We start from the raw sequence: 72,089 nt of genomic DNA on the forward strand, positions 1-72,089 counted from the left end.
TGAGCTTGCGGACGGAGGAAGGCATTTCAGTGATTCTTGAAATTCCTCGCAGGCTGAGATACTTCAAGTGCTTCTTGCTCCCCAGAGCTTTCAAGAAGTATTCATCTTCGACTTCTATATGGTACTTGGCTGAATCCTGCCACCTCCCAAGCTGAAGAACCTCAATTTTGTTCTCTGAAAACCAACTAAAATTGCTGATATTGACATATTGCTCATTCACATTGAACAAAGTCAATAAACGATGCTCCGTGGAGGCACCCCTACCTGAACTGTTGTGATCCTGTCTAGAAGCCTCCCCATTTGGAGGGGTTTGCTTATCCAAATAGCGTTGCTTTACCAAACACATGCGGCGAGAGCTGGTGCCGTGATTAGCAGGTAATCCTGTGTCTTCATCAAAATCAAAGAACTGAGCCCTTTTTGCAACCGAGATCAGCATAAGGCGATTCCAAGAGTGCATTGTACAGCTATCCACAACAGGATTCTTATATGGCTTGTATTTTGCAATTAGAAGGCCCTTCTTGATCAGCTCCCCAAAGATGCGTTCTCCATCTTCCGTCTCGGTGATCAAACCCTCCCCAAGCCACCAATAAATCAAGGGCCTCTTTTTGATGACCGATTTGGGCGGAAATACGGAGAAACATAGCAGACACAGCTTGATGTTACGACCAGGAATGCGATGCTCCTTACCATCAATGTCAATAATGTTGTCATAGCTCAACTGAAAACGAGAAAGTACTGAATGTTCAAGTATGCGATGCTCCACCTTTAATGCAGACCATTTTTCTGAAATCTCCCTTGCCTGACCCTCTGAATCATTATTTTTGGATGATCCCTTTCTCTCCTTTAGTGGCAAACCTTGGAATCCAGAAACAACCTCTTGTATCTTGTTGAATATATCTCCAATAGAGCGCTTCGTGAGATCTAGATCTACGGAAGCGTCTCGGCTGAGATCCAGAATAGCGTACTTAGAGTCGTCGATTTTTTCTTCAAGAGCATTGAAATTCTTCAGGAGCTCGTCTTCCGTTTCCTTGAGGTCATCGAACAAATCTTTACCCTTCTCATCGAAGTAGGCATTGATTTCTTGCAGTTGCTCAAGATGAGGTTGGATTTTGGACTTTGTCAGTTCAGAATCTTGGGTTTTGGAGTCTTTGATTACTTCATCAATAAGAACACGCAGATTCGGCACAGCTTCCTCAAGTTTTCTTCGGATCGGCATCGTTGAAATTGGAAGAAGAAGAAGAAGAGCGGAAATGGTTTTGGGTTAAAGAATCTGAGGACCACTTTTGACTTGGAAAGTAGTCTCTACCAGTCTTTCTTTATCTTTTTGGTGGGCCATCGAATAAGCATCCACCCTTCAAAAATGGATACGGCTGGTCCAACTGTCAAAAATGGACCATTCCATTATTGAGCCGATGCAGAAACGAAGCCACGATTAGGTCGAACCAGACAAAACCGGCCGATTTGCTCTGAACCGCTCAACCCAAAACCATTGCAAGATTTCTTCACATGCGAGCGCTATCAAACCTATCTGCTACCAAGCCCAATACATGTGTAAGCTTTGTAAGCCAAAGGTTGTGGTAAGACTTTTATACAACACATATCATTTATATTTATATTCTTACACTCACATTAATTTTTATAATAATTATGTAATGACAATTATAAAAATGATATACATTAATTAATATAATTATTTTAAAATAATAAAATATAAAGACTTGAAAATGAAATTAAATAATATATATATATTTTTTTAATATATCTTCATACTTATAATATATTTAATAAAATTTAAAATATTAATATATTTATATTTATCTTTATTATTTAGTTCGATATATCAAATATAAGAATAAAATACTATTAAAATTTTTAATTATATATTTTTAATTTTATATAATATATAAATTATATATTTATGACATCACACATCAATCCAACTAATGAACCAATAACTTTTGGTTCAATGAATGGTTTGGTACTAGTACAAGTTATCTTATCATTTATCTTATTTTATATTCAATAGATAGAATAAATTATGAGATATATTATTCATTTTTTTTATAATCTTTTTTATATAAGATATATTAATCATAAACTAAAAATATAAGATATATATATCTCATATATCATAACTTTATTTTTTTAATATTTTTTTATTTTTTTTCATATTACTAATTTTGCAAAATAATTTTTTTTATTCAAAAATTAAAATTTTGGTTAAAAAAGATGAACCAAAAAATATTTATAAAATATATTATAAAATAATATTAATCTATGTATTATTTTATATATAAATTATTTTTATATATTGAATAACATAATATAAAAAAATATTTATAAAGTTTAAATATTTTAATCATAAACATCGTTAAACAGAAAAGAAATTTCATATTTTTAAACAAACAAATATGGGAATGAAATATAATTTATATTTTAAATATTAAAACAAAATATATATTAAAACAGTATATACAATATGATATATTACATTATACTTATATTTAATTTATTAAATAATTTTAAAAAGAAATGAAATATATATGAAAAAATAAAGGCTAAACTTAAATGAGAAAAACACCCAAGAGGGAGGTGAATTGGGTTTTTCAAAATCTTTTTTAACACAACAAATTCAAGCACATTAGAAGCAAAAATAAAGAGATAGAGTTAGAGAAAGCAAACTCGGATTTTATAGTGGTTCGACACTTCCTTGCCTACATCCACTCTCCTCAGTCTCCTAACCGAGTGAGGATTCCACTAACTTGAAGCTTCAACCAAGTGTCCAATCTCCTTTACATTTGAATTCTAGTTCCAATAGGCTCTTACACAATCTCTAAGATTCAACTCACTTGAGAGCTTTAACACTTAATTTTTACAAGAATGAATCCTTCATCCTAGCTCAATGATAGCTCAAATACAAAATCAAAGTTAGGATGAAACACAAAGGTACACTAAAGGATATGCAAGTGTAGATTTAATGCACAAAGAAAAAAATGAGAGCTTTTAAGGCAAGAACAAGTGGGTAGACAATTGAATGCAAGTGTTCTCTATGTCATAAATGAAGTGGAGCTCTCAATTTATAGGTTTCTAACATCGAAAGCCAAGAAAAACAAAAAGCAACCTCAATCGGTCGAGCTGGGGATCAACCAGTTCACTAGCCGTTAGAGCATTTAATACGTTGACAAGTTACCGTTGCTTCAACTGGACCTCGACCAGAGGTCGACCGGGAAGGAAGATATCTCAATCATGAAGGGAAGGCTATTGGAAGAGAGAAAGTATTTTCAGCACTCCTCGATCAGACCTCGACTGGACAAGGGCAACTGGTTGACCGGTTCTCTGGCCAGTTAAGCCGATTGGCCAGTGCCTCGACCAGTTCCCTGGCCGGTTGAGCTAGTTGGCCAGTGACTCGATCGGTTCAACCTTTTAGCCCCGAAAACCTATCTTTTTCTGTTCTTTTCTTTTCTAACACTTAGGAAAGGTCTTTAGATAAATAAATATGCCAATTTTGAAATGTTTTGCCTAAGGTACATTTGATAAAAACTCAGGTTTTAATGAAATTGTAATTTTAAATAATAAATCGAGTTTTCAAATATGCATGAAATGATATGTAAAACTTAAGTCACCCATGCATTCATCTTACAATTATTTCTTATGATTAAAAGTCTTTCAAATGACTTAATCTTGTGTCCATTAGGTCATTTGATGAATTGCCAAATTAATACCTGAGATTCTTTATAAATCAAATCAATTAGTAACTTAACCGTGGTTTGTTATCATCAAAACCTGATTAGGTTATATATATATATATGTGTGTGTGTGTGTTTGTGTATGTATTAATTAAATATAAATATAATATAACATATTATATTGGATATACTACCATAAAATATCGTATCCTTATTATCTAAGGATATCATAATTTGTTGAAAATGATATCTTAATATATGCATTTCTTATCAAATGAGATATAATATCTTAGGATATTATCAATTTCGTCAATCATAAGTAGTCTTAATGTATAGTGTGATTCAGATTTGATTCCTTATTCACTCCACTAAGTTTTATAAATTAAAATAATATTAGCTAAATAAAAGAGAGAGAAAAGGACGATATGATTTTCAGATTTTATACCATCATTAAAAGTGTAATTTTTCTTTACCATATTAAAAGGTACCATTTGTCCATCATAGTCAGGGTGTTTGTTTTATTGGCTTTTTGCTGAAAGTAATTTGTTTTCAGAATTTAGGTTGTTTATTTTTCTACTTTTTCATGACTTATTATAAATTTTTTATTGAATAGAAAAAACCAAAATATTTAACTTTTTCAAAATAAAAAAAATAATATAGTTGTTTTTCTTTACTTTTTAATACTTAATAGAAATAAAATACTACAAAAACAAACAACCTAATATTTAACACTATTAAGCATTAAGTTTCTATTTAGAATTAAGTAAAAAAAACAATCACCACTTTATTCTCACCCTGGTTATACTATCTATATCATATATCTTGTTATATTAGTGGGAAAAGTGTGCTTCCACGCACTTAAATACAAAAAACAATGTAATAGGAATCCAATTTTATAAAATTCAAAATTCAAATAATTATCTAAAAATAATTTGGATTTTACGCTGTTTTTAGTCAAAAGTATTACCTTTGACCATTAGATACTTCCTTTCAATAATATAGGCACTCTCTTTGACCAATCTATATATTATCTTAATAGGTAAACATATGAAATTTGAATAATTTTTAAAGGGTTATTGTCAAAGAGTGTAAAAACACATTTTTTTTTTCATGTATTCACTGGTCAAAGGTAATACATAGGATGATCAATCGTGATATCTATATCATTAAAAGGTAGTACCTAAAACCTGAATGGTCAAATGTAGTACATTTGACAAAAAAAAAAAAAACAAATGAAATGCTATTTATTTTTTTAATAGCTGCTTGAAATTTATATTTTATAATTTCTTCATACGAGTGTATGCGTGATATCTCACATCATATAAGGAAGAAATTATGGGGATTATATATATGGATAAACTCTTTTTAATTTTATAGACGTATTTTAAAGTCATGAAAACCCATTAGAACCATAACGGACAATATCTACATGGTTAGATACAGATCACAGTACACTTTTCCCTATATCTTATTAACAATCCTTCTTATTATGATTTTTTTTTTCATTATTAAATATCAAGATGTCATACGTTTGTACCGTTATTGAACATTTCATATTTCATTATAAATTTAAATGACTTATATCTAAAATTGAGTACGGTATCCGACGAATTAATGCCATAAATTTTTCTGTCTGAAATATTAATAAAAAATTAGTGTAACATAAAAAACAGGGGCTGAGACTAGGTACATGTTATTGGTGCCTTCTCATCAGCCAACAATTATTAGACCTTATAGCCAATGGGCCCAGGAGCGGGCCGTACGCTGGCATAAAAGCATCTACAGGCTGGCATTTCACATTGAATATTCCAGCTTGTATCTTTAACACGTGACAACGTGGAACCACTGGTAGGTTAAAATCATTAAAAACTTTTTCTGAAATCTCTTTCCTTTTTCAATTTTTTTTTCATCTTCAATATATTTACTTATAACATATTTTTTATAAAAAATTTTATTAACAAAAATGATTATTTAAAATAAAATAATGAAATAAAAAATACCTTAAAAAATTATCACTAATATGTCATAAAAGTATATTTATATAAAATTGATTTAAAATGATGAAATAAAGTAGCCAAAAAAAAATTATGTTAAAGAAAATAAATTTTAAAAATATTTATATTATGTTATCTTAAAGGAAAAAATTTGGGGAAAATATATATATTTTTTTTTCATGTAAAAAGATCATCATATACTATAATTTGAAAAATAAAATTCGTTTATAGTATAAGAAAATTGAAATTTTGTTTATTGGAATGAAGAAATGAACCAAGTAGGGAATAGTAGAAGATAGATGCAAATTTTTATGGAAAAATTTAATTCCATTGTCAAAAGTATTAAAACCACTAACAAATTTAGTTAAACGCTCTCAAAGTTTCAATTAGTGCTTCCAAAATTAGTCATTCCATTGTATAAATCTATTATTCCATTCCAAGTACGAAATTAGAAATGTGGTCAATCATATCATAGTTTTCTACCTTTAATCTTATTATTGGAAATCTCATATTACTTCGTTCTCTAACCTTAAATCTCATTAGGTGTATGCAACTTTCTTAGATTTACTCAATCCTAACAATGGAGGCAAAACAAAAATATACAATTGTGGACCTGCATTTTTCACATGTATCCCCACTTGAATAGTGAGATTCGCTTTTATTTATAAAAATTTGATTTTTTGAAAAAAGTTAGAGTCGTCACTTATTTTAGTTTATTTTTAAAAAGAAAAACAAAATAAGAAAGAAAACAATATGTGACTCCTCTTTTTTAAAAAAGACATGTTTACAAAAATTGAGTCTAGATTTGGGGGTTGGATTACCTATTAGAAAGGTACGATGGTGAGCCATAACACCTTTTTAAGTCTATATACCTACAATCTCTACTAAACAAATTGAGAAAATTATGGGAATTAATTAATTAATTATAGATATCAAGAAAAAGAATCATATAAAGAAACATGCACAAGTCAAGGTAAATATCAAACTACAAAAAAGGCAAAATAAATGAAATGAGGAAGACACGAATCGATTTGTTAGGTTAATTAGAAAAAAAAATGTTTTATTATTTCAAATGTTGCAACGTAATTTTAAGATAATTTTGAAAGAAATTATTGGCATAAAAAAAGGACAATTTTGGGTTAATGTTTTCAATTTATAGAAGAAAAAAAAATAAGTACAAGGAATGGGTCGACTGAGCTATGTGAATCAGAGTGGGGAGATGCATGTGTGTCCCACATAGACAAGCAAATCACAAACCATGTAGAAGGAGGGTAGTCATGCAACATTTAGTCATGTAAAGCAGATATACACAAACATGAGCAAATATATACAAGAACATGATAACCATAAACAATATACAATAAGGCACATCCTAAATAAATACAAAATAATCACCATGTCAATACTCACATGCCTTAAAACATGGAAATACATCACATAGGCACCACAAGAGGGTATGCAGTAATCAAATAATCAAATGCAACATTTCCCTCAACTCAAGTTCAAGCTTGACTCTCTGAACATCCCTAGCAAAGTTGCCATTTTGTAGAAAGTAAGGCTTGAGCCTCTCCTAGGAAAAGCTCAATATAAATTTAAACTCTTAAAACTCTGACTATATATATATATATATATATATAAAATAAAATAAAACCCAATCCCAAAGAGAGCACTTTCGCTTCTCTTATATAACCTGCTCTCTTCCTGAAATCCCAACTCTCAAAATGAAATCATCATGAAACTCCCATCACAACTTGAAGAGAGTCGCATTCCTCTTCTCTAGGGAGCTACATTTCTTAGAGAATTGTCAATAGTTGTCCCTATGGTCATCTCAATGATAATCAACTCATGCAAAGGAAAGAAGAAGACGTCCCCAACAATGAGTAAGCCATAACCCAAATAGACAGTCAAGCCCAAAACAACAATTCAAGTATCAAAGCCCAAATTAAAATGCATAAAATGAATAAAAGAATAAAACAATATGTCTAAAGGCCCTAGTCTAATACCCATGAACATGAAGCCCAAATTTACAAGCAAAACCTAAAACCCAACTATCAAGGCCCATAAACAAGCCCAAAGTTTTACAATTATACTCTAAATATTCAAAGGAAAGGGTTCACCTTATTCTCTTGAAGAACCCTAAGGTAAAACTAAAGTGGCAACCATGGGCGAAGGAGTAGTGGTTGATGGTGGCGTCGTAGTTGAGAGGCAAGATTTGCGGCAAAGGGGCACTACTGGAGGTGCAGTAGGAGACAAGGGTGGGCGAACTAGTGAGTGATGATGCGGGTAGAGTGAAAAGAAAATAGAGACATGAGAGAATAGAGTGATGGGTGGTGCCATGTGACTAGATCTATGGTCAGAGAGAGGGACGACATCAACAGGGAATGAGAGACAGTCTGGGTATGAGAAAGAAAGGGAAAAAGAGAGAAGAGAGAAATGAAAGAAATAAAATAAAGAAAAGGAAATGGAAGGGAGTGTGTTGCGGGGGTAAGAAAGTGGTTGTTATGTTAGTGAAGAAAATTAAGGCACAAATTTAGGGTCAACAAAAACTTTTTAGGATCTAGTATCCAAGGTTTAGATATGCTTACCTTAGATCTTGATGGTCATAGATCACTTCCTATCAATGAAGAGTATAACAAAAGTTGTAGAAGATCTCGTACACTTTGAGTCTTCTATCTGACGACTCTTCCTTGAAGCTTAGCAAAAAGATGGTGGAGATCTCAAAGCATTTGACACTATGGTTTTCTTTTTGGAACGTATGGGAGAGAAAATGAATGGAAGACCTTAAAGCCCTAATCCCTAAAGAGGTATTTATAGGTTTCTCATAGGCTTAAGTGACTTAAGCCAACTTTGGGCTTGGATCAATTACACTAGTCCAAAAAGGGTCCTAATCGATCAATTAGCCCAATTAAACTCTAATTAATCAATTAGCTCAATCTAGATAGATAGTTCACTAACCCCTACACAACTTGACATATTTATCAAAGCGTCCTTATGTAGATAAGTGAACTAACAACCAATCCAACCCTCATAAACTGTGTTATCAAGGAATATGAGCTCAAACAGGGACCATTATAACCCATAGGATAATACTAACTCCCTTACAATCCAATTCAAAAGTTGACTTAGCATCCCATATATAGAGCTAATTGCACTCCAATACCTTATGTAATTACAATGAGACACAGGGTACTCAAATTCGTAACTTACTATCCACTATATGCACTCCCTATGAACTAGTATCCGTAATTTAACAAGGTGAATGCTAACAACTTATTAAGATTACTTTTACTATCCTTGAGTTATATATTCTCCTATTATATAATCAACTAACATGTTCTAACTCAACATGTAGGATTAATTTATACAAAATCAATTGGGCTTTGGTGGGGGTCCTACATATGAGTTTTCTCTTCTGACTATCAATTATTATACTTAATGAATATTGTCTGATCTTTGTTTTGCTTTTTGATATGCATGCAATAATTCTATACTTGAGCTAACCTTGTTTCCATGATAGCGCACTATTAATAGCTACTAAGGTACACTCTATCTCCTACTTCATTTATTTATTCGTTCTCATACTTGGTTTGTTTTATTATTTGATCATTTCATTAATATTCATTGGTTTCATTATCAATTGTCACACTTGTCTCACCTTATTTAATAGAGACCCGTTTTTAGGAGCTTAGATGGGTGCTACGGCTTACCAACATACCTTCCCTTTAGGTAACTTGACCCCCGAACCCAGGTTTGGTTTTTCACTGACCGTCTTTTCCAAATAAGGAGTTACACTTAGGGTTTTCTTTCTTATTTTGTTTTTCCTTAAAATAAAAATAAAAAAAATAAGTGGTGATTCCAAGTCTTTTCTAAAAATCATATTTTTCACCAAATAAATAAAAAGTGAGTTGCACCATCAAATGGGAATGCATTGAGCAAAATGTAGGGTCCACACCACTTCTTGTTATTTTATATCTGAATTTCATTATTTTATACTTTTATCATGTTTTATTGGTCAAATATAGCATGGGACATGGCTAGTCCAACTATAAAAAATGGACCATTATATTATTGAGCAAGTGTGGAACCGAACCAATGATTGGGTCGAACCGGATAAAACCGGCCAGTTCACTCTGAACCGCTCAACCCAAAACCATTACAAGATTTCTTCACATGTGAAGCCCGTCAAACCAATCTGCTACCAAGCCTAATACATGTGTAAGCTTTGTAAGCCAAAGGTTGTTGCAAGACTTTTATTCAACACATATAATTAATATTTATATTCACATTTATTTTATCTTATAAAACCTTTAAATAAATGTTAGTATTTACACTCACATTTATTTTTATAATAATTATATAATGACAATTATAAAAATAATACACATTAATTAATATAATAATTTTAAAATAATAAAATGAAAAATTTGAAAATAAAATCAAATATTATAATTTTCTTTTTATTTTGAACATATCTTCATACTTATAATATATTTAATAAAATTTAAAATATTAATATATTTATATTTATATTTATATTTATTATTTAATTTGGTATATCAAATATAAAAATAAAATATTATTAAAATTTTAAAATTTTTATAATTATTTTTAATTTTATATAATATATAAATTATATATTTATGACATTACCGGTTCTATCTGGTTTAATCATTGGTTTGACTAATGAACTATGAACCCATTACTTTTCCAGTTCAATGAATGGTCTGAAAACATTGGTTTCATCATTTATCTCATCTTATATTTAACTAAACATGAGATATAATAAATTATGAGATATAATAAATTATGAGATAAATTATTCATTCTTTTTTTATAATCCTTTCTAGGATATGTTATCATAAATTTAGTTTTTTAATCAATTTTTTTTTTCATATAACTAATTTTGAAAAATAAAATTTTTTTATTAAAAAATTAAATTTGTGGTTAAAAAAGACTAACTAAAAAATATTTATAAAATATATTGTAAAATAATACTAATCTATGTATTATTTAATATATAAATTATTTTTATATATTGAATTACTAATATAAAAAAATATTTATAAAGTTTAAATATTTTAATCATGAACATCGTTAAACATAAATAAATAAATAAAAATAAAAATAAAAATAATCATATTTTTTTAAACAAACAAATATTGGAATACAATATAATTTTTATTTTAAATATTAAAAAATAATATATATATATATATATATACACACACATATATTTCATTCCTTTTTTAATTATTTAATAAATTAAATATAAGTATAACATAATATATCATGTTGGATATACTACCATAAAATATCATATCCTTATTATCTAAGGACATCATATTTTGTTGGAACTGATATCTTAATATATGCATTTTCTATCAAATATCTTAGGATATTATCTAATTTCGTCAATCAAAAGTGGTACTAATGTATAGTATGATTCGGATTTGATTCCTTATTCACTCCACTAAGTTTTATAAATTAAAATAATACAAGCTAAGTAAAAGAGAGAGAAAAAGACAATATTATGTTCGGATTTTATTTGAATGCTAAACAAGTCTGAATACATTAGAAGGATCGCACTATCATTAACAGTGTAATTTTTCTTTACCATATTAAAAAGGAAAATGTCCATCACAGTCTTAGTCTCACCCTGGTTATACTATCTATATCATATATCTCGTTATATTATTGGAAAAAGTGTGTTTTCAAGCACTTACATACAAAAAACAATGTAACAGGAATCCAATTTTATAAAATTCAAAATTCAAATAACTATCTAAAAATAATTTGGATTTTATGCACTTTTTTGTTAAAAGTATTACCTTTGACCATTAAATAATTCCTTTCAATAATATAATACTATTTTTGACCATTTTATATACTATCTTTAATAAGTGAACATATAAAATTTGAATTATTTTTAAAGGGTTATTAATTTTATCATTATTTTTATATGAGTGTGTAAAAACATGTTTTTTTTTTCATACACTCACTAATCAAAGGTAATACCTAGGATGATCAATTGTGATATCTATATCATTTAAAGGCAGTACCTAAAATCTAAATGGTTAAAAGTAATATATTTGACAAAAAAAGTGCATGAAATACTAATTATTTTTAAATAATTATTTCAAATTTATATTTTATAAATTTAGGTTCTTATTTTGTATTTTGTATTTTGTATTTTATTTTTATATATGAGTGTATGTATGATATCTCAGGTCAGATAGGGAAGAGGTTATTGGGGCCATATATATATATGAATTTTTTTTAATTTTATAAATATATTTTAAAATTATAAAAAAATTTTGGGTCCACGACAGACAATACAAATCGTTATAATACACTTTTCCCTATATCTTATTAATAATTATGATCTCTCTCTTTTTCATTATTAAATATCAAGATGTCATACGTTTGTACCGTTGTTGAACATTTCATATTTCATTATAAATTTAAATGACTTGTAACTAAAATTGAGTACGGTATCCGACGAATGAGAGCCATAAATTTTTCTGTCTGAAATATTAATAAAAAATTAGTGTAACATAAAAAACAGGGGGCTTAGACTAGGTACATGTTATTGGTGCCTTCTCATCAGCCAACAATTATTAGACCTTATAGCCAATGGGCCCAGGAGCGGGCCGTACGCTGGCATAAAAGCATCTACAGGCTGGCATTTCACATTGAATATTCCAGCTTGTATCTTTAACACGTGACAACGTGGAACCACTGGTTGGTTAAAATCATTAAAAACTTTTTCTGAAATCTCTTTCCTTTTTCATTTTTTTTTTCATCTTCAATATATTTACTTATAACATATTTTTTATAAAAAAATTTATTAACAAAACTGATTATTTAAAATAAAATAATGAAATAAAAAATACCTTAAAAAATTATCACTAATATGTCATAAAAGTATATTTATATAAAATTGATTTAAAATGATGAAATAAAGTAGCAAAAAAAAATTATGTTAAAGAAAATAAATTATAAAAATATTTATATTATGTTATCTTAAAGGAAAAAATTTGGGGTAAATATATATTTTTTTCATGTAAAAAGATCATTATATACTATAATTTGAAAAATAAAATTCATTAATAGTAGAAGAAAATTGAAATTTTGTTTATTAGTGTGAAGAAATGAACTAAGTAGGGAATAGTAGAAGATAGATGCAAATTTTTGTGGAAAATTTTAATTTCATTGTCAAAAGTATTAAAATCACTTACAAATTTAGTTAAATGCTCTCAAAGTTTCAAATAGTGCTTCCACAATTAGTCATTCCATGTCTAAATCTATAATTCCATTCCAAGTACGAAATTAGAAATGTGGTCAATCATATCATAGTTTTCTACCTTTAATCTTATTATTGGAAATATTATATTACTTCGATCTCTAACCTTAAATCTCATTAGGTTTATGCAACTTTTTTAGATTTACTCAATCCTAGCAATGGAAGGAAAACAAAAATATACAATTGTGGACCCGCATTTTTCACATGTATTCCCACTTGAACAGTGAGATTTGTTTTTATTTGTAAAAAATTGATTTTTTGAAAAAAGTTAGAGCTGTCACATATTTTAGTTTATTTTTAAAAAGGAAAATAAAATAAGAAAGAAAAACATATATGACTCCTCTTTTTTAAAAAGACATGTTTACAAAAATCGAGTATAGATTTGGGGGTTGGGTTACCTATTGGGAAACTACAATGGTGAGGCATAACACCCTTCTAAGCTTATATACTTACGGTCTCTACTAAACAAATTGAGAAAACTGTATCAATTAATTAATTAATTAATTATGGATATCAGGAAAAAGAATCATATAAAAGAAATATGCACAAGTCAAGGTAAATATCAAACTACAAAATAGGCAAAATAAGTGAAATAAGGAAGACACGAATCGATTTGTTAGGTTAATTAGAAAAAAAGGTTTTATTATTTCAAATGTAGCAATGTAATTTTAAGATAATTTTGAAAGAAATTATTGGCATAAAAAAGGACAATTTTGGGCTAATGTTTTCAATTTATAGAAAAAAAAAATGAGTATAAGGAATGGGTTGACCGAGCTATGTGAATCAGAGTAGAAGGATGTATGTGTGTCCCACATAGACAAGCAAATCATGCACCATTCAAAAGGAGGGTAGTCATGTAAAGCAGATCTACACAAACATGAGCAAATATATACAAGAACGCGATAACCAGAAACAATATACAATAAGGCACATCCTAAATATATACAAAATAATCATCATGTCAACACTCACATGCCTTAAAACATGGAAATACATCACATGGGCGCCATGAGAGGGTATGCACTGATCAAATAATCAAATGCCACATTTCCCTCAACTCAAGTTCAAGCTTGACTCTCTAGACATCCCCAACAAAGTTGTCATTTAGAGAAAGTAGGGCTCGAGCCTCTCCCGAGGAAAGCTCAATACAAATTTAAACTCTCAAAACTCCGACTAAAAAAAAAAAACACAAGTAATCCCAAAGAGAGCACTCTCCCTTTTCTTATATAACCCGCTCCCTTCCTGAAATCCCAACTCTCAAAATGAAATCATCATGAAACTCCCATCACAGCTTGAAAAGAGTCACATTCCTTTTCTCTAGGGAGCCACATTTCTCAGAGAATTGTCAATAGTTGTCCATGTGGTCATCTCCACAAAAAAATATTTTATAATTGGATTATTTCTTTTTCTCAACTAAAACCTTGTACTAAATGCCTTCTAAAATTTGGTTAAAATATTTTAGGTTGAAAAAGTTGGTTGTTGAGCCAAACAAGGTCCGATCGGTCAAGGGTGGACTAAACCAACTCAACCAATTGGGGAATCGATCAACCGATTACCCTTTCCTAATTGAGGACCAGTCAAGGGGTGAAAAAATATTTTCTCTCTTCCAAAAGGGTTGCTCTCCCAATCTAAGTTCGGCCTAGGTCTAGTTGAACCTCAGAAAGCCTAATGGTCACCAAAAGGAGCATTAAATGCTAACGACTAATAAATCGATCGAACCAGTGCTCGACTGGTCAACCCCTAAATGTGTTTAACACTAGTTTAGGCTTCCCTTCCCTATTTAAAGGCTCCAACCTTCATTGTTTCAAAGAGCTTAACCTTCTTAAACCTTTATTTAATATATTTGAGCCTTGGGAAAGTCTTTTTTTAGTGCACCTTGTTCTAAAATTTGCATATCATTAGTGTATCATTCAATCCTAATTTATCTTGTATCATTAAACCTAAATTTTGAACTAGGATTTTGTGAGAATGTTTTCTATTTTTATTTATAAATCTTTGAGAGGAAAAATCTAAGTGTGAGCTATCATTTAGGGATTCCCAAGTGTGGAGTGTCACTTGGGAGATTTTTCAAAAGTGAGATATCACTTGGGGATTGTAAAGGGTGCTTGGAGCCAAAAGTCTAAGAGGGTTGATTGGAACCATAATCCAATTGTATTGCTTAAATGCTTGGTTTGGAAGCCTTGAATCAATGGAACCTCAAGCTTGGAATTGAAGCTAGAAGAAAGTGGACGTAAGTCGGGTTCCTTTGAACCACAATAAAAATATTGTAATTCAATTCTCTCTTTCCTAATCTTTTTAATATACATGCAATTGTTTTTTCATTACATTTGTTATATATTTGTATATAATTGTCTTTTACATTCACATAATTTAAATTTTCAAAACGAGACCATCACCCTATTCATCCTTCCTCTAGGGTGATTACCTTAGGTTAGATTAGTTAATTTTCTAACAGAGAATACCTAATTCTAACGATTTCCATTAAAAATGACCCAATTCTTAAAGAATATATTATCACCTTAGGATCTTAGTAGTGGTTAAAGCCACTACAAACTTTGACAACAAAGGCTTAATATTCTCTTGAGGTTGAGAGACCACATAGTATAGCAACTTGGTGAAGTCATGACTATCCAATAATCTTGTTTCATGACTCATCATAGGTCCTATCTAATATGTAACCATACACAATAGTACACGCACCACAGAAGCCTCATTCTGATGGCCAAGATTAGTCATCCCTCCAATTAGGAGGTTATTCACTACAACATCAAATGGATTACCCAAGTCCATTGACCAGTTATGAAAAAAATATTTATTTGTAAGGAACCAATGACTTGGATCTTTTGTATAACTTTTAATGTACTCAAGTAATGTACAATACAAAAATTATCAGGCCAAAATACTCATAAGGTATAGTGCATGAAATAAAAGATAAAAAATAAATCATAATCATATTAAATAAATAATAAATCTAAATTTGTTACGTCATGTCAAACTTTTAAGGGTTTTATACTAACACCTATTGCTTTATACCATTAGTATCATAACTTTGTACTTTGATCTCATTAATTTGTACCTTGGTCTCATTACTTTCTACTTGGGTCTCATTGCTATGTACACAAGTTTAATTGCTACGTACCTTTGTCTCATTGTTTTGTACCTTGGTTTTCACATGTTTATATTTTGGTTTCATTATTTAATGACATTGAAACATAATATCAAAAATGCTTTTATAATTGAAATCCTTTCCATATTGGACAACTTTAAGTAGATGGAGAATGAGTTTTTCATGGATGAGTTCTTTGAATTGCTTTATAGAAACCCTTTCATATAAATAGGGAAAATTTTGAATTTTTTAGAAAACCAATCATGGGAGGCTTTCATGGTTTAAGGATTGACGTAACTAAAAAGCTTTTTATGATAAAATCATTAAAAAAATTAATAATCTTTTTTCATATTTTGTTTTCCTTTTTTGTCTTTATATTTTCCATCTTTAATATATTTACTTAAAAATATATTATTAAAAAATTATTTATAAAAGAAATTTATTTACAAAGATGATTATATAAAATAAAATAGTGAAATAAACAAACTTGAAGAAAACAAAATATCATTGATTTATAATAAAAATACATCATGTAAACACTACAAGAAAAAAGTGAAATAATGACGTTTTTTAAGCGTCAAGAAAAGTAAAAGATGACGCTTCCCTGAAGCGTCGTCTCCGCTCCTGTCATTAAATGTTACAATTAATAATGACACTTTCAGGAAGCGTCGTATTTTAGTAATGCTTTCAATGGCGTTTTAAGAAGTGTCATCCTTGAATAATGTCAACAATGACACTTGTGGAAGTGTCATCTTTGAACATTTTTTGTTGAAATAATTTGTATAAAATTACCATTCTTGACACTTATGCGAACGCCATCTTTGATTTAATTTTATTAATGACACTTTTAAAAATGTCTTCTTTGTTTCACGTTAACAATGACGCTTATAAAAGCATCATCTTTGAACAATTTCTATTAAAAAAAATAATATTTTGATTCCATTATTAAAATAACTTATTTCTTATATAATTAAATTTAAAAAACAATTACAACCTATAAAATAAAATCAATTTTATTAATTAAAATATATCCAAATATTGATATACATGAACCTAGTTTAAACAGTTAATGTAACCACCTATATATATTAATTACACATAAACTTATTAATTATACCAAATATTTCAATAAGAATTTCTAATTCTAATATAAGAACAAGCATTGGTATCAAGACTACAAAATAAACCATAATCTTTAAAAGCATAGTTCAACCTCCATGGTTTTTTACTTCGCCTTCTTTAACACAATGGTTTCTCTTCTTTTAGCAAACAAGTTTCCTTTGTAACCTGTAAATAAAATAAGGAAGAGTAGAAAACATTTAAATTATATATACATACAATAAATAATAAGCATAAATGAAAGTATAACTTTCACAAAATTAATTTAGGTTATCAAGTTTGCTTACATGAATTAGCCTCTTACATATATGGATTGTGCTCCTTTCAATTCATTATAAGAAAAAAAAATTATATTATGAAGTGTTTTCGAAATAAAATATAACAAATTATTCTAATGTAGATAAAAAGCTCTCTATTGTCATCTCTATGTTGCACCTTTAGAGCATTACTTTAAAAAAGACCTCATAAAGAATTCATCAAAGTAAAACTAGACATACAAAATATTTCATTAAGGAGACCAATGAGTTGAAACTAAATAAATAAATTTGTAGTCTATCAACAAAATACCTTAACTACAATTTCAACTAACATATTATGCTTTCCCCAAAATAAGGAAAAAATGTACTTCAATTTTTATTCAACAACATAGAAGAAATAAATTTTGTTTTTATGAGATAAAATATTGTATTTTTAGTATAAATTAATAGTTAAATTAAATCTTTAATAAACTCATAGACTCTAAGTGAATAAATATGCATTAAATGCTTATTATAAAGTGTATATATGAGTTAGGGTTGCTTTGTATGGACATTTAATGGTGACCTCTTAAAGCATTCTTGAATACAAAAATAAGTCCTATAATGCACAATAAAAAAAATATCAAGGACCAAACACGATGAAAACCATCATGTTATCACTATGTTATGATCAAAATTTTATCTAATTATAAAAGTAAATAATTAAATTATAAAGTTATAGTACAAATAGAATTCTATCTTATTAGCAGTTAACCCCTTACTCCTAGTTGTCACAATCATTACCTCCTACTCTTGTTCTCATGTAGAATGATAGGCCTTGTTTTTTTTCCCTATATTCTTGATAGAAGACCACTTTGTCTAATTAGTGCAACTAATTGCATTGAACAATATGAAGATATATTATTGAAAAATATTGAAAGTTGGATCTCTTGTTTATTAATATTATAAACAAATATTTTAGAAAAGATAGAAAAATACAAACATGTTGAGGAGAACACAAATTTATGAACCCATCTATAGAATAGTCAAACTTTTGTATTTCCCTACTGGTATTAGTTGTGGTCAATAATAAGCCATCTAGAGTAACTTTTGGCAATAATTTGATTAATATTTAATACCTAAAACAAAACAAGAACAAGGGATAGTAAGAAATCAAACCTTAACATGCACCTCTTCTATGTAGAGGCTACTAATATGCAATGGAGGAGCAACTACTATTATGATGTTATAACAACTTAAGAGATTTAGACTCATTTAAATTTTAATATGCTAACTACACTATGTAATATAATAGTCAATAAGGAAAATACAACTGACATAATGAAAATAATTAAGAACCCAATCACAATACTAAATATTAACCAAATATATATTCAACCTAAAAGTTCAAGAAGTAGTTGAATGTTTTTATGAAATAAATGATAGAGAAGTCATGCAATTTTAATAAATTTATTCTAGATCTAAAGAGAAATTAAAAAAATAAATAAATTGTGATTTAGGTTGTGATTCAGCCTTGAGGAATGGTAAATTAGGAGCAATAGAATTAAATCAATCAGAATAGAATAGTCGTAGAAATTTCAAAAATAATAAAAATAGTAACAAGAGTTTAATTGTACTCACTTTTCATCACATACTTAGATGGTGGAGTAGAACACTCTATCCCTTTCTTTCTCTCTCTTCCAAGCTAGGAAGAGAAGAGTGATCTATAAATAGATAGATAAATATATTAAAAAAGAAAAATTATAATTAATAAATGAAAACATGACGAAGAGAGATAAGATGTTGTGACGGTGTCTAATATTTCTATTAACATTCAACTAAAATTACAATTCAAGATAGAAAGAAAACATGGAAAATCAATCACTGACACTGTCAAATTCCTAAGCCAAAATTACTGTTGGTACAGTTTAAGTTAGTACTTTGAATCTTTAATGCCTATTCATCTCCTACATCATTAAAACAAGCCAAATAATTGTTGCAACCCCCAAATTAAGAAATAGAGAGAAACATCAATTTGTTAAAGTTAATGGAAATTTAATTTGAATTCTTCATTAGTAAAAAAAAAAAAAAATTCTTTACAAGTAATATATTTCCAAATATGATATAACATCAAAAATTAAAAGTGACAAATCAATACCCCAAAACAATAAGAGGATAAATGAAACATTACATAAACATTAACTAACCCAAAATAAATATTCAACAAGATGAAATTTTACCTAAGCAAAATTAGCAAGGAAAAAGGAGAAGGTGGTTGGGTTGAGAATGGTGACCCTTTATTATACTATGAAAGCAACAATGAATCAACTTCTTCACAAGCATGATGATGTTCAGAAAAAAGCATCTCAAGTTTTGACTTTAAAATTTGAAAGAAAAGCAATTAGCTATGAACATTAAGTTGGGTTTAATCATACTTAATATTATAACTATGAAATTATTATAACTAAGGCAATAGAACTTACTTTTTATTTGGAGTTAGATTTTTCCAACCTTAATATTTGGAATGAGAAAAAATGGTGTTAGAGATTAGAGGAGTTAAAACAAGGAGCAAATTATTCTCAATAACTCTTAAAGAACCTCATAAAAGTACAAGTTTGAACAATGAAAGCTTTAAGAAAGGATTTGGATTAGTACAATGTAAGGATCCAGGCACATTTAAAGCTTTAAAGAAGATTGGCCAATTAAGTAAATGTGATTTATAGTTATTAGGTTAATGCAAATGAGTTAGTTGGGCACTTACTTGGTTGGGAAAGTGATGAAAAGTATGACTCCTCGTTGGGTAATTACTTGGTTATTTAGGAAAAAACTTAATTTTAAATAAATAAATAAATAGTTTTTGTGAGATTTTATATGAAACTAGAGAAATAGTAAGAAAAAGAAAATAAATAATACAAAGGCAATTTCATTTTCTGTTTAGTTGGTTTCAAAGATATAAAGAAAAATTAATGAAATAGAATAAATTTTTTGAGAATTTATACAATTTTAGAAGAAGAAAATTGGAGGATTGTGGTAGAAAAATAAGAATTTAATTTAAAATTTTATTATATTTTTCTTTTTTTGTTTATCATTTTCATGTTTTTTTTCTCCTTATACTTGGTTCAAATTTTCTGTGAACTAAATCTAAGCATAAAATTTTGTTGATATATATATATATAGTTTGGTAAGGGGTCATTATAAACTCATGGCAAAATTGTTCAAAGGCTAAAAAGGGTCATTGATGAGATGATCTTAGAATCTCAGAATAATGTTTGTGAAGGTAGAAAAAATTCTTGATGATGCCCTAGTTGTGAAGGAGTATATCAATTCTAGAAATAAAGAATTTGAGAGAGGTGGGTGGCTTGCAAATTTTTTCTTTTTTATAAGCAAGAAAAATTACATTAATGGCATCTAACATAAAATGCAACAAAGTAAACAACTAGGTGAGATTTCTTGTTATTGGTTTTGGATGAGATGCATTTTAGACATAAATAGTTAAGTTGGATTAAATTTCCCTTCCTTTTCAGAATCACCACAATAGTAGCAAGAGAGCCTAAGACCTTTTGAGTAGGGTAGAAAGTATAGGTCATTGGATAAAAAATTCTGAAACAGGAAGATTCAAGAGAATCCCTAATGAAATTTAGGATATGTAGTGTTTATTCAGAGAAAAAGAATAGGTAGTGCTTGTGTAGCTCATCGGAGAAAATGGGAGAAGGAAGAATGATAGGGAATTTCAGTTTTAATTTATCTATGAAAAAACTAATCACTAAAAGTTACAAAAGTTGCACCTAGAAGGTTTGAAGATTGACTTGAACTTGGATGCTCATTAAGGTCACTACAGAAGTTCATCATATGGCAATAAGCCAAAATTTCAATGAGCATATCTAAATTAAATAATATGATTTCCCAATTAAGTTTTAACCCTTTGCTATGGCTTATTAGAATTCATTTCATTATAGTACTTTAGAAACACCCAAGTTGGTGGATATGATCTATAAAATGAAATCCACAAAGCCTCTTTGCATCGGTGTTCGCAAGAATGATCTAAAGATTGTGATGGACTTGCTAGCTTTGCTCTAACATTTTTGTTTCCTTCTAGGAATCAAGCAGGATTGAAAATCAAAATTCTTAAATAACTATATCAACCATTATTTGCTATTAGAAAAATCAGCACTACCAATAAGGTAACACATCACAAGATTCCATCTATATATACTAATAAGGTCACTCACATATATTATACTTCAGATATAATCTTCATTAACATTGGAGAAGTGGGAGTGCATCACCTCAATTTGAGATGAAGCCTTCTGCAGCAGTCTTAGAACTTCATAAGCTGCACTGAAGGAGTAGAAAACCTAATACACCTTGAGACCTACAGGAGGCAAAGGCAATAAATGTTTAATCAGAGCATGGTCCATGCATTGGAATCATGGGGCTATGGGTCAAATACCAGAATTTTTATCTGCATCTTGGGCTTGATTAATGGGATTCATTGAAGTGTTTTCCTAAAGGTCAAATACCAGCATAGTCCCACTAATTTGTCTTATTTTTTCTTCATTTAGTCCAAACTATTTATTATAGGATACAAGTGATTCAAGCCCCTTATTCTTATGCTTCTTCACCACCATAGAAAAAATACCAATTATTTTTTTTTATATAAAGAGAATAGAAGCAATCTCAACAACACCACACATATTCTAATAAACATTCACATCAATTATAGGCCTTTTGGCAAAATTCAAAACTGATTATTGCAATGTTTAACAAGAAAAATGTAAAGACAAAATGGTTGTAGATCTCCAAATTGTGATAGTTTCTCAAAAAACTGAAACTTAAATAGGGCTCCAACCTATCTCTTAATCCCAAATCTCATATATCTAAAGAAATCCATCCATAAGAGACTAGATAAAGAACAAGTAAAAGAAAATTAGAAAGAATTCCATTATGTTTCCTGTTTTATGCATTTTTTTTAGGTGTTGGGAATCAACATTGAAATGGGAATTTTACCTTGTGATTTTTGTCACATTCTGGAACACCTAGCTTATGTTTTCCTCTTTAAGAAAGCATTGCAATTGTGTTCTTTTTTTTTTTTTCTTGCCACATAATTCAAAGAACAGTTGTTTCAGTTTTTATATAAATAACTAATTCCTAATTTCTAGATAGTTTAATTAGTATGGTTGAATGGCATTCTTTTGGCACAGAGCAAAGGTTAATGCTGGAAAATTTTCTGCTTAGAATAGATAAACACAAGAAAGAGAATCATATTTTGAATGACATTAATAAGTGAATCCCTTCCAATCAGCTCTATACCTATAGGTTTTTTTTTATCTCAAACATTAGCTTTCAAGTGGCCCAACCCAAATCTTACCAATGCTTAACAGATAGGCTCATGCTTTCTTCTTATTGTAAGCCTTTGACCCAATGCTGCTCCTTCCATCCTTTTTTTTCTTAACTGATGTAATCACTTCCAATAATGATATTATAACATTTGAATTTCTCTTACATCTCTACATATGGATGACAAAGAAGATTTTTAAGTGTGTTACGCTAATTTTCTTCTTGTTTAGTCAATAAGGAATTTTTTTATTTGTACCTTTTATTTTTTTTAAATTAAAAAAAATTCACATTTAATTTCAAGGGTCTTTGTGGAATCTTCCATGGACATGCACAGGCTTCAGAAATGGATTCAGGGGAGGTGAGGAAAATAGTGACCATAGATGGAAATTCGTTGCAAAACATAGGCTCATCATGTTTTTCAGTCAACCAAGAAGAAATTTGGAGAGATTTTGAGCAAAAAAAATCAAATGGTAAGACTACAAAATAGCAAGAAAAACACTACTAGAGATTAAGACTGAAAAATAGTAACAACAGTACAAGGATAACAAGTAAGCTTCTATCTTTAAAAATAAATAAAAAATAGTAGTAACTTTCACATGAAATATAATAATTTTTATATGAAAAGTATGGATTTACCTTATGTAATATTTCCAAGTGCAATAATCTATAAACCACAAAATATAAAACATCTTATTGGAAACTACAGTGGAGACTGGAGACTAAGGAAAATAACTTCCCAGATGAAAATATTGAAATTCATATGTTCAAATGTAGTCTAAATTGCATAACCTCATAAATTTCTCCAAAATTGTCAACAATGGATGTGAACACATAACCCCAGTAAAATGAAGTACAAAAGAAAACCAAAAAACAAAATCTTGATCTGAATGGCCTTACCACATTAAGCTTCATTGCAAAGCCATGGACCCCAGCAGAGCACTTGCCTCCATTTCCTTCTTCATCATGTCACCATGGACTGCTATAGAAGTCAAGGGACTAAACACCAATGCCAATGACTATAAATAACAGAATATAGATTCAAATATTATAACTGGCTATCAAGAGTAGAAAGTATCCATGTCCTGCCTTGGCAGAAGCTTCAAGTTTCATTCTCCTTTCATGTTGCACAGTATGAAATGAATCATAATGGGGAATTTTTGAACAACCACAACATGAATCCAAGGGTGGAAAGATAGGTAATACATAATAGATATTAGTACATTGTTTAAATTCATGGCATCCTGTACACAAGATTTTGAAATTTCCAAACGATGTGTGTCATTGCTGTGCATTATTCGGAAAGGGTAACAATCGGAATGGAATTTGAATTAGAAATGATAACCCAATGCCAAATTGAAGTGCATAGCCTGACAAAGTGGTAAACACAATTCGGTATCTGATCAAAAATACGAACCTCTATTAAATGAAGGTCTTTTCACCTTCCAAAGTGTGATTATCAACTAGTAATGCAGATAAAATTCCTCATAGCAAACTGGCCATCATATTTTGAGATAAACACAAGATAGTTAATTGATGATTAAATATTTCTAGCAAGCATAAAGTAGCAATACCACAAAGGGAAGCCTTCAACTAGATGAATAACTCTCAAGGAGGCTCTGTTCCAGATACTATGCACAAAATTGCAACCAAAATTAGCTTTAAAAAAATAAAGAAAGAAAAACAACAGTTCAATGGGAAAAACAACATGTGAATTTACCAATAAAAAAGGCTCCATCGTATACCATACAGACTTACCAAACATCCCTTTTACTTAATGACATAGAAGAATAACCAGCAACAGAACTGCCACACCCCAACTAAGTTGAAACTTGGGAATTCAAGTCAAGAATCATGATACAAGTAGGAATTGCCACTATAGTGATGACAGAAATTTGATACATTTTCAAATCCTACAAGGATCTTATACATGCAGAGGATTATTCATCCATAAAAATATGAAAATTTGCAGCTTTGTTTCCACAAAAATGCTAAAACTCATTCCAAACAACCAACCCTTCAAGTCACAAATTCACAATCCACGGAGTCCCAATTTCTGAAATCTTTCCAATTAAAAATTTTCACTTTTGCTAAAACTTTTTACCTTCCACAATAAGATTTCTAATTTCCATGCCTATGCTACCTCCAGTGACCATCATCTCAATAAAGCTTCATTTTCTTCCAACCCATGGACTCCTCTATCTGGATGGTCCTTTGATTCGAACTACGTACATTGACCCCCAAAATAAATCTTCCTAACCAGATGTAGATCAGATTCGAGTTGGTCTAAGAACAGAAACCTTCACATTTTCTGGCTGCTTAACAGAGAGATCGGAGCAGGATCTTGAAAATGAAAACCCCCAAACAGCTCGGCTACTCACCAACTACACGTCGTTGTTTCACGATGTGATATATCACCCAATATTGTCTCCCACCTCACTTTTGATTTCGTGCCACTCAAATCTATGAGATTCCATTACCGACAGGTTAAGAATAGTTGTAGATTAGAGTCTGAATATAGTACTCTTCCAAAGGTTAAGGTTTTTCAATAGAGAGAGAGAAAGCTTAGGTTTTCAACGAGAGTGAAGGCCTAGGGTTTCAACGAGAGTGAAGGTTTAGGGTTTTTACGATCTGAGGGCTTAGGTCTTCGAAGGGTTTCGATACTCACAACTGGTCTTCTAAGGCTTGTGGGGGTGCTAAATTTGTCTTTTGACAGGTGCAGCGAATCATATGGAGGTAATGGGAAATATATCACATTCTATGAAAGAAAGAAAATGGCGTTTTTTTAGCGCCAAGGACGCCTATTGAAATGTGTATACAATGATGCTTAAAATAAGCGCCAACGTCTTTAAACTTTTACAGTTCAATGACGCTTATAGAGGCGCCGTAGTAAACAAGCGTCAACATTTTAGTATATCTAACTAAATAATGACGCTTTTTCAAAAGCGCCAAGAATAAGAGCGTCCTTGTTTTGTTTTTTTGTAGTAGTGAAAATTGATTCCTAACTACCCTAGTTGGTCAAGCTCCCATATGAGAATAATCAAAATCTTCCTACCATTTCAAATACTAGATAAGACCAAATTCAATCACACTTTGAAGTGAGCAAAATAAATTCACATAAGATGATATAATAATTTTAATATGTATGAAATTTTTTATATAACAATAAGGCATTTCTTCTATCGCAATCATTATGGTATCACATCTTACTACCACCAACAACCACTACCACAAAAAGATTATCAAACACAAGTAAAAAAAACAATTCAATCAATGATCATATAAACAACTTATTAAATAAATACATGCATATATAAATGCATAAATATAACAATACACCAATCCCCCACCCCTCCCCCCTCCCTCCCCCAAAAAAAATATTATTGCAACCTGGCTCTAATACCACGTCATCGCAACTTGAATTCCAAGTGACCCAAAACTCGAATTGTAACCTCAAGTCAAAGGTTTGACTCTAAGGGTTATTCTTAATGCAAGCTAATAGTGAATTTTTATACCTTGAAAAAGAAATTATTCTAGAATCAATCACAATTTAATTTTTAATAAAATTTTCTAAACTAAAAATTCAATTAATGATTTTTTTTTACTACTATCCTTCACTAGCTCATAAATGTTATTAATGTCCAACCTAAGATAATCATGAAAGTCTCTACAATCATTTCTAAATAAAGTGTTCCTACAATTTGTTCACACACAACCATTGTTTGAAATATTAGTAAATATGAATAAATCGGTATTTTGATTTTATGGATATATTAGATATTTTAATAAAATATCGTAAGGCAAAAATAATTAAAATTCAAGAAAATATTTAGAAAAACTCCAAAGAATGATAAAATAAGAAAAACAAAATACACATATTGAAGTTATTTTGTAAGTGTAATTGACATAGATAAGGTTAAGGAGAAAAATATCCATAAGCAAGGATATATCGATTTTAATATATAATTTATTATTTATCTTATCAAATTAATTTTAATTTATAAAATATTAGAAAATTATTATTTTTATATATTTAGTATTTTTTAATAAATTTATATTTTAATATTTTAAAATAAAGACATTCAAAATTAAAAAGATAAATATACAAAATTTAAAAGTGAAGTAATAATAATTTTTTAAAATAGGATTAATGAGATAAATGATGATACATTTAATATTAAAACTATAATTTATTTAATTCAAATGTATTCAATAATATAAAATAAATGATGATGTATATATGATTTTTTTTAATATTTAATTATCATATAAATGATATAAAAAAGATTTATTAAGAAAAATATAATGTGGTTTTTATACATTTATTAATTAATTAATAAAATTTAAAGTAAAATAAACTATTAATTAATTAATTAATTTTTTAATAATGAACTTTAACATATTTATAATCAACATATATTATTTAGTGTGAACTTAGCTTAATTGTAACTAGGCTTGAACCCAAGCTTTTTGGCCTGGGTTTGAATCCTCCAAGCAGCAGCAACGTAGACAATTTCAAAAAAGTTCGAAATTTAAAGGGAACGGGGACATGGGCAGCATGAAATCTAAAGGGGCGGGCAACTAGTAGGTTCAACCAAAGTTAACCACTGAAAATATTGAGAAATTTCCCAAAAAGTCAGCAAAAATGCCGAAAAATTCCAACATTTCAACGAAATTGATGAAAATTGACGAAATGTCGGTCAATCAATTATCAGTGAGGAATATCGTGTTGGTCTGCTCCGATAACCAAATATTGGCGAAATTTCACCGAAAAATTCTGACATTTCAAACCATGCACACAACCAATCAAAATATAATTAGATTATAGGTACCTAAATTTATTAAATGAATATATGTTTAAAAGTTTAACAAAAGTGAATACCAATATTTTTAAGCAACTCTTATATATGAAACCTTCTAGATCTACCTATGGATTCTTAGGAACAATATATGTACCTAAATTTTTTTAAGGAGAAATGGATAGATATTTCTATGTTGCTTAGTAGGGTGCCTTACACTCAAGAGGGTAAATGGGTAATAATCAAAGGCTAAAATACATTAAAATAGACATTCAAAACATTAAATATATGACATGCATGCATCTTGGTGATTAAATGAAAATACAAATAGAAATGAAATGCTAGATCATACAATGTACTATTATTCCCAATGTTTCATAGAAGGATACATGTTCATACCTAAATACACCCACCATTTGAAATCTTATCGGAATAAATTTTTGTGTCTTTCAAACTAAAATTTCGCTCTCTTCTTAATTTGCTCCCTCGTACAACTTTTCTTTTTAATTATTTTTTTATTTCACATAACCTTATCATTATTTTTTTCGTACAACTATTATGCGAAGGTAATGCACAAAAATAAAGTTTAAACAACACTCATATACCAAATCATAGGCAACAATTACAAATATGAACAAATCTATCTCACAATAATAATATTAATATTTTTTTAAAATAAACTAAATAAAAATTTTAGGGATAAATCACCCTACAAAAATCCAAGAATCCAACCATTAACTTTGTTACAAGACTATGTAATAATGTTCCACACGTAAAATAAAATATCCTTCCAAAATTTCACACAAAATGGATCACGTTTGATCTATCAGACAACCCTTCCAATGACCTAAGACCTATGGTACAAAACTTCTACTTTTTTTTCTTCTTTTTTCTTACTTCTACCTTGCCCATGCACTTCTTTTCTTTTCATTTTTCTTACTCTTTTTTCCTTAAAGTAGTTTTGACCTTTTGAATACTCCATTTTTTTAAATTATTATTTTCCTTGATTGTTTTCACCCTCACTTTCATCTTCCTCCTTTTTTTTTCCCCTCTTCGCTCTCATGCCATTTTCAACTTATTTTTTTATTTATTTAAAGTGTGCTTGATAGTGTTTTTAACAAGTACCTTTACACTCAAAAGTGTTTTGGAAAAAAAAAATTAGGTGTTTGAAAAAATTTAAGAATGTTGTAAATGAAAGGTGAATGTCACCACTTAAATCTCTTATTAAACAACATAATAAGTCTGCCATTAATGCTCTCCATTAATATGAATAAATAGAGGCATTAATGGATGACTTATACGAGGCCTATAAAAGGTCTCTATCTCTTGTACAAACCTAATCTCTCTCATTCTTTTTTTTTTTTTTTTTTCTTTCTTTCATTCTCTCAACTTCTTCATTTCTCGTCTCTTATTCCTTTCTCCCCATTATATATATTGTTAAAGTAATATATAGTGGTCTTTACTTTTATTTGTGTTGTTTTTATCCTTGTTTTACAACACGTTATCAGCACAAATTACTTTGAAGGTAATTCTAGTTATTAAACTTGAGGTTGTTTGTATAGAATAAAATTTTTACATATTTATATTACTATTGAATTTGTTCATTTAACTTGTGTTATATATTGTTAAAAACTACAAGCAAATTATTTAGTTTTGATTATAATCGAAGTTATACTAATGTTATCAATTTATTGTAATTGATTCTAATAATAATGTTTTGTCATATATCTGAAGTTCTTTAACAATGTCGAATTTCACAAAACTCAAATTTGTGGCACTTGACATTTTGGGAAAGAACTATCTATATTGGATACTTGATATTGAAATACATCTTGATGCAATGAACCTTGGAGCTACAATCAAAGAAGGAAATCAAGCATCCCCGTAGGATCACGCAAAAGCGTTGATTTTTCTTTGTCATCATCTCCATGAAGGTTTAAAAAGTGAGTATCTTATAGTAAAGGACCCTTTTACTCTTTTGAGTAATTAGAAAGAAAGATATGACCACTAGAAAACTATGATTCTCCCAAAAGATTGATATGACTGGATGCACTTGAGGTTGCAAGATTTTAAAACTGTTAGTGAATATAAATCCGCATTGTTCAAAATCAACTCTCAATTAAAGCTGTGTGGAGAAAAAATCACAAAAAAAATATGTTAAAAAAACCTTTTACTACATTTCACACCTCAAATGTGCTCCTACAGCAGCAATATCAAGAGCATTGATTTACAAAATACTCTGAATTAATATCATGTCTTCTTATTACTAAACAAAATAATGAACTTTTGATAAGAAATCACTAGTCTCGTCCAACTAAATCTAAACCATTCCCTGATGTGAATGTAATATCGTCCCAAACTTGTGGACGTGGACAAGAACGTGGTCGTGGGAGAAATCCCCGATACCATGATTTTATGATAGTAATTCCTCAAATTCTCATAAAAAGAAAGCCTCATTACACCACCAAAAGTCGAGTAATATAGAGGCAAAACAAGAAAATGGGAAGTGTATACAAGATAAACCTTCCAAGAACCATGAAAATAATTGTTATAGATGTGGTATGAAGGCAAATTAGTCGTGTAGCTATCATACACCCAAACATTTGGTCGACCTTTACTAAGTATAAATAAAAGTAAAAGGAAAAGAGATGGAGATGAACTTTACTGATGGTGATAGATTGAACCTAACTTACTATGATATTGATTTTTTTGGAGGTCCTAGTAAAAAACTAACCATTTAATAAATGATGAGAATACTAACATTGATTGATGTTACTTTATATATCAAATAATATATTATTATGTCTTATATTTATATCTGATTATTATATTTTTTATATATATTGTTATTTACATTATGTCTTTTTTTAAATATTAGTTATAACTAAAATCTATGTGTTATATGGTCTCAAGATGAATGAGAATGATGTATATCTCGCAGACTGTGCAACCACGTACACAATTCCTTGAGATAAAAGATACTTCCTTGGATTGACATTAATAAAAGTTAATGTAAGTACCATATCTGGTACTACAAACTTGGTTGAAGGCTCTGAAAAAGAAAACATAATGCTACCGAATGGAACTAGATTCCATATAAATGATGCTTTATATTCTAACAAATCACAAAAAAGAATTTTGCTTAGTTTTAAAGATATCTGCAAAAATGGATATCATATTGAAACTATGAATGAAGATAACGTAGAATATTTTTACATTACTTCTATTATATATGGCGAAAAACTTACAGTTGAAAATTCCTAGCTTTCTCCTCTAGGTTGTATCATACAACTATAAAGCCTATTGAATCATATGTTGTCATGAACTAGAAGTTCAACAACCTAAAATTTTTTGCCCTTTGACATTACAGGTTAGGTTACCTAGGGTTTTCAATGATGCGTCGAATAATCGAACACTCACATAGGCATCCGCTAAAGAACCAGAAGATTCTTTTGCCTAATGAATACCCATGTGTTATGTGCTCACAAGGTAAATTTATAGTAAGACCATATTTTACTAAAGTCATATCCGAGTCACTGATCTTTTTAGAAAGAATACATGGGGACATATGTGGTTTATCCATCCACCATGTGGACCATTTCATTATTTTATGATCCTAATAAATGCTTCTACTAGGTGGTCACATGTTTGTCTCCTTTCTACACGTAATTTTGCCTTTGCTAGGCTCTTTGCACAAATGATCAGACTACGAGCACAATTTCTATATTATCCAATCAAGACAATATGTCTTAATAATGCTAGCAAATTTACTTCTCAAACATCCATTGACTATTGTATATCAATAGGGATAAATATTGAGCATCCTGTTGCTCATACTCATACCTAAAATCGTTTAGCAGAATTCTTCATTAAACATCTTCAATTAATAGACTGACCATTACTAATGAAAACCAAATTACCTACTTCTTCCTAGGAACATGCTACTATGCATGTTGTAGCTTTAATCCGTATTTGACCTAAAAGTTGCCATGAATACTCTAATTTACAACTTATACTTAGAAAACAACCAAATATCTATCACTTACGGAATTTTGGTTGTGCAGTATATGTACCAATTGCACCTACACAACGCACTAAAATGGGGGTCCCCAACGACGACTTAGGATTTATGTAGGTTTTGATTCTTCATCTATTATAATATCTTGAACCTTTGACAAATGATGTTTTTATAACCCGCTTTGCGGATTGTCATTTTAATGAGAGTGTTTTCTTATCATTAGGGAGAGAAAAGTCGATTCTTGAAGAACATGGAGAAATTACTTAGAAGGCATCTACTATGTTCCATCTTAATCCTTATACAAATCAATGTGAACTAGAAGTTCAAAGGATCATTCATTTTCAAAATCTTGCAAATCAATTACCAGATGCATTCATTAATACAAAGAAAGTGACAAATCCCATATCATGGCTACAAATATTCCAACATGAATTGATGTCCTTGTTGGACAATTAACAAATGAATCTAAGATACGCCTAAAGCGTGGTAAACCTGTTAACTCAAAGGATATAATTCCCCAGAAGAAGAGAATACAAAGAAAATTTGTTACTCTAGAAGCGACCATCAAAATGATTGATCGGTCTAAAATTAAGAAATCTATTGCCCCAAAAAAGGCACAAATAATTCAAAAAGTCCCTGAAGAGGCACATATTAAACAAGAAGTTCCTAAAGAGGTACATATTGAATAAGTAGCCACTAAAAAGGCACAAGTACCTAAAAATTGTGAGATGTCAATAAGTTATGTACACACAAGAGAAAAATGTTAACAATATTTTCGCTTTCCAAGTGGCCTCTGATATTATAAGAAATGATGAAGATCTTGAACCACAAAATGTGGAAGAATGTTAACATAGAAATGATTGGCCAAAATGGAAAGAAGCTATGCAAGCAGGGTGAAACTTATTAACAAAACGAGAAGTTTTTGGACCTATAGTCCAAACACCTGAAAATGTAAAGCCTATTAGGTACAAATGGGTATTTGTACGAAAGCACAATGAGAATTATGAGATCATAAGATATAAAACACGATTAGTAGCAGAAGGTTTCTTATAGAGAACTGGTATTGACTATAAGGAAACATACTCTCCCCGTCATGGACAATCACATTTTGTTTTTTAATTAGTTTGACAGTCTTAGAAGGACTAAATATACATCTCATATATGTTATTATAGCATATTTATATGGATCCATAGATAATGATATATACATGAAAACCCCTGAAAGATTTAAATTGCTTGAAACAAATAGTAGAAAGCCTCGTAACATGTACTCAATCAAGGTACAATGATCTTTGTATGAATTAAAGCAATCTAGATGCATGTGGTATAATGACCTTAGAGAATACTTGCTAAAAGAAGGATATGTGAATAACTCTATATGTTCATGCATCTTCATTAAGAAATCATAAACCAAATTTTCAATTTTTGTAGTGTATGTTAATGGCTTAAATCTTGTTGAAACTCCTAAAGAGCTCACAAAAACAACATATCATTTGAAAAAGGAATTTGAGGTGAAAGATCTTGGAAAAACAAAATTTTGTCTCAACCTATAGATCGAACATTTTCTAAATGGAGTTTTAATACATCAATCAAAATACAGTAAGAAAAATTTGAAAGGTTTTCATATGGATAAAGCTCATTCTTTAAGTTCTCCAATGGTTGTCTAATCACTTACTATGAAAAATGACTAGGTCCTAAAGTACCATATCTTAGTGCTATTGGTGAAGTTATGTATCTTACCAATTATACACATCCAAACATTGTTTTTTTGTCAATTTATTAGCAAAATATAGTTCCGCTCAAACCTGAAGATATTGGAATGGTATCAAACATATATTGCGGTATCTTCACGAAACTACCGACATGGGTCTATTTTACTCAAGGGAATCAAAACAACAATTGCTTGGATATGTAGATGCAAGATACATTTCAAATCCACACAAAGCTAAATCACAAACAATGTATGTGTTTCATTGTCGTGGTACTGCTATTTCATGGAGATTTGTCAAATCAACAATGAGAGTCATATCATCAGATTATTCAGAAATACTTGTAATTCATGAAGCAAGTCATGAATGTATATGGCTAAGATATATGATCCAACATATCAAAGATGGACTGAAAATATTATTTGAAGATAATGTTGTATGCATTGCACAGATAAAAAGGGGTCATATTAAAGAAGATAGAACTAAACACTTTTCACCAAAATTCTTTTATACACATGAACTCCAAAAGAGTGGTATAATTGATCTTCAACAAATACGCTCAAAAGATAATCTAGCTTATTTATTCACAAAGTCATTGTCAACCTCAACATTCAAAAAGTTAATACACAAGATTGGAATGTGTCGACTCAAGGATATCAACATGAAGGAGAGTATGCTTGTAAAAGGGTGTTAGTGTACTATACTTTTTTTCCCTTTGTCCAGGTTTTGTCCCACTGGGCTTTACTGATAAGGTTTTTAACAAGGCAATCCTAACATACCAAGAACACTTTAAAGAATTATAAGAATATTGTACTCTTTTTCCTTCACTGGGTTTTTATTATAAGGTTTTTTACTAGTAAGGTTTTAATGAGACATATTCTTTAGTGTGGTGGACATCCAAAAGGGAGTGTTGTAAATGAAAGGAGAATGTCACCACTTAAAACCCCCTTATTAAACAACATAATAAGTCTTCCATTAATGCTCTCCATTAATATGAATAAATAGAGGCATTAATGGAGGACCTGTATGAAGCCTATGAAAGGTCTCCATCTCTTGTACAAACCTATCTTGAGCAAGAAAGAAATCCATCAACATGAGGGGGAGTATTCTTGTAAAAAGGTGTTAGTGTACTATACTTTTTTTCCCTTTGTCCAGGTTTTGTCCCACTGGGCTTTACTGGTAAGGTTTTTAACAAGGCAATCCTAACATACCAAGAACACTTTAAAGAATTATAAGAATATTGTACTCTTTTTCCTTCACTGGGTTTTTATTATAAGGTTTTTTACTAGTAAGGTTTTAATGAGACATATTCTTTAGTGTGGTGGACATCCAAAGGGGAGTGTTGTAAATGAAAGGTGAATGTCACCACTTAAAACTCCCTTATTAAACAACATAATAAGTCTTCCATTAATGCTCTCCATTAATATGAATAAATAGAGGCATTAATGGAGGACCTATATGAAGCCTATGAAAGGTCTCCATCTCTTGTACAAACCTATCTCGAGCAAGAAGAATCCCAGTCTTTCTCTCATTATCTCTCTTATTCTCTCTTTCTTTCATTCTCTCAACTCTATCACTTCTATATCTGATTCTTTTCTTCCAATATATATATATATATATTATATATATATATATATATATATATATATATATTGGTTTCATTATCTCTGTTCGGGATGGATTGATTTCATATCAAACTTAGAAAAAACTTTAGACTTAACCTTTGAAGAAGGTCTTTCGTCTTTGGAATAGGATACCTAATCCATCTTTTATATATATTGTTAACGTAATATATAGTTGTCTCTACTTTTATTTGTGTTGCATTTATCCTCATTTTACAGCTAGCAAAGAAAAATTTTTAAATATTTAAAAAATCACCTATAATGTTTTTTAGAGAAACACTTGATAAGTGACTCTCATAAAAACACTTTTAGAGAAAATAGTACAAAACACATTCTTAATACATCATTCCAAAACATATTTACTTTCTCAAAAATTAAATAATACTAATAATATACCAATAGCAAGCAAAATTTAATACCACGTGATTCAAACATAGCAAACAAAACAATTGTAAACAAGGTTCACTCATGCGCATGGCTTTAAATAAAAGGATAAGGTAGAAACTTGCATACTTAGATTAGCAAATAAAGCGTTCTTCCAAGGGAAAAAAATTATTTACAAAATATAATAGCTATGAATTTAGAAGAAAGACTTAAATCTAAATAATTGCACATGCACCAATGGGAAATTAAATATGAGCAAAAGAAAATAATCAAATTTAAGATTATAGAGGACTTGTGTTTTCAACTTTCATTTTATTCACTTTGCTTGACTAATTTTATACTATTTTATAACATAATTTTAGTGATTCCTATTATTGTTAAGAGTTGAGGAATTCTCTAAATAATATGGATTTCGATTTAAGAATTCAATATTGGAATAAATGGAAAATCATATGAAAGTAAAAAATTGATTTTTCTAAAATCATTTCGAATGTTGGGAGTTATTAAGTCTCATTTTAATTTCCACGGATTTATCCACAATGTCTCCATTACCTGGAGTTATGAAATTAATTCGTGTCTACTTAAAATTATTTTAAAAACATTTTTCAAATATGCATACCAAATAAAATTAGTTAAGAAATTTGATACTTTATTATCCAAAAGATCTAGATTAGTTTTAAAGGAAAACTAAAGATTGTTCAACAAGAGGTAATTAAAAAAAAACAATCTGAAAGTAAACTATTTGATATACATGTAATATCATACTTAGGATTATTGAAGAATCGAAGTATAAGTGTATAAATTTATATGTGAAGTATAAAAAGAATGATTTATTCATCATAGAAAATAAAATCAGCCTTTCATAATCATGATTAAAATAAGTTTACTTAAAGCCAATTGTCATTTGGTTTTCCAATGGCTTTTTCCTTTTTAATAGAATGGAACTTTCAAATCTATGATGATGGTATCAAATTATAATTAAGAAATCAAATAGTATCCTATATGTAATTGAAACTAATTTGAATATCACTCCATGATAAAAATACTAGAAAGTATTTGAATATCAAATATAATTATGAAATCAATGTAAATCCACCAAGATAGCCTAGTTGGTCAAGACAAATACTGGAAAGTATGATCCCAAAATCCTACCAATGATGATACCTTGAATTTACCTGATCTAAATTTCAATTTGATTAAATCAGTTCAGAGTGTAGAGGCATAACCTAAGTCCCTAATTGAATTAAATAAGTTCATAAATTAATTGATTCATGACATAAGTTTTAATTTAATTAAATCAAATCATATTAATAAAGACAAATTCTAAATTTCCCATTGAATTAAGTCACTCCAAAATTAATATAAATGCTACCTAGGTTACAATTTAATCAAATCAAATCAAATTAATAGAAACAATATCTAGATTTCCATATGAATCAAATTAGTCCAAAATCAATAGTGGCACAACCTAGATTTCTAATTGAATCAAATCAGTCCAAATTAATAAAGACAATATCTAGATTTCTAATTGAACTTAACTAGTACAAATCAATAGAGGATAAAACCCAATCAACAGAGACAAATTTAGATTTCTAATTGAATTTAATCATTAAAAATCAATAGAGACAAATCTAGAAAATTACATATTACAATTCTAAGGTAATTGGATCAGTACATAGCAACATAGAAACAACTCTGATTTCTAGCTGAATTATCTAAGTAAGAATATATTAAAAAAATAATCTAAATGCTTAAAATGAACAAATCTATATAAACTAACAAGAAATTGCAATCTAGGATTTTAAACAACCAAATCAACTCTTAATAATCAGAAAATTAAAAGTAATACAACCTAGGGTTCTTGAATAATTCAAATTTATACAAATCAACAAAATTTGATTAAAAAAATATATATAATCCAAAATTCCACAAACAACCAGATCTAACCAAATCAACAGAAAGTAGAGAAATCATAACCTAAATTTCCACACCAATAATAAAACAAAATAAGAACACTAGAACCTGAAATAGAGGTTCAGCTTATGAAACCGAGTTGCTAGATGATCTTTCCTCCAAAGACCTCTGCTAACAGTTCTGAATTCTTCCATTGTGGATATTGAGTCTCACTTCTCAACTCTCTCTAAAACCACAATTTTCTCTCCTCTCTCCATTCCAAAGCTCTCAATCGCTCAAGAAATTGGAAAAATGGTCAAAGATCACCATAGAATCGGTTTTGTTCTATTTAAATACCCTTTTCTAGAAGTATCCAGAGAATTCTTACCTCACGTGACTCAACTCTCACTTGATCTCAGTGCATTCCACGTTTGGAATCCTAGCTCTCGAACTTGCCCCCAAGTTTTTAACCAAACAGGGCCTTAAACGAAAATACTTTTTTCCACCTTTTTACCCATTCTAACACTCGGCCATTTGTGATGCTTGATACCTATGAAGCTTAGAAACACAATAAAAATAAAACCCTGAAGATGCTCAAGACCTAACCAGAGGTTTCGTGCCTAGGATTTTTAGCTTTTAGAGTAAAATGATAAATAACATTCAAAACAGGTGGCTTAGGGTATATTAATATTAGTATAGTACTTTTTCAGGTAAACTTGGTTTTAAGGTTTGAGCGTTTTGCCGCCATCAGGTTGGAACTGCCAACATTTCCCTTATGATGTCATTTTGAATACTTGTTTGAGTACATGTAAGTAGTGATTAAAATATAGCGATACATTGCTGATATATCGTGTATCGGTGGACTTGGAAATGATATTTACCACGAATATATTGACGGTCAACGCCCTGCATTGATCGAGTCAAAGCTCAAAAAATGAGCTATTTTTCTACCATTTGAGGGGACTCAAACCCCCAACAAAAGGTTAGGCAAGCACTCAACTTACCACTTGGGACAAGTTTACCCCTTGATAATTATTTTTCACCATATATATATTATATATATATATATATATATATATATATATATATATATATATATCATATAAGAAAATATAAGAATAATTTAAAGAGCAAATTAATTATAATTATTTTATAATTAAATGCAAAGTCTTTTAATTAATTACCAAAAATATAAAAATTATATAATTTTCTTCATAATGTTTTTAATATCATTAATAATTAATTAAATATTAAAAAATTATATATATATCATTATTCATTTTATATTGTTTAATACAATTGAATTAATGGATCATATTTTAATACTAATATATATTTTAAAATTAGACATATTATAATCAAATATCATAATATTAGGTGTAATTTAATAATAAATGTACACTTATAAAATTTATATTTTTATCGATATACGATATTATTATCAACTATGATAAAATTATATATATATATATATATATATATATATATATATATATATACACATTTTTGTAAGTTTTGATCAATTTTAGGCCAACCGATATTTAGTGTCAAAATATTCATCGATATATCTTCAATATATCCGTAAAATCGAATTATCAATATATCAGTGATTACTGATATTTTTATCATTGCCTATAAGAAACTTGATGTAGTGTTTGAATGATCTTGTCATAGGGTGGACTCATTTGATAACCTACCTTGCCTCTTTTGAAATAGTTCCTTCATCATAAGTCAATATGCAAGTTTAATTGTTTAGTTTGCATGCAACAAGTGGAATTAGTAATGTTTTCAGAGTAAAGAATGTAAAATATTCGAGTTGAGCTCTCTACATGCTAGAATAATTAGAACTAACATGGTTTAACTTATCTAGTGGATAGCACATCTAAGGACCTTTTACTTAAGGGTTTTATCGTTAGGGTAAGCTATGCTCATATATGGAAGGTGGTTTGGTGCAAAATTGACCCATACCCAAAGGCAAAGCTTGATTTAATGTGTGCATGTGCAACCTATACCTGAAGGTGTGGAGGTCATCTTGACACAGAGACGATCCATCTTTGGAAGAGTGAGAGGTCAGTTTTGCACCAAGATAACTTTCATGTATGGCCATATGGGGCGATTCAATAAAGGATGTCCTAAATTAGGAGGACTAATGCAAGATGTGGGCTTTTAGGTTAGGATTTTGAGATATCTAATGAGATATCTTTAGGTCTTTCATGGCTATTCACCTTGATCATTTATTTCTGACTAGGCTATTAGTAAAAGCCCTTGTTTCAAAACTAACTTGGTCTTAGGCCTCTAGTTAGAAGGTTTTTTTAACTTGATAAACATTGGTTTTTCAACTTTTTTCTTTTCAGCATCAAGTAAATGTGCTAGAAATCATAAAATAGGTGTGTTAAGGAAGACTCACTTGGACCTCAATTGATTACTTGCTTGGGTGACAAGATTTCTATGTATTTACCTATTCCATATATGAGTTGACATCAAAATCATTCTTGCACTTTCTGATGACTTTTCATCAAGGTTAGGTAAATCAAATGACCTTTTGAGGTGTACCTGATTTTTGAACACCTAAGGTGTCTTAAAGCACGAGCCTATCATATGTTGTTGGTGACTTTCACAACTTCTTAATTCTATATAAGTGCCCTCAACCAAGCATAAAACCATGAACAAGTTTTGCCCAAAAGGAATAGTTAAGCACTTCTAACATGCGCTAAGAAAACAGGAAGGGTGGGTAAACTCCCAAGCAAGCTAAACAAGATCCAACATGTCTTAAGCGGTCAATTTGATAGAGGTTCAACTATTAATTGTAAGGATGAGTGTGATGGCTAGTAAGTGCAAGTTTGGTTACTTTGTTGGTCCTTAAGAATGAGGTAGCTTTGGCTATCCAAGATGAAGATTGTCTCATTTTTATACCTTAGCCTCACAACTATTCATTGGAGGGCCTCATGGCAAAGCCAATGATAACAGTTCACAAGCGTAAAGAAGCTGAAAAGAGTGATGTTGCATATAGATGGAGAAATGAACGCAAACTTATGGAAAATTTTACCATGCTTCCAAATCATGAGTTACGTACACAACCATAAGGGAAGCCTCATGCAAACTTCTCATTATGGTCTCCTTAAAGGCAGGCATAGATGGGTGGTCTAGTTGAGGTTGTTGTTGTGGCTATGATAGCTATTATGGTTGAGAGATGAGTGATTCCAAGACTATATGGGCCTTATGGCTTTGATATATTTAGTTTGATTGATTTGAATATGATGATTCAATTAATGACTTTCAACAAGGAAAACTTGTTGACACCGATATATATGCATAAGAGTGTTGACTCCTCATCTTTGTAAGGGGATCTTAAATTTTCACTATTGGCTTTTTGTTCTAACAAAATGAGGATGAGCTTAGATTTTTCCACAGAAGACGCCAATGAAGATGCTAAAAAATCTTCATGAATAACTAAAAATTTTGGTTCACCATTTCTAGATTTAAATGAGGTTTTCTTATGCAAAAATAGCCTTTAGAGTTTATGGAGAGTTTTCCCAAGGGGAAAGCCATCCTCTCTTTGGTTAGGGAGGAGCTACTTATTGTTGAAGTAGAAAGAGGATTATTGAGAAACACTGGCTTGACTTTTTCATTGATTAAGAATGAATATATATACACAAACCTAAAATACAAAAATAGGAAACAATCTACCCAAATCACAAAAATAGGAAACAATCCTAGAATTAGCCCAAAACACAAAAATAGGAAATTACAACTAATTAGAAGAATTTAAAATAGAAAGAAAATCTATTGTAATGAATTCTCTAATATGCCCCTCAAGATGGAGCTCCAGAGGAGACTCCAATCTTGACCTGTAATTCTTGGAAGTGGCTTTATGGAAGCGGTTTAGTAAGAGCGTCGGCAAGTTGATCTATTGAGGAAATTGGATGACGACCAAGATAGAAAATATAGGCACTTTGTGTTGAAGAGTAACCAAGAAAAACACAAGGAGTGGAACAAGAGTCAAGTTTATGTTGAGAATAAGGACAAAACCACGGATAACATAAGCAATCGTACACCCGAAGTTTAGTGTAGTTGGGTGGAGACTCAAAGAGTTTGTTAAAAGAAGATGAGAGATGTAGTGTGGGTATGGGCATGCGGTTGATGAGATATACAGTAGTGGCAAAGGCGTAAGTCCAATAAGTTAGAGAGCCCTTGGTACACCGTTGTAATTGTTCATTCAATTGTTTAATATGACCACGAGATGGTTTGGCATAGATATTGGCTAAGGTTTGCCATTCATCAAGTGAAGTGGTGGTGCGGGCAATAAGCGATTGTAGTGAAACGGAGATAGCACCAAGGAGAATGCTAAAGATGAGACGATCCTGACGCTTCCAGGTTGTGTATGTCGGATTTGGGGATGCAACACCAGTGATGGTAACGGTGGGTGGTGGTGGAGTATGAGTGCCATCAATGAAGTGATGAAGATCATAACCTTCAAGAAGAGATTGAATTTGAAGGCTCCATGTGAGATAATTGGTGGATGACAATTTGGTGATATTGGAAAGATTGATTGTAAGGAGGGAATGGTGAGGATCTTGAGAGTGAAGCTATTGAGGAGAGTGGATGTAGAGTTCTTCTGGTTTTTCGGCGAAAAAAAAAAAATACACCCAAGAAGATAGGGTCTGATACCATGTTGAAGTAGAGAGAGAATTATTGAGAAACAATGGTTTTACTTTTTCATTGATTAAGAATGAATATATATACACAAACCTAAAACACAAAAATAGGAAACAATCTACCCAAAACACAAAATAGGAAACAATCCTAGAATTAGCCCAAAACACAAAAATAGGAAATTACAACTAATTAGAAGAATTTAAAAATAAAAAGAAAATCTATTGTAATGAATCTCTAATACTCATATGTTCCTCCTACATGAAGCTTCTAGAGGGTTTCTCCCATTTTTCTTCCATATGGTTTATTATCTTTTTTAGTATCCAACCAACCTTCTGTAGTCACGGTTGACCTTGACCACCAATTGCCAAAAAAAGTGATTGCAGATTTGCTTTAATTGATAAATAGAAAAGCATGGTGATTGAAGGTCATCTCTTGTAGAAGACCTTAATACGTGTTTTAGGTGCTTGATTATAGTCGGATGTATTTTGAATAGCATACATTTCAGGTTTTTATTTTTCGCAAAAAGAATACAAAGCAAATAAAATAAATAAAGTAACAATAGCATGCATGGCCAGCAATATTGAAGAGCAACATTCCCAATTGGAGAGCACCACTAGACGGTGATGGTGGGGGCCTATTGGTAGTGAGAGTCATTGTAGTCGAAGAACAAGTGATGAAAGGGTCCGACGACGGTGAGAATCCAACACTTGTGTGTTAAGATATGGACTCACACATATTTAACAATGGTACATGACTAAGCTATTCGCCTTTTGATATTTATTTTGTATCGGTTTTCCACAGTATGGGCCACCTTATGTGTAGAGCCCATTTCCATCACAGGCCTTAGATAATGGGCCTAAGACTCGTGAGGCCCAATAGCCAAAGGGTAGGGTCCTTAAGGCAAGAGGGTATAAATCCAAAGACTAAGTGTCTGTTCAAATTCATCACATCATTTTGAAATAAGAACAGACCTGTTTCTCTCCCGCTCCCATTGTCAGAGAGAATTCAGTAAGAGGTGGTGCCCTCTACAGCCTTAGGAGATCCATACCTTGTTCAAAACAAAAAGCAAAATGGACTTAGGTTCATTCATTCCCTATCTAGAGAGCATGGCATGTTTTCAAGATTGATATATATGTATATATGTTCAGTTTCTATTGTTGGTGATAATGGAGATCAAAATGAATAATAATTGGTATCAGAGCAAGGTTCTAATTCCATTTTCACCAAAAACAATCTATAAACACACAAACGAAAAATCAGGGAAACAACAAAGAATCTGGGCCAATAAAATAATAATAATAATAATAATAATAATAATAATAATAAAAAGGTATTGAAGATGATATTTCAGGTCTTCTTATAGGCGTTTAGATGTCGTTCAAGGGCCATCCAATGCCGATGAGGGGCGCCGTTTCAGGCGCACTTTAGGCGCCGTCTTCAGGCGCGCTTCAAGCACCATTCAAGGTACACCTCAGCCACCATTCCGGCTCCGTTCAGGCGCCTTTGGAAATGCCATTTTCAAGCGTCGTTCGAGGCGCCATTGGAGGCGCCATTTGCAGCACCGTTCAAGCGCCATAGGAAGCACCATTGGAGGCGTCATTTAGACACCATTGGAAGCATCGTTCAGGCGCCGTTTGCAGTTCTATTTCAGGTGATTAGAGGAGCATCATTTTGGTGCTGCTGTTGTACCATTTTGGCGCCGCTATAGCGTTGTTATTTTTGCAAATCTTTGGTTAGAGAAGGCGCTGCAAGCCTCATCCGCCTTGCACCGCTGACGCCACCTGGAGGAGCACCATTCTAACACCTTTTCAAGTGATCAAAAAGACATTTTGGCATCATTCTCCAGTTGGCAACACCGTTTTAGCGCCACGGGTGGGGCTGCTTCCCAACGACGCCGTTATAGAGTCGTTCCGGTGGTGGCAACGCCGTTTTGGCGCCACGGGTGGGGCTGCTTCCCAACGACGCCGTTATAGAGTCATTCCGGTGGTGGCAACGTTGTTTAGCGGCATTGCGTAGCCGCCAACGTCGTTCGAGGACAGCTTCGGCAACGCTGCTGGTGCCGCTCCAAGAGTGACGCGGCCAATGAACAAACTAAAAAAAAAAAAATGGCAATGCCTTCCAAGGGTGCTTGAACCCATGACCATGGCTCTTTCCTTATGATCTAGCCCAAACCACTAGACCAAGGCTTGTATATATGCTTCAATTAATATATATATATATATATATATATATATATATATACATGATTTTATGCTTCAATTTGTATGCATATTTACATAAGTTTATGCATAAAACAATAAATAAATAATTTTGATTAAATTATTGCTTGGTGTATTTATATTTAATATTTTAAAATAAATGAATTATACATATTTGTTGCCAAAGTAACTTGTGTTACGTAATTTTATTTATTTTGAAATATGTAAGCATATTATTATTATATAAAATAATCAGCCCAAAGGAAGATTATTTTAATATAATAATAAATAAAGTAATCATAAATATGTGACATATAAAGTTTATCTTGCATTCAATATGTTAGTCCAAAGACAAACATATTGTTTTCGATTTTCTTGTCAACATTTATGAATTAATTTGTAAAATGATGTCAATTACAAGTTGATATTTTCGTCCAAAAACTGAATATTGATGTTTGTGCTAAGTATCTTATTATATGTCCACATGCATATATATATATATGTTAAATTTTTATTTATTCATGTATGTGTGATGATTATATAACTGATTGTGAGCTTTATTATTATGAATTCAACATCTTCTATATTTGCAAATGTTAATAACATTCCTGTGCTTAATGGCACAAACTTCAAGAAATGGAAAGAGCATGTTATAATCGTGCTTGGGTGCATGGATTTAGATTATGCATTAAGAGAGGATCGCCCTCCAGATCTTACTAATGCCAGCACTGCTGAGCAAAGGACTACTATGGAAAAATTGGAGTGATCCAATCGCATGAGTCTAATGATAATGAAGCACTCAATTCCAGAAGCTATAAGGGGTGCAATACCTAAGGAAACTCGAGCCAAGGCATTCTTGGACCAGATAGCAAACTGATTTGCTACAAACGAAAAGGTTGAGACAAGCACTATTCTTAGTAAGCTTGTCTCCATGCGGTACAAAGGGAAAGAGAATATAAGGGAGTACATTATGGAAATGTCTAATCTTGTGACTAGACTCAAGGCACTAAGTTAGAGTTGTCGGAAGACATACTCGTGCACTTGGTCTTGATATCTTTGCCTACACAATTCAATCCATTCAAAATCAGTTACAATACACAAAAGGAAAAATGGACTTTGAATGAGCTTATTGCTCAATGTGTACAAAAGGAAGAGAGATTGAAACAAGATAAGATAGAAAGTGCTCACTTGGCTTCCACATCTCAAGGATTTGATACTAGCAAGAAAAGAAAGAGGGATAATAAAGGAAAACAAACTGCAGTTTCTAGGACATCAAAGCAGAAGGTGCAAAAGAAATAAGATAAGGAGATCATTTATTTCTTTTGCAAAAAGGTTGGTCATATGAAGAAGACATGTACCAAATACGTGCTTGGCGTGAAAACAAAGGTACACTTCTCAACTTTGTTTGTTCAAAAATTAATTTAGTTGTAGTGCCTACTGACACTTGGTGGATAGATACGGGTGCAACTACTCACATAAGTGTCACTATGCAGAGTTGCCTAAGGAGTCGAATGCCAACTGATGGTGAAAGATACATCTATGTGGGAAATGGCAACAAGGCTGCAGTCAAGGCTATTGGTCTTTTTATACTACAGTTAGACTCTGGATGTACTTTGGATTTGGAAGAGACTTTTGTAGTACCGTCGTTTAGACAGAATTTAATTTATGTTTCATGTTTGGACAAATTTGGATATTGTTGTTCATTTAGAAATGGAATGGTTAGTCTTTATCTAAATTCAAATTTTATTGGTACAGGTAGTCTAACAGACAAATTATACAAATTGAACATAAAGGCCACTAATGGAAATGAAACCTTGCATTCAAGTAATTATGGCATTAAGCGAAAATTAATAAATGAGAATTCATCAATGTTATGGCACAAGCGTTTGAGTCATATTTCAAATCAACGTATTCAAAGGCTTGTGTCAGAATGAATTCTTGATAAACTTGATTTCTCATACTTTCAAGTCAATATAGAGTGCAATAAGGGTAATCAAACAAATATGAGGAAAAAGGATGCCAATAGGTGCAGTGCCATCTTGGAATTGATACATACGGACATTTGTGGTCCATTTCCTACTCCTTCTTGGAATGGACAACAATATTTTATCACTTTCATTGACGATTACTCACGCTATGGCTATCTTTATTTGATTCGTGAAAAGTCTCAGTCATTGGATGTGTTCAAGAATCTTAAAGCTAAAGTTGAGAACCAACTAAACAAGAAAATAAAAGCCGTCAGATCTAACCGTGGAGGTGAATATTATTGTAGATATGACGAATTTGGTGAACAATGTCCAGGGCCATTCGCCAAATATTTGATGGAGTGTGGTATCGTTCCTCAGTACACCATGCTGGGGACTCCGAGCCAAAATGGTGTAGCTGAGAGGCGAAACCATACTCTTAAGGATATGGTAAGAAGTATGATCAGTCATTCCACCTTATCGGAATCACTTTGAGGCGAAGCCATCAAAACTTTAGTTTACATTTTGAATAGAGTATCAAGCAAAGCAGTAGCCAAAACCTCATATGAGTTATGGACTAGCAAGATACCTAGTATTAGGCACTTGCATGTCTGGGGTTGTCTAACTAAAGCTAGGCCTTACAAGCCAAATGAAAAGAAATTAGACTCCAGAACAGTGAGCTGCTACTTTGTAGGGTATTCTAAAAGGTCGAGAGGCTTCAAATTTTATGACCCCTCAACTAGATCCTTCTTTGAAATGGGCAATGCTAAGTTCATTGAGGATGTTAAGTTAAGTGGGACATAACCGTTAAGAAAGATGGTCTTTGAAGAGGAATCTGTTAGTATTCCTATTATTACGACTGGACATGGTCATATTATGTTTGATGACACTATTCAGAATGTACAGTCGATAACAGAAATTCAAGACACGCCTGAGATTCCTCCTACTCAAGTTATGGAACCGATTCAAGTTCATGAAGAGGTAACTCAACAACCTCAAGAACCTGAAGTACAAGTGCCACTGAGAAGATCCACTAGAGAAATGAGAAGCACAATTTCAGATGATTATGTTGTATATCTCCAAGAACATGAGTTTGACATGGGTCTGGAAGACGATCCAATTTCAGTAAGTCAAGTTAAACAAAGTTCTGACTCTGAAAAGTGGATAGAAGCCATGAAGGATGAGATGAAATCAATGAAAGACAATGGTGTTTAGGACCTAGTAGAGTTGCCTGAAAGTGTAAAACCGATTGGTTGTAAATGGATTTTTAAGACCAAGCGGGATTCAAAAGGCAACATTGTTAGGTATAAGGCACGCCTAGTCACAAAAGGTTTCAGTCAAAAGAAAGGCATTGATTATAAGGAGACCTTTTCACCAGTTTCATAAAAGGACTCCTTTAGAATCATCATGGCACTTGTAGCTCATTATGATTTAGAGCTGCATCAAATGGACGTTAAAACTACGTTTCTTAATGGTAACATTGATGAAATATACATGGTGCAAACGGAGAACTTTGAGTCTAATGATTCAAAGCAACTTGTATGCAGATTAAAAAGGTCCATATATGGTTTAAAGCAAGCATCTCGACAATGGTACCGGAAGTTTGATCAGGTGATCACTTCATTTGGTTTTAAGGAGAACACCATTGATTAATGCATATACCTCAAGTTTAGTGGGAGAAAATTCATTATCTTGGTGCTATATGTTGATGATATTCTACTTGCAAGTAGTGATGTGGGACTTTTGCATGAAACCAAGCGATTTCTATCTAGTAAATTTGATATGAAGGATCTTAGTGATGCATCTTTTGTGCTGGGTATACAGATCTATAGGGATCGTTCAAGAGGTATACTTGGGCTATCATAAAAGGCCTACATCGATAAAGTTTTGAGTAGATTTGGCATGAGCAATTGTGCTCCAGGAGACACGCCTATGGCAAAAGGCAATAAATTTAGCTTGCACCAATGTCCGAAAAATGAAATTGAGAAGAAGGATATAGAGAGGTTTCCCTATGTCTCAGCAATAGGAAGTCTCATGTATGCACAAGTTTGTATGCGTCCGGATATTACGTACATTGTTGGAATGTTAGGCAGATATTTGAGTAACCTAGGTATGGATCATTGGAAAAAGGCAAAACGGGTTTTGCGGTATTTACAAGGAACTAAAGATTATATGCTCACATACCATAGATCCAGTCATTTAGAGATCGTGGGATATTCGGACTCTAATTTCGCGGGATGTCTTGATAGCATGAGATCCACTTTAGGCTACATCTTCATGTTGGCTGGATGAGCAGTTTCATGGAAAAGTGTTAAACAAACACTTATTGCTTCTTCACCATGGAGGCAGAATTCATAGCTTGCTACGAGGCATCAAACCATGGGATATGGCTACTGAATTTTATAACTCAATTGCAAATTGTTGATGGGATTGAGAAACCAATGAGAATCAATTGTGATAATAAGGCCGCAGAATTGTATTCTAAGAACAATCGAAGTTCGTAAAAGTCCAAACACATTGACATCAAGTTCTTGGTTGTGAAAGAAAGAGTTCAAAGTCTTCAAGTATCGATTGAACACATAAGCACAAACTCCATGATTGCGGATCCGCTCACTAAGGGTTTGCCACCCAAAGTATATCATGAGCATGTCACACATATGGGTGTTGTACACATTGATGATGTGCTAGTATAGTGGGAGTTTGTATTTAGATTTTGTGTTTGTTTTCTTGATGTGATATTATGTTGTGTTATCTGTACAGACCTTGATTTTAAAAGACTATTGTGTTTGAATACTCTGAATTAAAATGATGACTTTCAGAAGCAGTTTAGCATCAAGTGTTGAAAGTGGAATTTGACTATTTTTTTTTTAGTCATAAAGTGGGACCAATTAGAAATAGACATATTAGAGATCACATTCTATGTAATTTCCATGCTACATATCCATACTTGATCCATGTTGCTAATTTTATTAATATTGTGATCATTGATGGGTCTAGTTATAATTATGATTAACAAAGGCCGCTTTAATCCTATATTAGCAGAACTAGTAGACCGAATTGTTTAAGGATATTAAGATAGAATAGCAAGATGAGCTCAATAAAGTACTAACATGAACATTGTTTTGTAATATATGTGGTCCAAGTGGGAAATTGTTAAGATATGGACTCACATATTTAACAATGGTACATGACTAAGCTATTCGCCTTTTGATATTTATTTTGTATCGGTTTTCCATTATGTGTAGAGCCCATTGCCATCATGGGCCTTTGATGATGGGCCTAAGACTCGTGAGGCCCAATAGCCAAAAGGTATGGTCCCTAAGACAGGAGAGTATAAATCTAAAGACTAAGTGTCTGTTTAGATTCATCACATCATTTTGAAATAAGGACAGACCCGTTTCTCTCCCACTCCCATCGTCAAAGAGAATTCAGTAAGAGGTGGTGCCCTCCACAGCCTTAGAAGATCCATACCTTGTTCAAAATGAAAAGCAAAATGGACTCAGGTTCGTTCATTCCCTATCTAGAGAGCATGGCATGTTTTCAGGATTGATATATATATATATATATGTTCAGTTTCTATTGTTGGTGATAATGGAGATCAAAATGAATAACATTGTGAACCTTCAAAATGTTGTACAAGGACTCTTGGGGAGAGATCAAGCAGTGCAAATGCGGAAAATAAAGAAAAAGTCATGCATGGAGGTTAGCGACAGGCTTGAACACCATGACCAGAAAATGACGAAAAGATCATCGACGTCCGAGAAGTTTAACTCCAGCCATCAGAATAGTCCTGCAAATGATAGTCCAGGTAAACCTAGTTCAACACCACCCAACCTAAACCTTTTTCTGTGACAACATAGGCAAAGATCATGAAGCCAATTAAAGCAGCGATGATGAACATGGCCCAAAGGTAAAGCCACATAAGGAAAGTGTTCCAGAAACAAGTCACAGTGAAGCCGACGAGAGATATGAGCATGATGGCCATTCCGATGATGATCAACGACCACTATAGAAACTTCATGCAGTCGATGTTGTTGGCTCTCATCTCTCTAGATTTTCTTACTTTTTTTTCTTTGTCTTTTACATTGTTTGGACGTCCACAAACTGTAGTTGGAAATCCACAAACTGTAGTTAGACATTTCAAAAAAGGTAAGTTGATGTGAGTCATTGTGTAGCCAAAAGAAAATAGGGAAAATTGTTTTTCCAACCCACTTGGGCTTGAGGATTAAGGTAAGTTCCTCTAACAACCCATAATTAATTACAATGATTCGATACAATAATTAACAAAAATACCTCTTTGACTTTTTTTTATTTTTTATTCTACCATTTTTCACATGCTACTATCAACAAATTCTCTTATTTAATCATTTTTAGATTTTTCATTATTTTTTAAACTCTTTTGTAAATAATTGAAAAATCAACATTATTTTTTAGTTTTAAATTATAAATAAAAAAATATATATTAATGATTCAAAAGCTATTTTGGAAAATACGTTCTAAAAAAATGTTAATTTAAATAAATAAAAATTATATTTTACATTTATTTTTATCTTTTACATTTTAGAAGTAAATAATTTAATGATTAAAACACTATTTAAAATAAATATATTCACCATTTTCTTTTCTTTTATATTAAAAAGTATTTTCAAGTTTATTTTTTTTACTATTATAAAATAAAAAGCTTAATTTTTTATTTTTTTATCTTTTTCCTTCCTTATTTTAATAACTTTTTTAGCATGACTTTTAGTAATAAGTTATATGAAATGTTACAAATTTGTTTACTAGAGATTTTTTTTTTAATGATTTGAATTAATTGAAAAGTTATTAAAATCATAAAAAGAAAAAGAAAGAAAGAGGATGGATGGAAAGTTTTTATTTTAAATACCCAATTAAAATGTTTTCATATGACCTAATTTTAGAGGTGGATTATATCAATACATAATAGAAATTGAATTTTTCTTATATAAAAGAGTTGAAAGGTATATTTACTCATTTTAGATGAAAACAAGTAATTAAAAATTATATAAATTAATGTTTTAGTTTGGTTTAAAAATATTTTTCTAGTTTTTATTTTTTATTTTTTTTCAAAATAATTTTTATTTTCTATATTGTCTCTTTTTGAAAATACGTTTAATTAAAAAATAAAAAATATTTTTAAAAATGAAAATTGAAAACCTTGTTTAATACTATTTTTTTTATACGAAAAAAAAATCATTTATTCATTTATTGTGCCATAGTGGTATTACATTAACTATACAGGGGAAATGTACTAAGTGTACAAGGCTACCCTTTGTGAAATATTACAATCGATTCTGAGTCATTCTTTTTTTTTTTTTTTTTTCTTATCACCCACGAATTGCACACATATGTCATGCACTTTATTTAATTTCCACATGGAAATTCCAATACTTTCCCCAGTAATGATATTTGGGGAAAAAAATTTGACCTTAAGTCATCCACCATTTTCTTAACTAAACCATTGGAAATATAACTAAGCACTCCAACGTGGATACATAGCTTAGAAGGGATATGAATTTGTGCCACTATACAAAGGTATTATACTAACTGTACAAAGGAAATGTACTAATTGTACAAAGGTGTACAAGATTACCCTTTGTGAAAGATTTCAATCGATTCTAAACCACTCCTTTATTTTCCTTGTCACCTAAGGATTGTACACCTATGTTATGCACTTTATTTAACTCTTATTTGAAAATTCCAATATTTTTCCCAATAATGATATTTGGGGGGAAAAAAAATGACCCTAAGTCATCCACCATTTTCTCAACAAAATCATTGAAAACATGGTTAATACACCTATATGGACACATAACTTAGAAAAGATATGAAATTTGTGTCGTTGTACAAGGGTATTACACTAACTGTACAAGAGAAATGTGTTTAGTATACAATGGTGTACAAGGCTCCTAATAAGTTTTGTACGATGTTTAAACAACTTGAATTTGACATTAAGACGATTATTAATAGTATTTTATTTATTTATTTATTTATTTATTTACCAGACTATGCCATTAAGACCTTCCCAACAAAAATTAACACATAGGAAATAAAATTAAAATCAATCATATTTGAATTGTTCATTATAAGTAAACTAAATGAAATATATATTTTTTACTATTTTACCTTTATAAATAAAATTTTATTGTTATCAATAGAGATTAAAAAATCATATTTAAATGGAATTTAAAATAAATAAAAATTATTTTTGTAACATTTTAATTTTTTTAAATCATTAATTTAAATTAAGAAATTAGTTTTAAAATTAAAAATATTTGTTGTAATTATAGTTTTGAAGATTTCATGATTTTTATCTTATTACTTTAAAAAAAATTGCTTTAATAAGAAAGTATTTATTTTAATGGTTTTAAATATTTAAATTTTTATTCAAAAATATTTTTACGATTAGTGTATGGAGCAATTAGGTAATTTTGGAATTGAGAAATTTTGAATATTTTGAAAACTTTAGTCCCGCCAATTACCCTATTTATACTTTCAAAATTATTAAAAGGTTGGTTAATTAGTTTTAAAAATATTGTCTTCTTGATTAATATTATATATAAATATATATATATATATATATATATATATATATATATATATGCATGTGAGTGTTTATATTATGTCCGAAATAATATGAGAAATAATACATAACATATTTATTATTTTGTAAGTAAGAAACAAAAAACATATTTACTAAGATATTTAAAAGTATTTATTATATATTCTATAAGTTTGAAAAAATAATAATAATATTTAATGATATCTAATTTTCAAGTTAGAACAAACAAAGAATACTAATATTTTATGAGGTATTTAAAAATTATTTAATATATATGAGAAATAATATAAGTTTGAAATAAAGAATAATATTTTTTATATATTATGTAAGTTTCCAAAGTATTTAAAAAATATTTATTATATATTATGTAAGTTTGAAACAAAGAATAATATTTGATGAGGTATTTAAAAGTTATTTACTTCAAAAATGTATTTAGTAATAATAATTTTTGATCATTTATCTTTCATATTTAATTTGATGGGGAAAAATGATTAGGAAATTATTCAACTTGGTCTCATTAATAAATAGGTGAGATAAGGTACAAGAGCCAATGGTATGTTTTTTCATAGAGAATGAGAAAGGTGGGGCAATCGGTTAGTTTTTTTTATTTAATAGTTAAGGGTATTTTTAAGATTTTTTAAAGGCAATATCATTTTTACTCTTTTATTGAGTTTTGAGTTTAATCACGGGAGAGAGGAGCTTACCTTAATTACCAAGCCTAACTGGGCTGAAAACACAAGTCGCTGTGACGAGGAGGATAGCTAATGAAGGTGGGTGGAGATATGTCTTGGGCGGCACAAAGAATGGTGTCGCAGGGCAGATAGGACGGTTGATGGGGGCTGTGTTGAGGTGTATTGGGCAACCAAAAAGGTATGGCCTGTAGCAAGGGATGGGACGGCAGATAGATGAGAGAGTTGGGTGCAGTTGGGCCGGTGACCGGTTATGGGGTTTTTGGGTGTTTATTAGATTATGTAAATATACAGGAAAAGAAAAATATAAATTATGAAGATAAATAAGTGACATATTTGAATAGGAAAATAACTTATTTTATGTGTTTTAAAACATGAATTTAATAGTTATAATCAATGTTTTCATAATTGGACCATCATTGAATCGAAAAAGTTATTAATTCATGATTCACTGATTAGATGGGTTGTAGCAAAAGAGAGGGGTGGGTGGGGAGAGGGAAAGGGGTGCACATTGGGAACTAGGAAGAGAGGGAGGGTGGGGGCGCAATCGTAGAGCCAAGAAGAAGGAATGGGGTGGAGAGGGAGGTTTCTTTTAACTATTCGATTCACCCGAAATTGGTTAAGTTAATCGATTCACCAATTCGAACGTCGGTTCAAAGGTTGTCCTGCTCAAACGACCGAACCGGACCGGATTGGTGATCGGCCTAGTTTTTAAACAATGGTTATATTAAGTTCAAAGTCTTATTTTAATTTATAATTCATAAAATATTAAAAAGTATATTGTTCTAGTGTATTTGTTATTTTAAAAAAAACAACTCATTTTGTATTTTAAAACATGGTTTTAATAATTGTAACAAGTTAAAATCTCTATTTGAACTTGTAATTCATGAAATATTAAAAAGGATATCATTCTAGCATGATTTGAAATTTTGGAATATATATCTAATAATCAATTATATATATTGATTTTCATTTTACCTATTTAATGAGCATAATTAATTTCTCAATTTCTATAATTTATAAGATGATATTAATAAAATAATTAAATCATGTTTGCATAAAATCTTGTATTAATTCATTATGAAACCCTTATCACATTTTATATTTTTAAAGAAAATGAAACCCGTTATCAATTAATTTAAATTAGGAATTAATGTTATGAAAACAAAATTTCCTTTTACAATTCTAATTAGATCTAAAGGGATAGTAAAACCAAACAAGAAAGGATGTTAGATTAAAATTCAGAAGTTTTTGTGATCACACTAAAGTTTCATAACTGTCCTCCAAGAAGTCTCCAAAAGGAAAATCAGAGATTATGAGATGCTAAATTATGTGAGTTGAAGTGCAAAATAAAGGGCCTACATAGGGTTTTAATTTTCTTATTTTATTTTTTCCTTAAATGAAAATAAATAAATGGCTCAATACTGACTTCATGCTCTGTTTATTCATATAGGAAAGGTAAAAATAAAGACAAATATAGCAATTCTAGAAGCTATCTACATATCTTTCCATTTAATCTTCCATGATCATAGGAATTGGTGTGTTGATTACATGTTGAGTTGGGCTGTCCATTACATGTTGTATCATATGGAAATGATTTCTTCAAGTTAGAACTTTTCCAAACATCTTAAAAGACTTTCATATATTTTTATTCAAGTTGTGCATCAATAAAAAGGAATGATTTCGGATAACTTTCAGAAATATCTAAAAATCCCAATTTGATTGTTTTAGTGGTAAATTTTTTTTCCCAAGTCGTGAATTGAATTACAAATACGACAAGGACTCAAAGTTCCATACCACGAAAGTTTTAACCTTCGTTCTTACAAAGAAAACCAAAATGAAAAACTTCAAGAGATGACCTTTAAGAAAAAAAAACTCTTTTCTATTGTCCAAAAAAAAAGAATAATAATAATCCTCTATTTTTTTTCATCTCCAATGGTAGTGTGAAAAAAAAAAACTACAAAAAACCGCTCCCTCTTGGGTCGAATCGAAACAACCCACTTGAGCACCCAAACCCATATCCAATATCCAACAAGAACCAATCCTGCATCAAGTGTTTAAATAGTGTCTCCACTAGGGGGATGGATGGTCCATGGGCAGAGATTCTAAAGAAGGTGGTCGAGCTAAATCATACACACACTTGCAACTTGCAAGGCAGCTGAGTAATTTTAGAAATTTACAGTTCCAACTACTAGAATCAAAACATATATAATGCCAGCTGAGGGGCTTTTCTTTCACATTCATTTCCCATGCATAACAAGACTGACAACACCCCACATGGCTGTGTTAGGGTTGAAGATTCACTCAGTTAAACCCATACTCCTCACGGAACAGTTCGTTTCATATGTAATGTTTTTTCCTATGTCAATTCTCATATCGATCTATACATGATTCAAAGCCATTTCATGCAAAGCAAAATCACCAAGAATTTTGAAATAGCTGGAGAAAGTGCTGATCAGTTGTTCAGGACCTGGAGAAAGTGCTGATCAGTTGTTCAGGACCTGGTCCTGCTGCTGCTGGCTGCTGCCTCCATGCTCATCCTCCCCTTTGCCTTCCATGATTTTATCTTTTATCTCCAAGTGAATGAGGCGTGGGAAGTCACCCCGCAATTGTTCCTCATCTACCTGCAAATCATGTAGATATTTCAAACGCAAAATCCGAACATTCCACTTCTTGTTATTCCCCTCAAAACTCAAACTATGAAGCTTTCCTCCCCTAATGTAGAGCCTTTTTAAACTGTTTAACTTATCAGGATTTAACCAAGCTGGCTTGGTTTCACAAGGGATACACCAAAGATCCAGTTTCTCTAACTTTTGAGGAAAGGATAAGGACCCCATCGTCTTTATGTCTGTCCTCTGCACTTGGTGACGGTCCTTTTTCGAGGCGAAAGATTTTTTCCTATCTGTGGTTGTTGGCTTTCCTGATGGTTCAGTTTCAGCCTGCACTCTTCCTCCTCCTCCTCGTCCTCCTCCCCATGTTATTGATAGAATGCGAAGAGTTGAAACCTCCTCCAACTTACTAAGCTCTGCCTCTTCAATGTAAGCGTCACTTGGGATATATATACTCAGCTTTCTAAGTTTCGTCAGGCCAGCAACATCTCCAAGCCTGCCAGGACCCTTTCTTGAAGTTGCTACCACAAAACCCTTGAGCACTTGGAGGGAACTCAGCTTGTCCAGGCCCTTGGGCATGCTCTCTAGCAAGTAGCACTCTGATATATCTAAATGCGTCAGCTTCTTCAAAGATGAAATGTCAGATGGTAGTTTCTCCAGATTGTGACATGCCCTGAGATCCAGTATTTCAAGATTAATGAGTTTACGGATTGTGGAAGGTATTTCAGTGATTCTTGAAATTCCTCGCAGGCTGAGATACTTCAAGTGCTTCTTGGTCCCCAAAGCTTTCAAGAAGTCTTCATTTTCGACTTCTATGTGGTCTTCATTTTCAACTTCATTGTGGTGCTTGGCTGAATCCTTCCACCTCCCAAGCTGAAGAACCACAATTTTGTTCTCCTTTGAAAACCAGTCATGGGGGATATTGAGATATTGCTCATTCACATTGAACAAAGTCAATAAACGACTTGTATCAGGACCCGCTCCTGCTTCTGTGACTGTGGCCGGATTAGCTGGTTGTTGTGGAGGACCCCCTGCAGAAACATTGTAGGTCGGAGGAACCAAACACATGCTGCGTGATCTGGTGCCAGGGCCTGGGCCAGGGGCATCAGAATCAAACAACTCAGCATCTCTAGCAATCCTGATCAACATAAGGCGAATCCAAGAGTGCATTTTACAGCTATCCACAATGGGATTCTTGTCTTGGCCTTCGTCGCGTGGCTTGTATTGTGCAATTAGAAAGCCCTTGTTGATCAGCTCTCCAAAGATTCTATCTCCCTCTTCCATTGCAGTCTTGTCCTTGGTTTTGGCCACCAAACCCTCCCCAATCCACCAATAAACCAAGGGCCTCTTTTTTATTACCGAATTGGCCGGAAATATGGAGAAACATAGCAGGCAGAGCTTCATCTGAACATCAAGAATGTTATAATTCAACTGCAGACAAGACATTGCTGGGGAGCCAAGAATGAGATCCCCCACCTTTAATGCAGACCATTCTTCTGAAATCTCCGCCTCATGGGCCGCTGACTCGGCTTCTTTTCGGGACGTGTCCGTGCTTTCTATCTGCAAGGATTGGAATTTTTGAATAAGATCGGCTATGCTTTTGAATATTTTTTCAATGGAATCAAGCCTCAAGGAAGAATATCTGGGAGTGCCTTGGGGGGCATCAGTATTAGTATACTTAGAGTTGTCGATTTCTTCTTCAAGCACAGTGAATTTCTGCAGGAGCTCGTCTTCCACGGTCTTGAGATTAGGGAACAAAACTTTCTTCCCCTCAAAGTACCCTCTGATCCCTTCCAATTTAACAAACGCGTCTTGGTTGTTGAGACCTGCCATCATTTCATCAAGAAGGGGAAGCAGAATTGGCACAGCTTCCTCAAGTTTTCTTCGGATCGGCATCGTGGAAATTGGAAGAAGAAGAAGAGTGGAAATGGCAAGTCTCAGGCTGTTCAGAGAGATAAAGGGAGAGAAACTTAGTAAAGAATCTGAGGACGACTTTTGACTTGGAAAGTTGTCACTACCTCATAGTCTTTTCTTATCTTTTTGCTGGGCCATGGAATAACTATCCACCCTTCCAATCTTTGATTTTTACAAGTCACGCTAGTCCATCCTAGGATTTATAACTCTTTGATTTTGAATTTTTGTAATAATATCTTTTAAGTTTTCCCTTCATTTTTATTTTGATTTTCTTTTATTTTCTTGGCTGCTAAACATTTTTATTTTGATTTTCTTTTATTTTCTTGGCTGCTAAACATAGTGAGGGCCGTTGGGTAGGGATTTTAGGAAACATTTTTTGTCTCAAAAGTATTTAAAAAAAAAAAAAGTGTTTAACAAAATTTAGGAAACACTTTTAAAATTTTTAAAAATCACTTATAACGTTTTCTGAATAAATATTTGATAGGTGATTCTTCTAAAAACACTTTCGAAAAAAACACTTCAAGTAGAATCACTACCACACGGACTCAAAATCTAACAATTTTTCTGTAATTAGGGTTAGTTTAGTTCATAAATAGAGCTAAGTCAACGAAGGAGAGGAGAGGAGATCTATACAGACGAGCTTTCAATGTTTTTGGTATAAGTTCTATTTGGGATTTCCTCCAACAACTCACAATTGATGCTTGAACTAATTCAATAAATGCTTATCAATTAGATTTGATTCTTTGACTATAGATGTTGATGAGTCTGTGTATAATTAAAGTGAATTTCAAAATGAATATGTGATTGAGATATGGATTTAAAGTGTATTTGATAATGATTTTAGGAAATGTTTTTAGCATTTGTAATATATTAGAAATTTGTATTTTTCAAATATTAAAAAAGTTAGAACATTTCCTAGAATTATTGTTAAAAGCACTCTTAATTTGCTTGAATTTGCTCTGAATTTAATTGATTGATTGGTTATTTGTTTTAGAGTTCCTTTATTACAATTGATCATCATTTCATCCTTAAATTTACTCAACCATTTGATTACAATCTCTACTCTTTCTTTACTCTAAATCTTCGTAAGACAAGATAACAAGTATCTGCTAATCTAAATCCCTAAGGATTTAGGCATATTTAATTGTTGTTTTAAAAAGAGGAAAAGTAGAGAAATAAATAGGTTGTTAATTATTCCTCTTCTATATACTATGGTATAATTTTCTTTTGGAAATTTGATGTGTGTTGTTGAGAATCGTTTCGAAGTTTGATTATCCATTGAAAGATGTGGAAACTTATTGTTAGTATTTTTCCCATATCAATCTAAGGTAATTACTCCAAAGGAAGGCAAATGGGATGAGAGTCACTTTTTTTAAAATTTAAACTATATGAATGCAAATGAAATGATATACAATTATATAATAAATACAATAAAAAATAATTGCATATAAAATAAAGAGAATATATAAGAAAGAGATATTGCAAACTCAAGATTTTATAATTGTTCGACACAACTTAACCCATGTCCACTCTTCCCAGCTCCTAACTCAATGAGGGTACAAAATATCCAAAACTTTAAAAGCCAAAGCCTTCAAATTCTTTGCACTTGGATTTTCAATTTCAAAAAACCTTCCACAATTTTCAAGAGATACCTCCCTCTTGAACAATCCTTTAAATGATACCCCGTGCTTGAGCTCACCTTACAAAGGTTACAAATTAATAAGAAATATAATTTCAAAAAATCCTAGTACAAATTTAAGTTCAAAAGCTACAATAATAATAATAATAATAATAATAATAATAAGATTAAGGTGCATTAAATGAATATGCAATTTTAGAGCAAAGTGCACTTAAAAACACTCTCCATGGCTCAAATATATTAAAAAAAAATATTTTGGAATATCAAGCTTATAAAACACAGAAGTTTGGAAATTTTTTATAGAAGTTTGGAGCTCAAACTAGTCGTTGGGCATAGTTTCAGATCATCTAATCAACCAACCAATCAAACTGGCTATTAGTCATTATGGTTATTATTGATCGACCAGCTCAACCAATCCTTAATCAATTCTCAATTAATTGAATACATGCTATTGGAAGAGAAAGAGTGTCAGTGCACCTTGATTGATTAAGTCCAACTGACTCAAATATTTGTTCCTCCTTACATCAACTAATTGCACTATAAAATGCATAAAAGTGTTAGATTTGAAGTTTAGAACCTCTAAAAACTTGAATTCAATTCCTTAAAACACTTTACAACGAGTTTAAGAAGGATTAGGCTTAAGATTTTAATGAAAACAAAAAATTATTCAATTTTAAAAGGACTTATAACAATTTAGTACTTTGAATGATTTTTAGTGTAAAAATAAAAATAAGATGTATAATCCTAGTGCACCAACAACCTTACAAAAAGATTATATAGAAAATGTCTTGATAGCTCCTCTTTGAGACCTTCTACTTCTTCTTCTTCTTCTTCTTAATTTTCTTTGACTTAATTTATCTTTGTGATTGTCACTTTGAAAATCTTCTTACCTAAATACATTTAAGATAAATCATTAATTCAAAATCTTATTTTGCTATCATCGAAATTGAAATTATCCAAACTTTGGTTTAACACTTATTATTATATATTGGGCCAGAAACATGATACTTTGTGAATATTGATTAGAGTTGTCGCAACTTTATTAAGTGAGTAAGAAGAAATGGATAATCAAATGAACAATCAACATAACCACAATGGACACAATGGATGATGTGGAATGCTAGTTCATACTTATAGATTGAGAAGGGACACCTAAACCATAATAATCAATTCACTTTCCTAATTTAAAATGCCTAATGAGGATGTTACAATCAAATTTCAATTATTTTATAATTTTCATTGTATAATTTAATTTTAAAATTTATTACCTAACATCTACAACCCCAACCCCGTAGGGCCAACCTTTAGACCTTAGATTTGGGAGAATTGATCTGATGTGAAATGAAATCATCTCTCCAGTCCAAGAAGGCTGCTAAAGCTAGCCCACCAAAAGCCTAACATTTTGGGCTTAGATTGGGTCGGATGACCCTAATAATAATATACACTCGAAATTGAAATGTAATCAATATTCTTCAATAGAGTTAAGATTAATAATAGAAATTTTAGAATACATGGGAACCTATTTTATTTTATGAATCATAATGTTCCCCACTCGAGCTATTTAATTAATGTATGCAACTATTTTATTGTGGAATTAGAAGATTGGGATAGTGTAGCTTTTTCTCTTGCTCTATATAAAACATCATTGTGCTTTTATTAGAGACGTCCAAGAGAGATAAGCCCTAAGGAGCCTCCACTTCTCTTCCCTCTCGTTTTCTCATTCTCGCTTTACCCTTGGAGCGTCCACATAACTAAGCATATAAGTGGATTGCATCGAGGCAAAGCATCCTTGGATAGGAATGGCAACTGCGCGGGCTCAAAAAGGGTTGTTCTCATTCTAATCTCATCTCATTTATTTAAAATAATTCTCACTTTCATCCCTCTAAAAAAAAGTTAAACGAAGCACAGGACGAGTATGTGAATTTCTCATACCCGTCCCGTTCCACCCTGTTTATCGTTTTTCAAAAGTTTTAATTTTTTTAAAAAAATTATTTTAAATTTTTTTTTAATTACGTTACAGTAAATATATTTTATAAATAATTAAAATATTATAATATTTATAACTTATTTTATTGAAAATTATTTATTATTATTATTATTATTATTATTATTATTATTATTGAAAAATAAAAAATAAATTAAATTGATTTTATATATAATTGGTTCCGGGGCAAGGTGGGACAAAGCAATACCCGAATCCATCCTAAATCCATTCCAGGTTTTTAAAAAAATTTCAAACTCGCCCCTAACTTGTTTATTTAATAATAAAAATTGAATTAAATTGATTTTATATATAATTGGTCGACCGGGATAGGACAGGGCAGGGTGGGACAAGACAATACCCAAATCCACCTTGAATCCATCCTAGGTTTTTAAAAAAAAAATTCAAACTCATCCCTAACTTGTTTATTTAAATGTCAAATCCTATTGGAGGCGGAGTGGGACAGACATCCAAAAAAGCCGGCCTCATTGTCATCCCTATCCTTGCAAATTGAGGCATAAAGACTTGTGGGTTCAGGTTTATTTTGTAATGTGTTATATAACAAAAAAAAAATGAAAAAAAAACATTTCAAATAATTTTTTAGATTTTTAAAAATGATTTTGAAAACTTCACCAAATAATAATTTTTTTTCCCAAGGAAAGCCTAAAAAGCACCTATAGTTGTGCTAAATTTACTCCCAAACAGACTCAATAAATAAACAGATACTCCCAAACACAATAAATAAACAGAGCTTCACAAAGGAGTTTTGGGCAAAACAACCCTTTTATGGAGAAAAAAAATTAAATTTAACCACTTAGTCAATGTTCAAAATGATCCTTTTATTGCCACGTAGGAGTCATATTATTAAAAAATAAAAATTAAGTTGAAGCCTACATTGCCAAGACTTCAATTAAAAATAAAGTTTCATTTTTTTTTTTAACGTGAAACTTCAATTGTCAATTAAGCCTTCAGCTAAAAAATAAAACCTCAATTATCAATTAAGGTTTCATTTTTTAACTAAAATTTCAATTGTCAATTATGGCTTTATTTTTGAACTGCAACCTCAATTGCCAATTGAGGCTTTATATTTATAGGAGGAGAATGTAGCACTCACATGACTGGAAAGAGGCACACAATTTAAAAGGGCCTAAAAGGTATATTTTTGCGATCAAATGGCCCATTTTGACCCAAAATTCTTCACAATGCCTATCAAATATTTGGAAGTCCAGCAAGCATACTTAGTATTATGGAAATATCCTTCATGTTTTTTTTTCTTTTTCCAGTGGATGCATATCATCCAAGTTCAACATAGTTTATATACCAAGGCATCCCAGAAGGAGGATTGCCAACCAGAAAAACAAAAAATAAAAAAAAAATAAAAAAAATCAATCATTGGAACCTTAAACCAACCCTTTTCCTATTACCAATAACTTGTCATACGCCTCAAATCAAACTTATTTGGTTATTTTCCAGATGGGGTTGAGAGATTGTTCAAGTTCAAATTTCAGTTCCATTTATTAGTTTCAGATTTGAAGCTGAATTTGTACCTGGGAATCTATGAAGACTTCTTATGCAACAAGGGATCAGAAACTACTTGGGGCTCAAAGTCCGGTTTGATGTACCGTGCAAGCAATTCTGCATACATTTCATACCGAGAAGTCATTCGGAACCCCCACTTGTCTTTCAGCTGCCTACAGAGGTTCAGGTCCATGTCTGATATCAACAAGCCATCCTGGTAACGGGAGAGAGACGGTGTGCAAGAAGCATCTGGTGCTGAAAAATGGCTGGATCCATAGAAATGCCCAAAATCTGCATGTTGAGGCTTCCCATCACCAGAAGTGAATGGATTGGGGAAGATCTCAGTCCCAACGCGATTGATTGACGCAACAAAGTAACTATTTGCTATTGCAGCATTGCGTGCCTGAAACGGACATCATTCATAATTATCAATTGAATGCAGCAAGTATTGATTGAAAAGATTACCATAGCTTATAAACATGTGAAACATGCCCTTATAATCACCATAGGTCCATAACACAGGCTCCTCTCATGGGAGTGATTCATGTGATATAGAAATGTGACAAAATAAAGTAAAATAAAAAGAAGTAAAGGAAAACCTCAATAGGCCACATTGGTTCACTGAGTTCGCCGACGGTAGCTGAAGGGTTGAAAACAATTTCTGCACCATTCAAGCCAAAAGCTAACCAATTCAAAGGATGGTGCCTTCCATAACATATATTAATGGCTATCTTTCCAAACACTGTCTCAAACACAGGATGCCCAGTGTTCCCTTCCATATAATAGGTGCTCTCATTGAAGTCACCAACCCGAGGTATATGGTTCTGCCAAATGCCTGTGTCACTATGCATTCAAGTAAAGAAAGCTAATATTAACACCCAAACACCTAGAGTGTAAAGGGAAGCACTTACCTTCCGATGCTTGCCAATGATGTTTCCATTGTTTCCAATTATAACAGCAGTATTCCAGATAGTTTCTCCATGTTTAACATCCCTCTCGAGAATTGGACTCACTATGACCATGTTATATTTCTGGGCAAGATCCTGAAGAAATTGTGTTGATTCTCCATCAACAGGCTCAGCAAATTCACTCCACCTCTTCTCTCGAGTACAAAATGCGAAGGGCATTGTCCATGCCTCCTGGATTCATATTAATGAACTGTTATTAAAGATTTCGGGGTGATTAGCAGATTACGAATGTAAAATCATGCAATTCTTAAGGCATAACTTACTTGCAAGCATAATATGTTCACTCCTGAAGCACCAGCTGCATCAATGATGGGCTTCAGTTTCTCAAAGATGGCCCCTCTTTGGTCCAAAAAGGGTGCTGTAGTTGGACTAGCAATAGAGTTCTGAATAAGACCAACTCTAACTATTCGGCTCTCTCTCAGTTGCTCTTTATCAGCATGAAAGCAGTAAGCCTGTAAGCATACGCAAACAAAGATTCAGAGCAGTTTGTAACATAATACTGGGTTGCAAATATAAGTGTCATTATGACAAAAGAAGGAAACGTTTAAAATTGGAGTACATGGAGCTAAGCCACCAACTAAGTCAAAATTTGAACATATTAGGTGGAGGCAGTCAACCAAGAAATGGAGGGCCAGTTTAGTTAATCATCCTTTTACATTTGAAGGACAAGAACTTTGTACAAGCATCATACTTAAACTTTCTTGGGCATCAGATATTGTGTGATCTCTTGTGATTTAGCTGCCTTTTTTTTGTATAACACACTGAATAAGAGAACATTCAGATTTTAAGGTTATTCCCAAGAGATAAATGGCAGTTCAGCCATTTTGAAAGTTTATCATTACAACAAAAAGAATATGGTAACATGGAAAAATTGACAATTATTGATCCTTGAGTTGCTAATCCACCTCATTATCTTTTTGGTCTTTCCAATGGGCTTCATATGGAATCAAATTTTCATTGAACGCCCAATAAGAATCATCAAATACCTATATTTAGATCATGTTCGATTCCATGCACAGATACCAGAACCACGTTCCAACAGATACTTATATCTGACAAACTCAAAAAACCTTTAAAAAAATACTTTTGCAACACAAAAACACATGTTGCCACAATGAACTCATATCCAACTTATCCAAAAACAAAGAGCAAGATCCTACACCATCATAATTGATGCAACTAAAGGTGTCTCTGTAGCCAAAGATTAGCTAACTTTATTACCACAATGAATCAATTCCATACCGGATGTTCTAGGGTATTGAATCATTTCTTAGTGCTTCACATAAAATTTGAGATGAGACCATCTCATTTCCTGGCACTGCTTCAATTTTCTCTTAAAGTTGTTGCATAAGATCAATATGGGATTTCAATAAGTTTTCTTTTGTAACTTAATTTGAAGATTATGGTAAAGGCTTGATTTTACACAAACAAGTAGTGCACTAAAAATGCTGGGAGGTTCTAACAACTCCCTTTTCATGGGAGGTTCTAACAATCCAATTAGTAGGTAAGGAAAAATAGGAACTATCAAATGGGGGATACACGCCATTACCCATGCCATTATTCATGGCCACAAGGCTGATCATGGTTTCTTCCATCTTCAAAGATATTGTAAACTTTAACACATATGAAAGGCATAAAGCCTACCTGAAGATCAAAACCATGCTCCAAAGAGAGCGCCTTAGCAGACTCTGGTAGAGCAATGTTTTCAAGTGGTTTTCCACAGTTCAGGCCCAGAAGTAGTCTGCTAACTTCCTGAAAAATATTAAATGAAAGATCAAAGAAGTTGCAAAATGTTTACAGGAGGGAAAAAAATTCATTGTATAGAGATAAGGAACAATGGAAAGACTGGATAAAAATCAGAAACAACAAGAGAAATCCCATTTCCACTAAAACCAAATTCGTTAAGGCTGCATTTATTTCATAGGAAACCTGAAAAGAGAAAGCAAAATTATCATGGATTCATCATCAGCTGGGTTCATACATCATTTTTCATAATTTGGAAAACAAGAAAATTCATGAGTAACTTCAACTATGTGCTGCAATAGTAAACAAATTATACTTCAGCTGTCTACTTGTTGAGAGTATTCAATAAAAGAGAAGAAATCAAAATTTCATAGCGTACATTTATTCTTCTTAAAAAGGCACAAACCAACTTGTCTAGTAAAACAAAAGGCACAAGATTCCAAATCTGCTTTATTTTCCTGCACTTAATTTTCTCAGTAACCAAATAGACCATCACAAGAAAAAAAAAAAAAAACAACACACACTGGCAACAATCTATAAATCAAAATCATAGTCAACGCTGCGGTTGATTGCACAGAACTGGAATTCATCTTAAACTAAAAAATCATGTATTTACTAAGACGATGGTGGATTAATCCAAACTGAATCCCAAATTCACAGGTCAACAAAGCAACAAAAATTCGAATTAGAAATTGGTTTCCACTTCCATGCACGTAAACGCAGCCCAGAAAAAAATAAAAATCCCAGATGGCTCTTCATGCTGTAATCAGACTCGAGCAGAGAAAGAACCCCAATTCACAAAAGGGCACATCTCAAAATTGAAAAAAAAAAAAAAAATAGATGAACAGCTTGAGCACAAGTAGGAAGAAAATTGCCTGATAGAGGTGGGGTTGGAGAGAAGCTTTGAGGAGGTGATGAAGAGATTGGAACCCGCAAATGGAACCATCAGTGGAGGGCTGGGCTTCTTCCAATTTTCCATTTTCCTCTTCCCTTCTCTCCATTTTCCTTCTTTGAACCTGTGATCAGGCAAAGGAGTATATGTGGGTGGAGTTTTTGTCTTTGTTCGAGTATTAAACCCATTTATTTTTAGGTTATATGTTTGGAATCTTTGACTGGCTGAGCAGAACAGATACGGAAATTATATTAAAAATAATAATAATAATAATAATAATAACAATAATAATAATAATAATAATAATAATAATGGGCTAAACACCTCTTCTTATTATCTTAATCATATAAATGAAATATGTCTACCACTTTTTATATTTTTTTATATTTAGGCTATGTTTGGCTACGAAATTTTGAGGAAAAATGTGAGGGAAAGAAAATAGAGAGGAAAAATGGAAGGAAAGAAAATAAAAAATAAATTCAAAATTAATAAACTTATTTCACTTAATTTCCTCAATTATATAAAGATTAAATAATTTTAAAATATATAAATTTTTAACTAATTTTAATTATATTTAATTTTTTAAAAAAATTATAATAAAACCAAACATGAGAAAATCATTTTTCTTTGTATTTTTTTTCTTTTCTTGATACTTTTTGAGAACAAAACATATTAAAGTATAAGAATTATAAAAATATCATATAGAAATTTGTAAAAAGTAATCGATTAAATCAAAATCAATAAATAATATTTTGAAATATAAGAGAAAACTTCAAAAAAGATAAAATATAAAAATTATAAAAATATCATATAGAAATTTGTAAAAAGTAATCGATTAAATCAAAATCAATAAATAATATTTTGAAATATAAGAGAAAACTTCAAAAAAGATAAAATATATGAATATTTATTTTGTTAAAAAGACTTTAAATACGTTTTGAAATTGAAATAATAGTCTTTCTTATTTATTCTTTAAAATAAAAAATAAAATAAAAACTAATTTTGGACATTTTTACCTTTCTTTAGTTTTTAAAAATGGAAAAAAAATATAAATTTAAAAATTAAAATAAATTTTTTTATATATTACGGCTAACTCATTCACCTATATTAATTTTTCTATATAAAGATTTAATAATTTCGAAATAAAGTTTCTAATTCATGTTAATTATATATATATATTTTTTGATATTTTTCATAATACAACTAATAAAATAACTTTTTTCTCAATATTTTTTTTTTCTTTTCTCTACTTTCATGAAACCAAATATAATATTAATACTAAAATGATAATATATTTGGTTTGAAGGTTTACAATGGTATAAAAGAAACAATGATATATATAATTATTTTTAAAAATATATATATAGTTATGTGGACCCCGCATTTCGGCTCATGCGTTTCCCACTCGATGGTGAGCTCGATTTTTATTTGAAAAATTGATTTTTTATTGATTATTTGAAAATGACTTGGAGTCGTCACTTATTTTTGTTTTATTTTTAAAAGGGTAAACAAAATAAGAAAGAAAAACCCTAAGTGTGACTCCTTGTTTCGGAAAAGGTGGTCTGTGAAAAATCGGATCGGGTTCGGGGGTCAGGTTACTTATCGGAAAGGTACGGTAGAGACCGTAGCATCCCTCTAAGTCCCTAAAAACGGGTCTCTACTAATAAAATGAAGCAATCATGGCAAATGATGAATAAATCAATGAATACCTAGAATGACCATGCTCATGTGAAAATCAAAACACTCAATAAGAACGATCGAAGTGGGAGCAGAGCATACCTTGGCATCAAACGATCAATGCGCTATCAAGAAAGGGGGTTAGCGCACAATTAAGAAATAATATCATGCATGTCATAGAGCAGAATAACTCAATCATGTACGACCATCAAATCAACTAATTAATCAATCAATCAATCATAAAAACGTGTATGTGGGGCTCCCACCAAAGCCCGATTTATATTGCATGAATTAATCCCATAAATTCCGTTATTCAGAATTACGGAAAATTCGTTCTTGCTTATTAAAGTCCAGAGGAGCAGAAGATTGTTTGGAAGCCAGAGCGAAATTAAAACTATTCGAGAGAAAATTAGATTTTTGAAATTTAATTGAAAAATTGGAATCTCGAAGATCACTAGAAAATTGGAGTTTTAGAGTTTATTTGGATATTAGACTTTTAGAGATTGAATGTGAGAATGAGAATTTTTAGAAACTGAATTTGAAAGAGGTTGGAATTTTGAAAACGATTTGAGGGTTCGAGATTTTAAAGAAAGATTAAGTTGCGAAAATTGAGACTTTGGGAGTTGAATTTTAAGAGATCAGAATCGTAAGTTATTTGAGAAATAGAAATTATGAAAGTTGATGTGTAAAAATTGGAAATCTTAGAAATCATTCGAAGGCGGAATTTATAGAAATAATGAATAAGATGATAATGATAATGATAATGATAATAATAAGTAGCGGGATAAATACGGGAATTGGAGCATGGGAAACTGAAAATTAAGTTCGGAGATTGGACAATTGGAGTTTCAAATAGCTAAATTTAGAAATTGGAATTTTGAAGAATTAGATCTTAATGATTGAGATTTTTAAGAGAAATAAATAGGTAAATATGGAATAATGTTATTAATTAATCAAAACGATATTTGGACGGATGAATAGTGAATAGTGGGATTTTTGAAAATTAAGTTTGAAAGTCGGATCTTTGAATAATTGGACTCTGTTTATTGGAATTTTTAGAAGAAAGAAATAAGTAAATGTGGAATTTAAAACAGTGATGACAAAGATGATATTTGGATGAATAAGAGTGAATGGTGGAATTTTTTAATCTAAAGGTTAAACTTGGAAATCCGGTTTTGAAGAGTTAAATTTTAATGATTGAAATAAATAAATAAACAAATAAACATGAAATAATGATACTAATTAACAAAAATAATGTTTAAACAAATAAAAAGGAGAATAGTGGAATTTTTCTAATTGAGAATTCGAATTAGGGCGTTGGATTTTTGAAGGATATGACTTTGAATAAATAGGTAGGTATGGGGTTATAATACTAATTAGCGAGAATAATGTTTAGGCGGATAAAGATGGATAGTAGAATTTTTGGGAGTGAAGTTTTAATTAAGGCATGGGGTTTTCGGAAGATTGGACTTTGAATGGATATGGAATAATGATTCTAATTGATGAGGATAAAATTTAGACGAACCGTAGAATTTTTAGGATTTGAAAATTTGAGTTAAGACAAGAGATTTTTGAAGAACTAGGTTTTAAATAAATAGACGAATATGAGATAATAATCCTAATTAACGAAAACAAGATTTAAACGAATTACTGAGAAACTAAATTAAGACAGAGGATTTTTGAAGGATTAGACGTTGAATAACTAAATAAACATGGGATAATAATTCGATTTATGAAAATATGATTTAAACAAGAATTTGAAGAATTAAATTAAAAACATAGGATTTTTGAAGGGTTAGGCTAGATAATAAATGAATGTATAAGATAATAATTCCCATTGATGGACATAAGATTTAAACGAGTATTTGAATAATTAAATTAAGACAGGGGATTTTTGAAAAATTAGACTAGATTAATATGAGATATTGATTATATTTAATGAAAATGGGATTTAAACGAATATTTGAAGGATTAAATTAAAACATGGGATTTTTGAAAGATTAGAATTTAAATAGATAAATATAGGAGGATAATTCTAGTGGATGAAAATGAGATTTAAACGAATTGTAGAATTTTTAGAATTGAAAATTTAAATTAAAACATGGAATTTTTGAAGGATTAGACTTTAATGAATGAGATTTTTAAAAGATGATAAATCGATACATATGAAATAATAATAATTAACAATTATAATATTTACACGAGTAAAATTGCATAGGGGAATTTTCGGGATTGAATTTTCGAGGATCAAAATTTAACAAACCGAATTTAAAATTAAATTTTAGGAAGTTATTTCGAAAATGATATTTTGCATAGCTGATTTTAAAATCTTCATAGGAAAAACATGTTTGTAACATTAGAAAAAGGACTTGAGAGAGTCGTATACTTGGCCCGAACTTGGAGGATGGGGCTTAAGGCCCATATGAACTAATCTAAACCTACAACTTGGGCTTTGGGAGCCCACCAACAGAGCCCACCTGCCAAACATCTACCATGAAGATCTAGGGGCGGCTGCCGCTTTGTTTTTTTAAAAAAAACAAAAGGGTGGCCAACGGATAGCAAGCCGGCGGTGGGGAATAGGGCCTTCATGTCGATGATGGCCATGAGGGTATGAGGGAATAGAGGTGGGGGGCTGCTGCTTCTGCTGGCGCTCACACTACCATGGCCGGCGCTGCTGGTCTCACCGCCGTCTCCAGCGCTGGACGGAGATCTTGGTGAAAAGGAAAGCAGCGACGGCGACGAGTGGCAGGCTCCCTCTCCGACAGTGATTATTTGATGGACGGAGTGGCTGCTGTGGGTGAGATTAGGCCATTGAGGAGTTTGATGGGTGGTCAGGAGGTGGATAATGATCCGGATGGCAAAAAAGCTTAGGGTCATGGCCATTAGGTCAGCATCTGGGCACAGGAAATGGGTGCTTGCCCATGGCATTGCAGGTTGGCTGCACTATATTAGATGATTCCCTTTGGTAACACCTGGGTCTTCCTATTGATAGAGATATTTTTGAACTTCTGATGAACCTGAGCAAAATGGATCTTTGAAATGGCTACTTTGATCTTGCCACCACTTTCAGGAAAGCTACGTGGCGCCAAGTGGTGGTGATGGAGGTTGATGCTGATTCGTGTCTTGCTTGCACTTGGATGCTTCCTCTGTTCATCATCAAGCTCCCATTATTTATGCTAGTGTCAGGGTCACATGCTACACTTCCGGGAATTATTTGGACCAAAGAGGAATCATCAAATGAAAGATCTCCTTTATGCCTTTCTTAGATAAGTAACTTTCAGCTCACCAAACAGACAAGATGGGCAATATCCTCAAAACTCTGATGTTAAGTTCTCTCCGATACGGCCCAATCCAGGCAGTCAATTCAAACATGATACCCATCACTCAAAAAAAGAAAATAGAAACAGAGAAGAGGGAGTGAAGAGAAACCAAGCATATATATGTAAGAAAGGAGGATGTTATTAAATCCAAACTCCACTTCGAGGAATGTCTACTAGCCTTCAAAAGAAACTGGTGGGAGGGTCCAAATGGTCTTGACATATGAACAGATAGCATAATAATCTTGCAACTCACACAGGGGAAAGAAAACAGAGACCCAACAAGTGAGAACAAGAAGCAGATTTAACACATTCAATGATCAAAGCGAGTATCCAAACATCAGCAAGAAGCTTAGCGTGTCCATCAAAATAAAATAAAAATAGAATAAAAGTGAAGAACGCAAGGTGAAGGATGACCAAACCTGAGCAATTCTCCCCCTGCCGCTCTCTCTATGGATGCGGAATACGTGCCCTCCCCCCAAAAAGAATGCTTTCCTTGTAGCAGCTTTTTCCCCCCTAAAACTCTCACCCGGAACTCCTT

The 72,089-nt window shown here is 31.4% G+C and overlaps 3 protein-coding genes and 1 long non-coding RNA gene across 6 annotated transcripts in view; all 4 read right to left on the reverse strand.

The window, feature by feature from the left end:
- LOC117910755 (disease resistance RPP13-like protein 4) overlaps positions 1 to 1,216 on the reverse strand; it is a 1,926-nt gene extending 710 nt beyond the window's left edge. The window contains exon 1 of the mRNA XM_034824908.1: positions 1 to 1,216. This exon is cut by the window's left edge and continues 710 nt beyond it. Coding sequence (XP_034680799.1) covers positions 1 to 1,216 — 1,216 coding nt within the window.
- Positions 1,217 to 17,316: 16,100 nt separating this feature from the next.
- LOC117910756 lies at positions 17,317 to 24,521 on the reverse strand. Of its 3 annotated transcripts, none has more exons than XR_004650754.1 (4): positions 23,679 to 24,521; positions 21,731 to 21,816; positions 19,086 to 19,168; positions 17,317 to 17,376 (listed from the first exon to the last, which is right to left on the reverse strand). It is a non-coding gene; the product is annotated as an uncharacterized LOC117910756 (long non-coding RNA). The 3 variants fall into 3 exon arrangements; XR_004650755.1 differs by having other exon boundaries at positions 21,674 to 21,816; XR_004650756.1 differs by lacking the exon at positions 21,731 to 21,816.
- A 30,900-nt stretch (positions 24,522 to 55,421) lies between these two features.
- On the reverse strand, positions 55,422 to 57,914 carry LOC117910754. The gene is made up of 2 exons (XM_034824906.1): positions 55,792 to 57,914; positions 55,422 to 55,760 (listed from the first exon to the last, which is right to left on the reverse strand). The coding sequence occupies exons 1-2, from the start codon at positions 57,793 to 57,795 to the stop codon at positions 55,746 to 55,748; spliced, it is 2,019 nt and encodes a 672-aa protein (XP_034680797.1). The 5' UTR covers positions 57,796 to 57,914; the 3' UTR covers positions 55,422 to 55,745.
- Positions 57,915 to 62,647: 4,733 nt separating this feature from the next.
- On the reverse strand, positions 62,648 to 66,705 carry LOC117910752 (beta-ureidopropionase-like). The gene is made up of 6 exons (XM_034824904.1): positions 66,538 to 66,705; positions 65,564 to 65,671; positions 64,183 to 64,371; positions 63,863 to 64,090; positions 63,551 to 63,775; positions 62,648 to 63,354 (listed from the first exon to the last, which is right to left on the reverse strand). The coding sequence occupies exons 1-6, from the start codon at positions 66,661 to 66,663 to the stop codon at positions 62,989 to 62,991; spliced, it is 1,242 nt and encodes a 413-aa protein (XP_034680795.1). The 5' UTR covers positions 66,664 to 66,705; the 3' UTR covers positions 62,648 to 62,988.
- Between the last annotated feature and the right edge of the window lie 5,384 nt (positions 66,706 to 72,089).

Source organism: Vitis riparia, unplaced genomic scaffold, assembly GCF_004353265.1.
Source record: "Vitis riparia cultivar Riparia Gloire de Montpellier isolate 1030 unplaced genomic scaffold, EGFV_Vit.rip_1.0 scaffold837_pilon_pilon, whole genome shotgun sequence".
In the NCBI taxonomy this organism is placed as follows: Eukaryota; Viridiplantae; Streptophyta; class Magnoliopsida; order Vitales; family Vitaceae; genus Vitis; species Vitis riparia.

Coding starts and splice junctions, on each gene's coding strand:
- LOC117910754 (XM_034824906.1), bottom strand. CDS start 57,795: ATGCCGATCCGAAGAAAACTTGAGGAAGCTGTGCCAATTCTGCTTCCC.
- LOC117910752 (XM_034824904.1), bottom strand. CDS start 66,663: ATGGAGAGAAGGGAAGAGGAAAATGGAAAATTGGAAGAAGCCCAGCCC. Junction 64,372..65,563: donor AGCATGGTTTTGATCTTCAG/GTAGGCTTTATG, acceptor GTATGCTTACAG/GCTTACTGCTTTCATGCTGA. Junction 63,355..63,550: donor AACCAATGTGGCCTATTGAG/GTTTTCCTTTAC, acceptor TGTCCGTTTCAG/GCACGCAATGCTGCAATAGC.